This window comes from Carassius gibelio, chromosome A20, assembly GCF_023724105.1.
Source record: "Carassius gibelio isolate Cgi1373 ecotype wild population from Czech Republic chromosome A20, carGib1.2-hapl.c, whole genome shotgun sequence".
Classification (NCBI taxonomy): Eukaryota; Metazoa; Chordata; class Actinopteri; order Cypriniformes; family Cyprinidae; genus Carassius; species Carassius gibelio.
In genome coordinates this window covers 12,375,671-12,447,759 of record NC_068390.1, presented here as the reverse complement: position 1 = coordinate 12,447,759, position 72,089 = coordinate 12,375,671, and the positions used below count along the sequence as shown (strand labels likewise).

At 37.5% G+C, this 72,089-nt stretch overlaps 1 protein-coding gene across 1 annotated transcript; it reads right to left on the bottom strand.

Annotated features, from left to right (window-relative positions):
- Nucleotides 1–26,040: 26,040 nt before the first annotated feature.
- On the bottom strand, nt 26,041–71,195 carry LOC127938492 (cadherin-2-like). Its single transcript, XM_052535142.1, has 16 exons — nt 70,878–71,195; nt 67,796–67,904; nt 44,971–45,179; nt 42,723–42,863; nt 42,409–42,564; nt 39,443–39,587; nt 39,182–39,354; nt 38,561–38,698; nt 38,287–38,472; nt 37,437–37,690; nt 36,273–36,415; nt 32,567–32,800; nt 32,217–32,450; nt 31,129–31,268; nt 29,807–29,971; nt 26,041–27,993 (listed from the first exon to the last, which is right to left on the bottom strand). The coding sequence occupies exons 1-16, from the start codon at nt 70,923–70,925 to the stop codon at nt 27,787–27,789; spliced, it is 2,682 nt and encodes an 893-aa protein (XP_052391102.1). The 5' UTR covers nt 70,926–71,195; the 3' UTR covers nt 26,041–27,786.
- Nucleotides 71,196–72,089: the final 894 nt, after the last annotated feature.

The following is a 72,089-nucleotide window of genomic DNA, read 5'->3' as shown; positions in this document are numbered from 1 at the left end:
CAAACCCTTAACAAATCAGCAACATTGTTCAGTATGAAACAGTTTGTTCAGATGAGAATATTATCCTAGTTTGCTTAGCATTTGGAGGAATTATTGGGGTAACATTTATATTTCTTAGAATTTGTGACTCTATATTCTACTAATAGCTTTTTATATTGAATTTTATGAAATAATAATAATTACAATTTGCTTGTGCTCCTATCACCATCCACAACCTTCACCTCGGATTCTTTAAAGCTGCGCATATTCTTTCATCTCTTTGTCTCTCTTATCCCTTAATATTGATGGTAGAGACATATTGCCTTCCCCGCTTCATCACTTCACTCGGCTTCATTAAAGACCCATTCGAGCATCCCGTCGCGTATGCATATGCGCGTGTGAGCGAGTGCGAGATTGAGGCAGTGGTGTGAGAGTGTGGGTGGGTTTCTCTTTGGAAGATTGCCCCTCTCCAGATCCCTCATGATAAGCTGAATGATTAGTGGACACTTTCTGCAGAAACACACAGCGCTCTGTTTTTCCTCACCACCCACCCGAACAGAACTAGAAAGAAACACCCACATGTTAAAGTCGTTAATGGATTCTTCTGACGTGACCTCAGCCAACAACCTCCAGACAGGCAAGGAGGCTTATAACACACACACACACACACACACACACACACACACACACACACACACACACACACACACACACACACACACACACACACACATGACCTTCTATATATACTCACCATACATATTCCAGACCCTTCTGATAGCTTTACTGCATTTCTTACCCTCTGGTACCAGAAGGCTATTAGAGACAGTTCACCCAAAAATTAAGATAAAGTCATGGTTTACTAACCATCATATTATTCCAAAACAGCATACATTTCCTTCTTTTGTTGATCACATAAGGAGAAATTATGAAGAATGTAGTGGTGGCTCTTTTCTATGCAATTACAGTGAATTGGGAATTAAACAAAATCAGCACAAAACTACCGTAAAAGAAGTCCATATGACATATAGACTATTCCAAGTCTTGTGAAGCCATAAAATCCGTTCCTGAGAGAAACAGACTGAAACGTCATTATTCACAATATGCCAATCCAGTGAGTTTCTGTGACCGGATCATTAAGCCGGTGAGTTGAAAATGTAACTTAAGAAGAAAATCAGTTTTATTTGTGAACAAATTACTAATCCACTGATTCATTGAAAAGAATGCATCAAAAGAATGATTCATTCATGAGTCAGCTGAGCAGAAATGACTGCTTCTTAATGCACCAATCAGAGCTAGAGCATGTCAATAATTTCAGGAAGTAAATTTGAGTTTGCTCCTAACAAAGCTGGAACATGTGAATGTTGGAAAACAGTCCATGACGATGAACTGCATAGAATGAAACAAGAAGTGCATTTTTTTATTTATCTTTTTCATGTTTCATAAGACAGCAAAAGCCATACCAGTTTGGAATTATGGTGATGCAGCAGTGAATTAATGATGGCAGGATTTGGGATGAATTATTCCATTAATATTATCTTTTCATCATCGATAAAATATGACTTAAAGACTTTGTTTATTGCAAACCTGGGATTTTCATATATAATATTATATACATGTGTGAGGGTATATCTTTTTTTTTACGTATAAATAACCATTAATATATATTACAAATATAAATATATATAATATTATAAATATGAGTAAAATATTATATTACAAAGTAGAATATTTAGTATATATACACAGTAACACAGCAAACTTGGTCTGTCAATAGAATGTGTATTTGTTTTATGATTTTGGTCTTTAGAAAGCAGAATGTAACATTAGTCAAACCGTATCAGTAAGACGTCAAAGGCTGCAATTATTAGCAGTAGTAGTAAAAGTAGTATTTATAAATTTTTTATCGAAGCCCAGACTACTACTCATCTGGAACATCCACTTCTGAAACACAAAGGTAAGTTGTGTTCAATTGCATTTTTTTTCATGTAAAGTACGTAACTCTAGGTCATGAGTGTAATGCATCTGTTTTTGTTGAGAGAAGGCAAATTGCAGTCCTAATTCACTTGAATGTTGGAATGGACATAACATATATACTGTAGGTTGAATGGAATAATGTTTCTGTATTGGCTAGTGCAAGCCGAACAATTCAGAACAACATTTCACACAACCTACAGCAGTTGTTAAGTAACAGTTATTTGGTGGTTCTGACACTGCTTGCTTTCAAGTCAAACATCATTATATTCATTTATATACATTCGAATGCAAAATATAACCAATTATAAGCCATTAGTATAATTGTTTTATTATAAAACACCCAGCATGACCCTGCATTAAACGGTCATTTGACTGTGAAACACTGTACAGTATTTTATCCTAAACATAATCATGCTTTTCTGTCTTTACTTGTGCTAGGCTAACATTTCAGAAGATTACAAATGAATAAGGAACAAAGACACAAGAGGAACAAGTGCAGCAGATACAGTATCTCGTCATCTAGTGTGTGTCCTCTCATGTCTTAAAAATTCAAAATAGGGTAATCAGGCTTTAGAACGGCTTGCTTTGTTCTGCTAATTCCATAGCAACCGCATGCCAGAACGTTACGCAGGGCAGAGCAAGTCTGATAAATTAACTATAGAGAGTGTGAAGCGCTCTCACACACGCAGCCCCTCGAGGTTGTGTGAACGAATCATGCTTCATTTCAATTCATTCTTCAACCCCAAAATAAGATTAGTGCTTTATTTCTTTGTGCGTATGAATGCGTTTGGAATTGTGTAAGTGAGAGTGAGTGTGTTTACAAGAATTATATTTACACCATAATACAGATTCACCTCGAGCGTTATCACTTTTTAAAGGAACAGTTCACCCAAAAATGAACATTAGCTGACTCACCCCTGGGGCCATCCAAGATGTAGATGAGTTTGTTACAAGGGTGAGTATATTTTCCACAAATTTCCATTTTTGGGTGAACTATTCCTTTAAAAAAGAATGAATCAATTCTGCCATTGTGACCTGTAATACATTCTACAAGCCCATGAACTCTCATGTGACTGTGTTTGTGCATGTCAGATTAATTGACTGTGATCTCTCCTGCCTAAAAATGGATTAGCTTTGATAAGATCAAGCTCTTATCTGCATATATTGCGCATGCGTTTTAAAAGCACGACACATATGTGGTGAGAATGTTGAGCTGGTGTCACACAGTCTGCACGATGGACAAAATTATTTTTGTTCAATCCTTCTCTTTTGTCTGACCTAAAAGGGCCTTCATTTTAAAAGACAGGTTTAATTAAGAAAGGAAGGACAAGGACATGAAAACACCTCCTGCGGTGAATGCCTGGAACTCAATCTACTGTGAATTAGCAGAATAAATAGGATAAATTAATATTATTAACTTTATTCATTATTCATGCGAGTGGGGGGGGGGGGGGTTGTTTGAGGGCAGATCATGAGATAATATTGTCTGCGCAAAGAAGTTATGGTAGACAAGTTATGGTACCAGTATATGGGTCATGCTATGAAACGGCTGTCTTTTCTATTTTGAAAATATGAATTTAAAGTACATTTTAGACAAATTATGTATTTAAAGGAACAGTTCACCCAAAAAATTTTAGTTTCCTAATCATTTGCTCGTACATTAGCCAGTCAAACCCTTGTGTGATTTTAAATATTCTGTAATCAACACAGAGATAAATGTGGAATGAAATGGTTCATAATTACAGATGCAGTTTTTAAACCATACAACATAGAAACAGACAAAGACTTAAACTGTTATTCTTTGAAAGTATTTGATATCCATTTTGTCAATAGCTTTAGCATTAAAGAAAAGAAGCATCAGTGTCTGTTTCAAGAATTAAGCATTTGAGTCACATGTTTACAATGATCAACGTTTCATTGAGAAGGGATAGTAAATTAAATGGATAGAAATTCTTTAATAATTTATTCGCCCTCATGTCATTCCAAAGCCACTGGGACTTTCATTCATCTTCGCAAAACAAATATAAGACATGTTTAATATTTGATCATCATTTTTGTCCATCCACTGATCCACAAATGCGTATTTGCAGAAATCAAGCAGTTTAATCCAAGTTCAACTCACATATAAACAACAGCTTACATGTTTACCATATTCAGTGTGCTCTATGTTAAATGCATTGATTAGTGTTAAAATGCATAGAAGATGACAGAATTGTTTAAATCTTTGGGTGACATAACCCTTTAAAATTGATTGTTTGATTAAGTCTTCAGAAAGGTTTTGCAGTTTGCAGTTTTAAAGTTTTACATTACAAGGTGCTTCTTTGAAAGCTTATTTATTTCTCATGCATTCAAAATATATCTACTGTTCAATTTACCAGTTGTTCACTGCTAAACAATGCTTCCCTAAGATCATTTGATATTGACCAAAATAAAAATAATAATAAAAATAAAAAAATACACATATGATTAAGTGTTAAAAGAAAACCAATTGCTTGTCCTTGAAATTTTAATCAAAATACTTGCGAATATACTGTATCAAGGAGAAATTTCTCATGAAGAAAAATCAAAAAGACAAACAATTAAATAGTATTATTGGATTAAAGGATTTTTGTTGATTATTTATAGTTATATATAGTAGGCTTCAAGCTGTTATTTTCATACAAACATGATAGAAACAAATGGCACTCGTTCTTTAGAATATGTAATTTGGTGGGAAAAAGACTGCTCCAAATGTATGCATGTGTGTATGTCATTGGAGAAATAAAAACCGATCTTGACATATGACAAAAAGATGGCTTTCATCTATGGTCCAGACAGAGTGTGTCTCGTGACCACATGAAAGACATCACACAGACGCTCACTCTCTGTGAGAACTAATCCTGTTTTCAGGGCATGAGTCCATGTGTGTTGAGACATGAAGGACACAAGATCAGTCCCCTTCAGCTGTTACCGCTGCCCATCTGATCAGACAGAGCGTTGCCATGGGGTGCCACCAGTACTCATCTGAATCAGAGCAGAAAGAATGAGATTGAGATTGACAGGAGGACAGGTATACTGTGGTTATTTAAAACATGACTACTTACTGGACACTCAACTGATGCCATGAATATTGTCAAGACACTAGTTGATTTGTAAAGTAACAGAAAAGGATATCTTAACGGTCGGTTCAAAATACAACATAACCAATGTAGTTCAACTCTAAAATTAACAACTTTTATGAGTTGCTTCATTTTTGTCAATCAAAAATGTGCAACATAACCAGTCTGAATCCCAAATGAATGACTCTAATGAACTGATTCTTTTAAGTGAATCAAACACATGCAGCTTAAAACTAGTTCTGAGTTTTAGATCAGTGCAGCTGTTGAATGGTTGTTTATGACGTGTAATTAAAAATGCACAATATGATTTTTTTAATATATTTTCTTTATTTACAAAAATAAAAATAAAAACATTTAAAGGTCCCGTTCCTCGTGATCCCATGTTTCAAACTTTAGTTAGTGTGTAATGCTGTTGTTAGAGTATAAATAATATCTGTAAAATTCTAAAGCTCAAAGTTCAATGCCAAGCGAGATATTTTATTTAACAGAATTCGCCTATATCAAAAGGCCAGTTTGGACTACAGCCCTCTAGTTCCTGCTGTAATGACGTCACTAGAACCGTTTTTTGACTAACCTCCGCCCACATGAATACACAAAAAAGGGGCATGGTCTTGTTGCGCTCACACGGAGAAGAGGAAGAGTTGCGTTTGTGTTTGTCACCATGACATCGAAACGCTGTTATTTTCATCTCGGAGTCCAATCATCTTGGTTTGGGCTTCCCAGGGATGCTGTCCTTGGAGATTAATGGTTACAATTTATCTTTAACTCGGTTCCCAAAAATTATAATCCACATGTAAAACTATGTGCAGCACATTTTGCTGATGACTGCTTCCTCAATCTCAATCAATTTAATGCCGGATTCGCGCAAGATTATTCTTGAAAGATGGAGCAGTTCCCTCTTTGTCTGGAGAAGGCGTTGTTTATGGACCACAACCGGTAAGTGTATTTTATTATTTAAGTTGGTGCGTTTTTAACAGTTTCTGTAACTTATAACACACAGGGCAACGCTGTTTAGCTTTAAGTAGATGTTAGGGCTGTGCAAAAAAATCTAGAGCGATTTTCATGCGCATCTCGTCAGTAAAGGCGTTCTGTGATTAGAAGTACATCTCCAGCACGTGCATTCAGATCAGGATTGCCAAGTTTTCAAAACAAATCCTGCCAACTTGCTTCTCAAAACTTGTCCAAAACTAACCCAAATATTTAAGGCAATTTATAAAGACATTAAAATGTCTGTGTAAACACCTTTTTGTGCAAGAAATATTTTAAATGTATTTATTATTACACTGATTTGTCATTGTGTTTTGCAATAACAATCCTGGTTTCATTTTGAATTGTATTATAAAAAATATATCATACATATATAATACATTTAAAAAGAAGAAATATTTTGCCTTCGGAATGGTGTAATAACAACATCTACCAGCAGGGGTTAAATGGCTATGCAAACCAGCCAAACCTGGACGCTTGGTAAGACGCATTTAAAAAAGGAAACGAGGGCAAAGGAACAGCAAGCAGTGGAGATTAAGATAATTAGCCTAATGTCTCTCTAACTAGTTTAATGATGCAGCGCTGCAACACGCAACAGATGTGGCAAACTGCAACTCGGCAGCAGGAGGTGCGTGAATGTGCACATGTGCAAGTGCTGGCATGCTTTACCTTTGGACTCCAACTGTGGTTGTTTTAGATGGATGTTTGAAAGCAAATTCCAAATTGGCTGACAACACCACACTAAAGGATTCAGTGTGTAACCCTCAAGGACTGATCAAATTAACCCATCAAAGTCTCATCTGATAAGGAGTTGGACTTGCACTGTGTGTGTGGTTGTGTCTGGTTGGAGCCTGTTCTGTCTAAGGTGACACAAAGTGATAGCGCAGACCGGTAGCATTCCCACAGGACTTTAAATCCTGTTCCTGATCTCGGAGCAGAACTGAGCTCTCAGAGCCCCCCATACCCCCCCACCCCCCAACATAAAACATGAAGAATTTGAAGTCCTGACCACAACCTTCAAACAAAAACATACTTGCAAATCTCATGTAATACTATCGCAATCGAAGTCAAATATTCAATACACTTTCCCCCTAAGGGTATGCACATCTGCTCACCCACGCACCCACCACACACTGAGGCGAACAAACTTGTGTTTTCTTGTAGAGTATTTGTCCTTTTATTCATGGAGTGCTGCAGTGTTGCAGCATCCCTTCATGCTCTTCTCACCTTGATTTTGTTTTAACACTGGGAGAAACACCTAGAGCAGAACAACTTGATACAACTGAAGCAGACACAGCCTCCCCAAGTAAATATTCTCCCATCTACCATGTACTGAAAAAAAAAACATAGAGGTCCAAGATATCTCAGAGGAGTTTTATCTTAGAGGATGTATATAGAAAGGCAAGACTGTGATAATAAAAACAGCAGTTTGCTGTGCGAAAGATACAGTTATGTGATTGTTTTCTCAGATTCAATAATGTAACCAAATATTTAAGACTGGAGAGATCTTGAAATGTAAATATCAAAGCTTAGGATTCAGTTATTGAAAACTGCACACTGATCCACCACTAACCCAAACATGGTTTACAAAAAAAAAATGTTTTCAAATATTTTGAAACTATCATTGATGTTCAGTTCTGTTAAAAGTACATGCATGACCTGGTACTAAAAACCCTGCATTAGTATTCAGTGGTGCCACAACATTGCTCCTGAATCTACAGTACAAGCTGTTTAGTCACTCTTAAAAGACAGTTATTTTCAGTGTATCAAACACAAATAACTTACAGCTAACTAAACACTGAGAATCACTTTCATTATTCTGATTATTTGCCAAAACAAATTGAGGTTATTTTTTACTGCCATTAATCACATACCCTTAATATTAAATTTATGCATTTAGCAGACATTTTTATTCCAAGCAACTTACAGTGCATTCAGGCTATCAATTTTTACCTATCATGTGTTCCCAGGGAATCGAACCCCAAACCTTTCGCTTGATAACACAATGCTTTACCAATTGAGCTACAGGAACACTAATATACTGCATTATATTTACTTGAACTCAGTTTCCTTAGCATTCCAAAAATGTAATGCCTTCTTTACTGCTAATGTTAATGTTATGAAATTTGTGCATCACTAATAGACAGTGACACATCATCTGTGTACATCACAAGCACATGCACACTTCAGTCAAAGTGAAACATATGTGATTAAAGTGTTTATGCCCTGCTTATTGCTGTTGAAATCGACACATACTGCATTTTAATATGATTAAGGGTGCTACTATTATGAGCTTATTCGCATTGGTTTTATCAAAGTATTGTGTTTACATGAGGTAAAGTTGCATTTATGCTGCCTCTAAAATAGCTGTGAAAAGCCATTAAAAAGTCGTAGCAAAAAAAAAGAAAAAAAAAAGAAAAAGGTATTTATTATTTTTCAATGGAATCACAATTATTTTCACCTAAATGTTTTTTCCTTAAAATTAGTCTGAAACAATCAGTTATGAACAATCCTTATTCTGTTCCCATCATTTTAACCGAATCATGAAATATTGGTTTAATAAAAAGAAATGCTATATTAGGAGGATTGGAAACCAAAGCCACTCAAAGACATTCATAACTTTTAGTTGCTGATATGCACATTTATCCACTGACCTACAAAATGATACTGACGGCGGCAGATGTCAGAATGAAGCTGTCAAATTAAAATGTCACAAATTCATTTGCCCACTTGAAATTTTAAGTACGAATAATTTCAGTATCAAACCACTGTGTAATGAGAATTTTTATGCTGAAAAATCCTCACTATTAAAATGGCTGCTTGTAGATTTTTGGACATTTCTAATTGTACGTTTGAGCCTTGAAAACAAACAAATAATCTAAATACTTTAAACAAATACATTAAAGGTCATGATAATACATATTCATGAGCAACCCCCCCCCCCCTCCCCCACACACACATACACTCCAACAGCAAACAATATCATGGGACTAGCATTTTATATTTTATTATGATATGACTTTCTGATATCATCACTATATCACAGTAACACCAGAGTACTTCCTCAAAACCAGACTGGGTTCCATCATTTTTTGGAGAGGAAGAGAGTGTGAGAGAAAAAGGGAGCAGCGAGCGAATGAATGGGTTGATTATGTTAGTATATAATGGTAATTATCGTCACACTTCAGTGCTGGAATGGATCCACATGCTTGAGACTCTAGGAGAATGAGCTAACTAGGAGAGTCGAGGGCTTAGAGCTCGCAGCTGAGAGCTAGCGGAGCACATTAGCAGGGAAATGTACAGGAACTAATAAATGTCCACAATCTGTAACCTTAAGACAGTTCCAAGGCAAGGATTATAAAAAGAAAATGAAAAAGATACACTTAAAGATAATGAGAGAGTGTATTATGAAAATAAAATAAAATATAGTGGATGTATTCATTTAAATTAGTAAGAGAGACTCATGAGAATGAATTGTCCTACTGATTGTTGTTTATTTGCACATGCTGTATGGGTTGTTTAGCATTTGATTTACAAGAAGAATCAGGTAACATCATATATCGATTATTATTAAATTAGTGCTGAAAGCAATGAAGCAATTTCTCATTTTCCAGGCTGGTTGAATGCTACACTGTAAAAAAAAAAAAGAAAGAAAGTTGTCAAATCCTGTCAGAAATGTACTTTAAAAATGGCAATAACATTCCAGATGTTATGAGATGGCATTTTGATGCTTGTATACTTTGCAGTTTATAATCAGGGTAGCACACAAGAAAATAAATAACACAATAAGCAGGAACTAAATAACTTACCGGTAAAATGCAATGTACATTACTGTTGATATTTTAGAAAACATTTGAATTTTTGCAATTTTAATAATAACCCTGTAGTAGTACTTGTATGTTCTTAAGGATTCTATGGATTGAACATTTTATTATACGTGTTAATTCATAATTTAATCTTAAACCTGACATTTTACAGTTTTTTTTATTTTTGTTGTTGCTAGAATTAAAAATAAATTGACATGAAATGTGTTTTTTTTTTTTACTGTAGCCTAATAAGGTCAATTACATTTCACCAATTAACAGAATTTTACTTTAGTATTTTTGCATTCTTCTCCCATAAAACATCACAGTGCAACCAATTCTGGGCTGATTACTTACACATTACTGTTACTGTTACTGATTACTTGACAAAAATTACTTTACACATTCATAACACTATACATTTTAGTAAATATAATCAAACTACTTTTTGATTACATTTGACCTATCTCATTCATCACATTGAATTTAAATGATCTTATTCTATATTGATATAAAAAAAAAGTTAGAAAGTATACAAAAAGTTAGAAAAAGAATGTATTACATTTGTTGTTATAGACAGAATGAAGTGCAATTAACATTACATTAACTCAACGATTCCCAAACTGGAGTTTGTGAAAGATTGGCAGGATGTTTGTGAGATTAATGAAAATCTAACAATTAATAATCCAGATTAGATGTACTTGCTTAATACCCAGCACTGAGTGTAGGTTATGGGTGATACAGCAGACTACCATGATCCAGCATATTTAACTGAAACCATACAGCAACAGTGCTTAAATCGTCTTTACAATACAAAAATGGTGCCTGCATCTAGATATATGCAGTTATAATGCTCAACATTTGATGATTTACTGCAACCAATAAGATCAACAGAAAATGCATACAAACAGATCTTTAAATATAATTCTGATTCCACAGACAGTGACAGCACAAAGTTAATTGCACCTGCAAATAGTAGTTTTTTTTTAGGCAAATAGTTTTGTGAATAAAGTGCATTTATCTATAATAATCTGCACAAAATGTGCATGTTTGCTCTTAAAAGAATGACGATTCTTCATTTAAAATGAGCTATTTTTTGCATATTTAGTGGCTGATTAAAGTGGATTGCAAGTGGTTAGTGAATAAAACGCAGACGTTTGCGCCAAAACACAGAAACACCACAACTGTTTAGTGAATCGACCCCAGTGTGTCTATATGTAATGGAACTCCCTCCATAAGCAATGTTTTTTTCATTCGGGATTGCAAGGGTGTTGGAGGCAGACTTACAAGCTGTTCATCTAATGAGAGTTTTTGAGATGACGACCCACTGCAAAAAACATTAAGAAAAATACGAGCAATCTTAGCACATCAGCCATGCTGTGCAGAAACAATGGTGAAATCCAGACCTGAAATGATGTAACAGAGCCTTTGTAGAGTCACAATGGTCTGACAGGAGTTTCATTGTAGATTTTATTCTGAGAATTTATCCTCCTGTCTTACAACAATGATAGGGTGATATACATCACTTATGATAGGTGACCAGGGGGCAAGAAGCCATCTCGCTTTATGATAGCTGAACCGGCGTACTCCAACTGCAGCCTAGCTTGTCTGCTAAACTGGTCTACCATAAGAGATCTTGAACTTTCCATTGCAAAGAATGTCTAAATCATGGCACAAAAGATGACAAGGAATTTAAAGGTCTGCGCTCCTCATTTAAAGTCTGAAGTAGACGTCTTTGCCCTTGTTCTAGCTTACTCACATCTAGCGCTTTCAAACAGAATGAAATGACCTCCACCACAGGAACTGCCTCCAAGAACTTCTGTTCAAAGTTTCAACATCAAAAAGAGCTCCAAAACTGGCTGACGTGTGTATGATTGGAAGATGAAGCACAGTCCATGTCAAATATTGCGTTTATAATTTAGATGTTGCTCCTGTGTCTTCCAGCTAGCGTGGAAAGTGTTCAAAGTTTTATGCGCGTTTGGTACATCTCTCACTGTTATATCTAGCATTTCGAGAGGAGAGACTTTGGTAGTGTGGAATATACAATCAAGATTCAATGGAAAAATTGACCTGTGGTGGAAATCTTGAAAAATATATATTGTGTTTCACTCTATAGTAGGTGGTGCTAAAAGCATGTTCAGTTTTATATTAAATGTGAATCTGAGCACTTACCTAAAACTAACTGATAGTGTTAATAAAAGCAAATGTGAGGTGAACATGCATTTGCTGAAGCAACCAGGCTATTTAACAACTTTCATTTCTTTTTTCAAGCTTTGTTTTATGGGACATTATGGTATCCGAGCGCTCCACATTGCAATTATAATATTGTATCAGGTGAGCTAACAAGCAAGTTTCTTAAGTTACAAAAGCATGGAGCTTGTTATGTGATGCTAATGTCAAATGTAGTCATTTACAAATCATGCACTACGTTACAAATGTTTTGAAGTCATAGCATAGTATTTTGCGATAAATCTTTATTAATCAATAATCTGCCCCTGTAATCATGATTTGTGATAAAAGTTGTTTGTGTTTTACTGCCTTTAGCGTTCATTTGAGATAGAAACTGCAGTCAAGTCAAATTTATTTCTAGTGCTTTTCATAATACATATTTCTTTTAAAGCAACAGACAACCATGATATTCATTCTTCTTAACATCTTCATGCCTAAGTGACGTGACATACAGTCATGTATCAAGTATGGTATCAAGTATGGTGACGCATACTCAGAATTCGTGCTCTACATTTAACCCATCCAAAGTGCACACACACAGCAGTGAACACACACACACACTGTGAAAACACACCTGGAGCAGTGGGCAGCCATTTATGCTTCAGCACCTGGGGAGCAGTTGGGGGTTCAGCACATCAGTCATGGTATTGCCGGCCTGAGACTCAAACCCACAGCCCTAGGGTGGATTATGTCGTCATCACCTGGACCTTTCATCATCCCTCACCAGTGCACTCAATTCACCATCTCACCCGCCCTGTGCTGCCATCGAGGTCCCTACACCACCACCTGTCAACGGAAGCCTTTTCTCATTGTCATTCCTAATAAATCGTTACTTGCATTTTGCTTCCTGCCTTCTATCCTGACAGGGCCATTGCGCTGAAGAGTTTAGCTCCAGTATTGATCAAACTTACTTACCGGTGATTTTTGAATGATCCTGAGATATGCCATAACATGGGCGTTGGAACCATTGTATGTGGGTGGGACAAGACCCACACACTTTAAAATAAAACAATGATATCGGACCCACTTTTACCGTCTCTAATTCAGTGCATATGTTTTTTCACTTTTCTGAGCACTGCCACTCAAATCCATTCCACCTGATAATAAATTAAACTCCTTTCCGCATTTTATCTACAGCCTTGACTTCCACTCTGTTTCAGCTGTTAAGGGAATTTTCCGATGACAGCACTGTTCAGTGCATTTGTTGGCTGCTTCTTACAAGGTGTTGTTGAAAGTAAAAAAAAAACTTCCTTGTTTACCATCCTGTTTCAGTCTCTTTTAATATAAAAGTCTTTATTGCTGATTCAAAACAGTTACGTCGCAATCTAATGGCGGAATAATGTAATTAAAATCACCATCACAAACATGCAAACCATTTCTCAATGCTAAATACTATTATTAAATACTACTATTATTTATACAAAATATTATTTATTGAATAATAATATTTGACAAACAACAACAACGGCCATCATAAAAGTTGCTAGGCGATTCAGTCAAAAGTACAAAGCCAGTGCTCAGATATATAGCATTAGAGTTATATGAGATATTATGTTATGAGACTTTGCCCTGAGGCAAATCTATTTGCTCTGGAAAAAATAATTGATTAATGAGACCAAAGACTGCCTGTTAGATTTTCTAAAAATGAAAATTTTATCTCTTGTTTACTCATTAGAGTCATCAGAGCCAGCTGCAAATTGCAGAAGAACTGGCCGCGGTGAGGCTGCTCTCGGCGGGTTCATGAGTGCTGAATGCCCGCTGACGCCCTGGAGCTCAAAACTTCAAAGCTAATTTTCAAATAGACATTATCTTTATTAACAAATCGCATATTTGAAGTCTAAACAACTACATTCTCAAACTACATTATGTGACCCAAAAACAGTATTATTTAAACAATTAGAGTGGATTTAGGCATCCATTATGACACTCGCAGTAAAATAGTGCAAGTGGGCTGATACAAACAGTGAAATGGTTAGAGTTCTGTTATCACATTGCTGGAAAAGGCTCTCAGCAAATTAGATTTGAAGGTCAGAAAGACCATTCTATGTGAGTATACTGTATGTATGGGGATAAAGTTGGGCATAGTTTATATAAATGGGCGATAATATAGTTAAATGATAAGACAAAAAAATCATTTTGCAGTTTAAACAATCAGAGTTGACATTTGCTATAATATACTATATGTGGATTATACTGTAGGTATGCAGGCAGGGATATACTGTTTTCCAACAAATATCTCATTAGGCGATAAAATAGTTTTTCAAATATTCTTTTTTGACCATGTAATCAAGCAACATATTTGCTACATAGTACATACCTCTCAACATGAGTGTACTGTATTAGGCCTTTTTGTGATGTGTAACACTGACACAGTGAAATGAAGGATATACATGACAGTGTTAACAATGTTGATAATATCACCCACCCTTAAACAATTCAATTAACTGAGGAGTTCATTCAAAGTAGTTGTGGCATAATATATAACATTGTACATGGCACATATATATTTAGTCGCCTAGTGTGCAAGTCAAAAGCAAATATGGCAGGGAACAAACATACTGCATGTAATGTTTGAAAAAAAAAGAAAAAGATAAACACCTTAGGAGAAAGTAGTTACTACATTGATTGAACTGTCATAGGAGTTTTTTTTTTGGTCCATTTGGGAAAGACCAGTAGAATACAGGTAGATTTAGTGTCCAAATAAATGTATGTACTGGTACGTTTTTTTTTGCAAAATGTAGGTAGAGGCAAAAAATAAATAAATAAATGAGCACAGCATGAAAACACACTATCAGCTAACAGCGGCCTGTTTGCTTTGTTTTACTTTTGTTAATACTGCATAGTTATGCTACTGCTAGCTCGAACAGCTTGCCAATTTTCTTTAAAGCCCTGCTGTGTTGCTGCTTGTTTATTCAAGAGGATTATGTGCAATTTTGGAATTAAATTATATTTATTCATCTGTGTGTGACCGATTGTGTGATAGTGCTAGCCAGGCATTGTGCTCATGTTTGGTGCGCAGTACCCATTAGATAGATGCAAAGGCCTAGTTATTAATGCTCATCCCACGATGATTTCAGTCTCCTGCAGCTTTATTTCCCTTCACCGACTAAATAAATGCTAAAGCTAAAATCTCTCAATAACACTAGTGCAGTTGTAGCAGTGTCTGCTAACAGGCAACTGTGCTCAATTAGCCTCTTGCAAGGGTTTTTCTTATGGAAGCTAATGACATGCAAAGCTGCTCTCTTAAAAAGTTTTCCCCTGATTAGGGAATGCACAGCAAATGCTTCTTTAATTAGTTTTTGTGGCAGCAATCAATGCTCTCTCCAGTGGTCGAGAAGCTAATGCAAGTGTGCTTGTCTCAGGTTGGCGTTCCCTGATGCATATTTTCAATTGTTTCTATTACTCTGCTCGCGTGTAGTGAGGGGTTAGCATCTTCCGCTAGAACCAATTACTCATGAACGCTGCCGTTAACAGAGGCAATCATTAAAACATAACCTTCTGCATACCAACATGTTTGTACATTACAGGCTGTTTTCAAACAATGCATCCAAATGTACTACTTTCGTGTGTGTGAGTGTGTGTCATTTCTGAAATAAAACAGAATCCAGACCCTATACCCTCTTTTGGGAGATCAATATATACTGTCTTCTGAAAGGAACCAAGATGAAAGCCAGCACTGGCCAAGATTTCCTCGGGCCAGCATAGCAAATGTGGAAGGATCTGAATGCCCCCAAAGCAAACTCGCTTTCAGGACAACAGTTTGCGTGACAAAGGTCAAATCCATCTCATTAGAATAACAGTTTGTGCTGTGGGGCAGGATAGGAACTTTCAAAATGCATTTTTAATAATGAGATACATGCAATCCCATTGGAGATACTTTTATCTTTAACTCTGCTGATTAGAGAACCAGAACACCGATCAGGGTGTGGAAAAAGAAGGCGAGAGTGCCCACGGTCACAGTGAACTTAGAGGAGGTTACAAAAGATTAGCACATGCAGTGCACACAATAGATTTCTTTTTCTTTTTTTTTTTTCTTTTTTTTAAAAGACGTTAGAGCTATAATTATTTATAAAGGACATCATGTACTGAATCAGACTGAAAATTGATTTCTTTAGTTTGAATGTCTAAATGTTGTTCAACTATTTGTCAAATTAAATTTGGCATGAAAATAATGCAAATATATAGTGTGCATGGATAAATCATTTATAATGAACACTGCAACATTAAATTGAAACAAAATAAGAACTGTCAATTTTGATTTCATGGTGGCCTTAAAACTGTCTTTGAAATTCATCATTAATTTTACTATGTACAGTTTTTACAGTAATTTTCATCACACCAAACAAAGCAGCCTATAATAAAGTTGACAGAAAATATGTACTGAAATAAAAAGTAATGAGGATGCAAAAAAAGTTAGCTATGAAATTAGCAAGACAAAAATTTTCATTACCATCATTTCCTCCACAGAATGCTATAAAACATTATTTGAGATGATAGAATAAATCAATAATTATAAAGACTGCAACAATCCATAAGCATTGTTTTTCATGGTCCCTTTAAAACTGCCTTGGGAACGTTTTACAATGCATCAATAATTTATGTAAAATATTAGACATAAAATAAATTTTGTAAATTATGTACTATGTAAAAATTAGACTATTTTACCCTTATCTAAGATTTTAAATAAGCAAATACTGAAGAGTCTAGGATTGGATCATTATTAAAGCGATTAATATGTCTCTGGCATGTTGCATGTTTGGCAACTGATGTAGTGCGTACCATTTAATTTCTCAAACAACCATGTTGGAAGATGTATCCAAGTCCACATTCCAGGATGTATGCCAATATTCATCAGGCTTAAAATTCAAATATATATGGTCCTCAAATCTAAGAGCTTTTTCCAGCGGTGCACTATTCTAGTGATAACAGAACTCAAACTGTTTCACCGTTTGTGTCACTTTGCTTCCAGTATTTCAGTAGAATAAATATATATATAAAATAGAGGATACAAAATGCTAGTTATGAAATTAACATTAGCAAGAAAAAATACATCCATTCTCTTCCAAAAAATATAAACATTTCATCTGTCACCATCATTTCCTCCATAGAATGCTATTAAAAACAAAACATAATTTGAGATGTGGTGGAAATGTTTGAGATTTAAAACTTAAATGTAATACGTGCATGTATGAATATGTAACAATGGACTTTGCTAAACCAAACGTCCAATAGCATCTACAGATGAAAAAACACCACATAAAGATATGGCAAAAATTTTAAGAGTAGTATGCAATTATGCTATCCAGAATTCAGTTTTGATTACCGGGAGTGTTTGTTGTCTGTAAGTGGGTGCTTTGGAAGGTCAAGTGCTCTGGATGCGTGCATCATGAAAACAATTGGAAAAAATTATTTGCAATATAATTATAGTGTTATGAATATAATTAACTGAGAACTGAACTAAGATTTCTTAGAGGAACCCCAGAGTTAGCTGAAAAGCACTCTGTAATTAGCTCTGTAATTTTTACCAAGGCTGTGTAAGAATTAAACCTACGTCTGCGAAACTCTATATTTACACGACCTCCTCGGGGAAAACTAGTCCCGTCCAAATACGGCTTATGTGTGATAAACACTTCCACACCACGGTGGTGTGCTTTGAGCACTTTAGATGCACAAACTCACATGAGCATACATCGACATTCACTTAGTCCCTCAAAGAACTCATCAGGATATCAAGCAAACGAGTCTGAAACTTTTCTCCCCACTGTGAAATTTGTGAGGTGCATCAGATAGTACCAGAATGGACGTGAATCCTGGACTGGACCCAGATGGCTGCTGGGTCAGGGAGGATACTCTCCAGATGGTCTGCTAAGACAGCACACACATGCTGCAAACTGCAAATATATGATGAACAAAACAAGTAACAGTGGCTAATTTTCAGGAATTAGGACATTTTAGAAGTATCAAACATCAGGCAATTAGACAGGAGCGAGTTTGAGCAGCATATTGTGACGTTAATGCACAGGCGCACCATTGAACCTGTCATGCGTGTCTAGCCCCCAGGCTCCTGTTGTGCTCCTCAGACATACTGTCTCTCAGCAGGAGATCCTCTGCTGTATTCTCCCCACAGCCAGATCTCCCATAATCACACTCTGAGCTCCAACCCTCAAATGGGGTTTCACATTACCACAAAACAATACATCAGCTTATGTAATGATCTAGATTAGTGTCAAAATGGTGGTTCAAACCTAGCAGTCACTACACTGAATACAGATCAGAGTGGGAAGCCTAGCTTTCTTCCAAAACACAGACAACTGCCTTCTAAGATACAGTATCATCCCAACAGACATGGGACCTCATAAATGACCAATTTGGAGTATTTCCTCTAGACTACCTTTCAAAAGTTTGGGGCCAGAAAGATTATTTTGGACATTTTTTGGAAGTATTAATGATACATTAATACTATTATTCAGTAAGGACACAGATCAAAAGTGACAGTAAAGACTTGTATTTCCTTTGATCTTTCTACTCATCAAAGAAATGTTTCTTGAGCAGCAGAATCAGCACATTAGAATGATTTCTGAAGGATCATGTGACACTGAAGACTCGAGTAATGGCTGCTGAAAATTCTGCTTTGCATCACAAGAATAAAATTGCATGTTGTAACATATTGAAATAGAAAACAGTTCTTTTCAATTGTAATAATTCACATTCGTCTGGTATTTTTGATGAAATAAATACAAACTTATTTAAAAAACAAACAAAAATCTAGCAAACCCCAATCTTTTGAATGATAGTATAGACAGCAACGTTGCAGTTGGGAGTGATACTTTTAAAATGTATTATAATTTTATATATTTAATTATATTACAGAACAAAAAATGTAATTTGTATCATTTAAGAAATGAAAAAACTAATATATATATATATATATATATATATATATATATTTCTTGCATGAACATTCTAAATTTTCCACTCTTGTGAAAATACCCAAAGCTCTGTAAAGAAACTAGACAAACCATATGTTGTCACAATCTTATTCTGATTGAATATTCTTATATCTTATTCTGATTATAGTTCTGTTAACTGTCAAATGTGGTTTTAAATGTTTTCTGTTAAGCTGTATTAATAGAAATACACAATAATTCCTGTAGGCCCACCCATTTGTTTAAAAGCCCACCCAAACGGCTCTAATTTTGTATTGGTTGGTGATGTGTGAACTTTTGAGAGTGACTGTTGGCACTGCAGTGGAATTCAAGCGAGTGATGCTAAACCTAGCGGTGCAGAGAAGTGAAGGTATGCTCCGTAATGCATGGTCCACCAGCTGCCCTCTGGGATTTGCCGCAAGATGGAGTCCAACTTCATTGTCTTCTAACTAAAATCCCAGTTTTCCCTCAATCAAGAGGAGAGAAAACCCCCAGGGGAAAAGAGGGGACAGAGATGGATAGTATGAATTAAATGGAAAAGAGAAAGGAGTGAAGATAGACACTGAAACATGGAGAAAGGTAATTTTATTAGCCAGTGCTAATTAAAAGAGTTATTAGATAGTTGCACTAGTCTGTACGGAAATATTAAATATTCAATGTCATGACGTGTAGTTGGCTTGCTTCATTTTTTTAGTTTTGGCAAATTTCTGTCTTTCATCGTCTGTGACAAGCTGCAGGGTGGGACTGAATGTGTCCATGTCTAGAGAGTGTTTCAGTCCTGAAACTGTAGCTGTAGCAAGCAGCTTTTATGGAAGACAGGGTGAAATGAAAGCATAAATGCACAAAGGCACACAAATCCAGACTGTTATAGTGATTGTAATGTAATGTTGGAGCATTAAGGACCCTCCTCCCCCGTATCTCAGTGGAATAACACTATAGATAACAAGACTAGAGGCTATACTCTAATAGAGAAGGAGAGAGACACACAGATATTACAGCCAGGATTTACTGGGCGCCATTGTACCTTGAAATGAGGGATGAAGAAAAAAAGAAAAGAAAATGGTGCATGGGGCTTTCATAAAGCCATGCATTTTCATTTACTGTAAAGGCATTTAGCAGTTCAAAAAATATATTTTGATTCTCTTTTTGGTTTTACATCAATGGGAATTGCTGTATTTCCAAATGAAAATAATAATAATAATTTTGGATGGTTGGCTTTACATAACATAATGGAGCTGTGAGTCAACAGGTCAGGAGCTAACAGGAACATGCTACCTAGCAAAACCTTGACCTCTTGTTTTAGCCATTAACTATTGACAGAAGCCATTGACTTCCATAGTATGAAAAAAATCTGGTTACCAGCATCAACATATCTTTATTTGTGTTTAACAGGAGAGTGTTTAACTAATTTAGGTTTGGAAGAAGTGGAGGGTGAGTAAATGATAACAGAAATGCAATTTTTGGGTGAACTATGCCTTTAAGTGATGTCACAGAAAAGGAAGTACATTTTGGGGCCACTTATCAATACTGTGCTGCTTAATATTTTTGGGTGGATTTTTTTTTTTTTCCAAGATTTTCGATAGAACAGCGTCAATCTGAATAAATCGTTTGCAACATTATAAATGATAAACAATCTAAACATTGCATAATGTAATGTACTGTAGAACAGTAGTGTAGGCCTATGTCAAAATATTATGAAATATTAGATTTTTCCTTATATACACCAAGAATTAAACCCAGAATATACATTAAGAAAGCAAACATTTCAGCATACTCTGTACAAAGAGGGACAACAGAGTAGGACAGAGAAGAGGAAAACAATTAAGAGAAAAAGACGTGCCATATTTAATGAAAAGAGACCATCTCTTAGCTAAAGGGGAGAAATGGGAGGAAAAGGCACTAGACTTGGGAACTAGTGCACATTTGGTATCTCTGGCTGAATTATTCAAACAAGCATTTAGAAATGTGTAGGACTAGGACCACAAACATGCTCTCCAAAACAGTGTTTTCACCCCAGCTGGAGTAATAACATCTTGGAATATTTCTTGTCCAAAAGCAGAATCTGGCTCTAGAGGCGTTAAGCAGTATCCATGCTTTTGTACCGTGGTATATCCCTTCATAACAGTCCATTATTCTCCAGGAGTTTACACAGACACAAGGCCTTTATTTCCGCTTGCTAGTTTGATGTAGGTCTGCTTTCTATCCTTTCACTTGCTTTGGGTCTGCTTAATGTAATGCTCCCATTGCTGGATTATATAATTAAACCACATTTCCCGACCCAGCAGTTTGTAACATGCTCACACCATCAAATTATTCAGCTGTTCACACACACATTTATATGCGTGATGTGGTTACGGAGAGTAACATTTTACTGCTCACTGCTCAGAAGTTGCTCTTTAATAGCTCAGTAGACTTTATGCAGTTTTCAGTTATTTAGATGCTTCTCTGGAAACCCCTTATGAGGATTAAAAATAAACACAAACAAGACAATTCTGACATACAATGAGTATGAAGATGTTAATGTGAAGGTTATAGCCGAATAAAAGCTCTTCCAAAAATTTGAGGAGAAACATTTGAGTCCATATACGGAATCATCATTTTTGATTTCAGAATTTAATCTCGCAAAATCAGAGCACTGTTTGAGATCACTAATTGTGCAGTTATAACATTCACAAGTAATCCACACGACTTCAGTCCATCAATTAATGTCTTGTGTAGTCAAACGCTGAAAGTGAAGCATGTTTGTAAGAAAATTAATCAAGGCATTTAAAATGTAAACCGTTTTGTTCTTTAACCAGAGTCCATAATCCATAATAATGCTTCCTCCAGTTAAAAATAAAAATAAATAAATAATCCTGTTGTCTTCTAACATCAACATTTATTTACATATTTGTTATATACATAACTGTTTCGGTGCTTAATCAGTTCATATTTCTCTCCTAATTCAGACAGGATGACTTTTCACTGGAGAAAGCAATATTTAAGGATAGACGACTCATATTTGAGCCAGAAGCGATGGTTTGACATTAAAAACGTGTTACACACACAGGTTGTCTTTGCACAAGATTGATTGATGGACTGGATTTGTGTTGATTGCTTGTAGATTATTGTGATGTTTCTATCCGCTGTTTGGACTCTCATTCTGACGGCACCCATTCACTGCAGAGGATCCATTGGTGAGCAAGTGATGTAATGCTTAATTTCACAACACTTCTCCAAATCTGTTCCTAAGAAACAAAGTCATCTTCGTCTTGGATGGACAGAGAGTAAGAACATTTTCAGCAAATCTTCATTGTTGTTTGAACTAAAAAGAAGAAGAAGAAACAAACATTAGCAATTTTCCTGCAGTGTCCACAAGCATGTGGTTTAAGATGTTCTGATGAAAGGCTGGTTTCAAGGAGCACCTAAACCACCTGAAAACAGGCAGTATGATATTTCATCAGAGGACATTTGTCTTAAGCAGCCTGTTTTTGTGACACAGGATGGCAAAGTGCTCTGATTTACTTGGGATTTCAGCAGACCACATCCAAAATGGGACTGAATGCATTATGCGAATGACTCTCTCTTCCCCAGAGCTGTGGACAGACCCTGTCAGTACAATGATATAGTTGGCCCGATCTCCTTCTTATGTCCTCTCACATCAGTACAGACGGGGAGGGAGAAGCTCTTGTTGACTCTTCAGGCCATTTCTGTGGCCAACATGCCAAAGTAACGTCCTGCATCATTCCCGTTGTCATGTGATCTTGAATGTCCGGGCACGTCTGAGGAATTTCAAATGCAAAATGAAGGGTATATTATGATTTCTAGTACATTAGGAATCTGACATCATAGAGCGATGTCAATCTTCAATCAATCGTTCGATTCAGAACGATTAATTAATGTAGCAGCTATAGGAACACTAATTCCCACTCACCAAACATGTTACCCTCCTATACTATAATTACAGGAATAATTTGACTAATAATGACATTTCTGTAATTTATTCACAGGCAATATCCAATAGCGAGGCATTTCAAACTCATATTGCTTTCTTTCTTCGTTCCTTGGAGGAACACAAGGAGAATTTTTGAAGAATGCACGGGATGCTTATAAACACTGTTAACATTTTTGTTTCAAAGTCATAAATAAAAGCGATTTTTGGAATATGTTTTACATGAAATTGCTATTAAAGTTTTTTCTACTTAACATTTCATGTGATTTGAATCTATCTTCCACAATGTTTTTTAATCAACGTGAATGGAGACGGGGGTTTTCAAGCTACAAAAATAACAAAAAGCATTAAAATATAATCAAAGTAATCCATAGGACTATATTTGAAGTCTTCTGAAGACATATGACGGAAAAAGAAAAGAAAAAGAAAAAACAACTATTTTATAAAGTGGTAATTTTGTATGAATTGTTAAGATGTGATTTGTATAGAAATGCATTATTTTTTAGAAAAAGGTTATATGAAGGTATAAAGGTTCACCCCTAAACAAAACAGCCATGCACATGCATACTCACACATAAACACTCTCACTACACTGGAGGAGTGAGTTTGACCCTGACAGCAATGGCAAAGCAGGAATGTAAAAGGCAAAGAAACAGAGAGAGAGAGAGTGAGATGGGGGATGAGAGGTGTTCTCCCTGTATCAGTTGATCAATGTCATCTCCATCCTCCAGCCTGCACTAAGTCCTATTTATAGAGACTCAAACTCAAACTCCCCTTCACACGCTCTTTCTCTTACACATGCAGGCCTCCCTTTCCCTTTACTGGTCCTTTTGTACAATTCACAGCTGTGCTCATAAATTTACATTTCCCTTGCAGAATCCCCTTGTAAGATGATTAACCTAGAAATAGGAAAGAACATAAAACAGTGTCCCTGCACTGCTTTTCAGCAACACAGCAAAATAAATCATAGCCTATTTACCTTGTGTTGTAAATGGGAGTTAACAGTCTGTATTCTGTGTGATGCAGAAGACCATGTAACCGCCAAATAAGTAGTGTGCTTCTGGGGCATGGCCCTACATTTGTATTCCTTTTTTTTTGTTTGTTTTTTTTAGTCAGGTAATTTTTGTCAAGCAAAATTATTTACTGCTGTACCTTGCTCTATACAGTAATTCAGAAGTAACAAAAAAATTGCAGCTAAAATTAGTAAATCTTGCAACAAAGAATAGCCCACTCTGTTAACTTAAGAACAAATATAAAAACTATCATGACTACTGCATTTAAATAAGTTATTTTTTTGGAACATACTCTAAAACATTAATTCATTCGTTCGTTCATTAAGTAATCTATGTATTTATTTATTTTAAATAAGATATCCATTAAAATGGAAATATTTACTGTGATTCTTTACAGATTTCACAACATATATTTAACATACACGTACTGTATATATGATTTCAATATTTGTTCAATGGATGACTCCATATGGATCTGCAGAGGTGTGGGCTAAGCCAAAAGACAAAAAAAAAAAAAAAAAAAAAAAAGACGCACTAAAAAAAAATGTACTGCAAAAGAAGCTGCATAACAGTAACATTTTATCAGTATAATTTGTGTATCTGAATATATATATATAATGTCAAATAATTTCCTTAGAGCAGTAGTCATAATTAGATTGTTTGTTTGATCCTCTTTTTTAAAACATACAAAAAAAAAAAAAATAATAATAATAATACTCTTATGGGTATACAAGCATATAGACAAAAATATGTCTATAATATATAACAAATATATATGTCATGACAAATTTTAAAACTCTACCCTAGTAAATCCCTGCTGCACTGACTGCCTTTCCTTCTCTTTATTATTCACACACACACACACACACACACACACACACACGTACCCCTTTGGCGTAACAAAGGATCAAGTGTTCCACTGGACTGGCCAGACCATTACTGACAAAACCAAAAAAAAAAAAAAAATTAAACAAAGGACAGACAAAGAGGGGAAAGGAACATGGAATATAAAAAGGAAATAGGAAAAGAACTCTAAATATAAAATGCAGGAAGGAGTTTTATGTGTGTGTATATATTGTACGTAGAGAGTGTGGAATGAAGGAGATAGCAGCACAGAGAAAAGCTTATTCCCCATCCTTCATGTGACCTTAAGCAACAAGACTTCCACTTTTTTAGCTCTCTCATTCTCTCAGTCACACACAACGGGACGTGGGGAGGCCAGGCTTTGATGTTGGCACAATAATCTTAGTCCCCGGAGTACGTTAGATAGAGAAGGTGGAGCAATGGATAGCCCTGAAGGGAATATAGAAATACACGAGTTGGTGTGTGTGGACTGTAGACTGACTCAAATGATGGAGCCAGGCACGCACAGACCCAGATAATGACCCAGCTGCCAGTAATCACTTCTAAGGTCAAGGTATGCAACGGCATTTCCTTTTCCATTTAATGGAGCCCATTTAGCATGCATATATACAATTATCTCATACCAAACCCTAGTGAGCTGCCTACGTAGGCGGCATTTTAGGGCATCTCAGACACAAAGGCTGTTCTGAAATGTCGACTAGTTAATTAAGGTACCTAATTTTATCCAAAGGCAGCAGCAGGTGATCCCATAATGCACTGCTTCAAGCTCAGCAAATAATAATTTCAAAATGGTGGATAAGGCAAAATAAATGTTTTTTTTAAATATATATATATAGATTACTATTTTATTAAATACTGAAAAATATTGATACAAAGCGGTTGTAGTAAAAATATATTTCACTTACAGACACTGAATTATTTACTGTTTTAACCACTTTTTTGGGTGCCTACATTTCTTTGAAACACTATTTTTTATGCTTATTAAGATTATAAGCTATAATTTATTAAGAACGCTTTTCGCTTAGCAACATACTAACTCTATTTAAACCAATTGGGAGTCGAGTCTCCCATGCGGAGTGCTATTTGTGATTTGCTTGTATAAATCGGTCACTAGTGAGATCCCATGATGCTTAGGTTCCTGTCTTGGAAGCCAACTGACTATCTAGGGACTTGCTAGGTTTCGGAACAGAGCTAAAGCACTAATATAGCAAAGAAAACCAACAAATCATCATCTCCAAAATTAGACTTTTATTGGTCATTTGGGCTGCAATGGGTCATAATATCAACAAGTAACTGCAACCAGAGCCGACAGAACTCTGGACAGCCATCGTTCATTAAAAAGCTGTTAATCATCTCATGGCTGAGCCTCTTGAGTGGACTGGCCTCGTACTTCCATCCTGCTCTTTTAATTGGCCCTCTCTGACGGCATCCAGTGATACACACGCACGCACACACGGTTCTTTAACGGGCAGAGACGGTTATGATGAGGGCTTCGGTCCATCTTTTCAGTTTAGTTCAAACATGAAGATCCCGAAGGATCATGCATTTAGGAGTATGGCCTTGAACGTCAATCGACATCTTTGATCCATGAGAGTGGCCTGGGGGAGAAGACAATGGAAATGTAGAACGTAGCAGAGAAGAACAAAAGAAGCGAAAAGTCAACAAGGAATCCTTGACGCAAATGGAAGGTGATGAATTGGGCCGAAAGGACGAAAACCAAAAAGGAATGAAAGCAAGTGGGTATTTGGACCAAACTTCTCCGTCACTTATTTGCTCTAGTCTCCTTTGAGGTGGGCGTTTCTTTAATTGTGTGGAAATAAATTTCAGAAAGACTGTTTTATATACGGAAAAGATAAAAACATGCAAAAATCCTTGTGTCTGTAGTCCAAATTATACATATACAAGTTCTTCACGCCCTGTTCTTTTTCGTAGACTACATCAAAAGAGGAGAAACAAAATAAAAAACTATGTACACACCATTTAATTTACAGTGGAGTAAAAAATGAAAGAATACCAGGATGACTAAGGCAGATGACATTTGAAAAAACAGGATGTTTTCATTTGCAAAATCCTAAACCTCTTCAAAAAACAAAACAAAACAAAAAAAAAAATGCAGAGAGAGAGAAATAAATGAACAAAACAAAACGTTCTGCTACCAAATAATAATGCTCGTCTCCCATTTTGCAACCAGCTGCATAAGTTAACATTTTGGTGAAAAACTGTGAATTTATATATGTTTATATATATAAAAAGAGGAAAACGCAACAAAAACGAGAAACTGAAATCTAGTTTCTAGCATACTGTACAAAGCTGTTCTCTCTGTCTCGACGCTCTCACTCTTCCAAAGTCTTCGGTTTGATACGTGAACGAACAGCGTGGTGGTGAGAAACGCAAATAGAGGTGTATAGAAGCATAAACGTTATAAACAGGCTCACGACAAAAACACTCCAAAACTCTGAGCCACCAAAGCCATTGAACAGAAAAACATCATCAGGTCAAATCAACAAAGACCGAAAAAGAAAGTAAAAACGAAACCAAAAAATGTACAAAAAGGCACATAATATCCCAGTGCTTCTGTACTGTGAGATTCAAGTGTAACTTAGCATTCATTTAACGTTCTTTAAGCGTTCCTTCATACGTTTGTACCGATGATCCTTCAAACTTAGGGCGAAAAAATCCTGGACTGAACCAAAACTAGGCGGACTTCCTTCATTAGACCCCCTCTGTCTACAACCGAGGGCCTCGGAAAGCCTTTGCTTTTTTTGACATGGTGGTCTTCCTTCCACTGTCTAGTCTTCATTCTCTGTCTCTCTTGGGTATACTGGTTTCTTCATCGTTTTGATTCTGCACACTGTCCACGTCCCACAATAATAAAAAAAAAAGTACCACACTGGTTTTTAGATGTTTTTTTTTTCTTTAATTTCCCTCCTCCTCCGGTCCTTCCTTCTCTTTTCTGTGGTCCTGCAGTGATGGCGTAAGCTAGTCGTCGTTGCCTCCGTACATGTCAGCGAGTTTGCGGAAGCGAGGGCCCCAGTCGTTGAGGTAGTCATAGTCCTGGTCGCCTCCGCTGCTGGAGGAGTGAAGGGAGCTGAGCGATCCAGCTGTGGAGCCGCTGCCCTCGTAGTCGAACACCAGCAGGGAGTCATACGGAGGGGCCGTGGGATCCGTATCGGCCGCCTTGAGACCCTGGAGAACATGATGAGAACGGATGTGGTTTTATAATAGACACATCTCAAAAAAAGCACATCAACACTGTCTACTACAACCACTTCAATTACTCATTTGGTATTGCTGTTTAAGCGCAGAGGGGGATGGGATGGAGAAAAAGAAGTAGGAACAAAAGAGGAGGAGGGGAGATGGGAGGAGAGGGAAGTCAGAGAAGGATTGGGGTCGCCGTGCAAACAGATGCTGGGCTCTGGAACAGGCTAAAGCATTTATTTATAAGCGGCGACGTTCTGGAAATGGCACAGCTAAGCACAGTCTGAGCTCGCGCAATTAAACAATGAAACACTGAACGCTCTTACAGGGCGCTGGATGGGAAACAACTAAAGTGAGAAGAGGAAGGAAGGAAGGAAGGAGGAAGGAGTGACAATACAACTGAAAGCCATTAAGTAAAAAGAGTGTGTGCGTCCTATTTCACATACTTATGCAATATTCTGTACCATTTTTTTGTATTTGTGTGCAGGTGAATCTGAACATTTGAATGACCATTATTTCCTATAATGTAAGGAAATGTGTCTTGCCTGTCTGGAAACCTGCAGTTTATTCAAAATGTCACATGTGGCTCCAGCTATTTTTTAAACCTCTTTAGAAGTTCCTCTGAAGTTTAATCTTTGAACTTTCTCATAATCAAATTAATTTATTAGAATACAGTAATTTTCAGATGTTATAAATTCTAATATATTAACCATCTTTTGATTATCTCAATACATTCACCTTATTTTTTTTATTTCTTCTTCTGTTAAGTCACTTAATTTTTTGCATGTTTTGTCTGTATAAAAATATTATTATTATTATTTTTTGCATGTTTTGTCTGTATAAAAATATTATTATTATTATTTTTTGCATGTTTTGTCTGTATAAAAAACTACGAGCAAAGTGCACAAATGCACTCAACAGTCATAACAATCTCTACTTAATCAGCATAAATGTACTAAATCTAGCATTTGAAATGCCATTTCCTTCTAATGGAAAACAAGTAGCAGCGGTGCAGCATTTCACACACACAAATTTAGATACAAAACTCGAGGCACAAACATTCTATAGACAAAAACGCATTTACTGTACAACATTTATGGGCATCACTGACAAATTCAAATGTTAAATTTACATGATGTGCCCAACCGATTTTGGTAGTGAATCAAACATCCAAATGCACAATAAATTTGAATGCCATTGGCGCTTAGAAATGCTGTCTAGGTAGGCAGCTCACTTGGTTTTGAAAGCCTGCCAGATTGTACAAATAAAGTTCTATTCCTGGCATAACACAGTCCAGGCAGAGTGCTAACATAGACTAAACACTGTATAGACGTTCAGCTGACACAATTCTGAATCCTGAAATCGCTTGTCCAAACAAATCTTTCTATAGACATAAACAAAACTCATAAGTGACAATTTTTGTTGGAATGCTAAAAAACAGCTAAAAATCCTAACAGCTGTGTTTCTTTAAAGAAGTTTGGTCTAACAGTTTGGCAAATGCTGCTGTCTTCAAAGCCATCTACATTTAGCAGTAATGTTTAATTCATTACCTGCTTTAAAATCTCACACTGCTTTGAGCGCAGTTGCACTTCTTAGAGCATGTGATGTCTGCATGTGTGCGTGTGCGTGGGAGGGCGTGCATCCACAGACTGTAGCATGAGATATTGAATCCCTGAGCCTGGCTAATATTCAACGAAACCTTGGTCCAATTAACCAATAAATCACCATTAAGTCTTATCACTGGTGCCATCGAGCCATTTTATATGACATGACACTTTAGAAGAGCGCACACACGGCGTACCTCGTGGATGAACTCTCCTATGTCTCCGGGATGGGGTGCGCCCGAGCGGATGGGATAGTTGGGCTCCGAGTGCATCGGTCGCTCGTCCAGCCGGCGGATCCCGACGGGCTTGATCATGTCTGGCTCCAGAGTATCGGGCTGCTGCAGCTGGCTCAGATCATAGTCCTGAAGAAATACAGATAGCGGGAAGAGACAATCACAAATAGGGTTAGAGGTCTGCTCAAAGCCCTTGGTTTTCTGGAAACATCTGCATGGAAAAAATGAAAGTTTTGACCTTAGTAATGTAATTACTTTTCAAAAGTTAGCTAAATATGATCCTAATGTCCTAATTTTGAAAAAAATGTTATCACTAAATAATATGAAAAAAAAAATATATACATATATACAATAAAAAATAAAAAGGTTTTATTTATTCCAACATTCATTTGTTTCTTTTAGGTTAGGAAGTAATCATAATTAGTACAAAAATATAACTGTTTTATATAAAAGAGTCAAACTCTATGGTATTTCCTCCTTTCCCTAGCTAGCCGATAGCCAAAACTATTCTATAATATATGATTTGGCAATACAGATAAACACATTGCACAGCTGGGCTGCTTTTTATTGAAAAAGATGACAGGAAATGGCAATAAAAATATCCATGGTTAAAACAGAAATGGATATGAAAGGAGAATATATCTGCCTTTTCCAAGACTTGGTAAAAAATTGCGGTTTGTGGAGTATTACTTTGAAAATGCTAGAGCTCTGAGCGAGATGTTGAAGCAAGTTGAAAAAACAGCACACCCCAGGCTTAAGTACATTACTAATGGATGTTTTTAGATTTAATGTTTTAATTAAAAATCTAAAACTGCCAAATGGTCACTGTGGGAGTTCGTTTTAGGGGATAGAAAATATCATTAACTCATGAAAACCATAGACAAGTCACCAAAATGATAAAACAGAAAATGTTTGAGTGTTTTTGTGTGTGTGTGACTGTGAGTGTCAGCTGCGCAAAAAACACAGTTTGGCTCGAATGCAGATCTGTGAGTCTCGCACATACTCACAGTACCAGGCAAAGCAGGAACTGTTTCATCAATCTAAAATTAGTCGCCTACATGCTATGACTTATAATCAGCATTACTTGCACAATGAATGCTGCAAATTAGTCAGTCGTTAAATGTGCACCATGCAGCTTAAATGAAAATCATGAACATTTAACGACTGGTTAAAAAATGAAATTTTTAAAAATGTTTTTATTAAACAAGCTAGACTGTAAAGAGTAATTCCGGGCTGAAAATAACTGTGTATGCCCAGCAGCAGAAACAGAGAGGGAGTGCATGTACCTGGTCTTCCTCTCCGCCGCCCTCCTCGTCGTATTTGAGTATGTTGTCTCGCACGTCGTCCTCTGGATCGATCAGCAGCTGCTTGGCCTGTCTCTCTTTATCACGTCTCTTCATCCACATCACAAACATCAACACCAGCACTGCAGAGAGACAGAAAGGGTGATGCAGATCAATATAAAAAGAGCAAAATGACTTGAGATCAGACAGTTAAAGGTGCAGTGTGTATTTTTTAGCACCACAAACTGAAATTGACGTTTTGCTAAGCTCCGCCCCCCTCAGTTACTGTTACTCACTCAAGACAAGCTACATTTTTGTGAATAGGTATGCTATATTAATATTCTGCATTTATTCTGTGATATTATTCACGTCAAAGTATTTAATCTGCTGTTTTTATAGGTAAATTATGCAAGTAAAGTGATACAAAACGGCAGAGACTGCAAATCAGAATTATGCAAGAGTTCCATTCAAATTGCACATTTAATTGAACGAAAAACAGGTTTTACATCCCATGTGATCGAGAGAACAAAATTGTCACTTTCACAGAAGTTTGAGCAAAACAGAAATGGAAGTTGTGGCTATTGGGAAAACTACTGTGGCTCTTTTTTATTAAATGTAATAAATTACTTTAGAGTGCAGGGACAAAACATTCTGAAAAATGTCGTCGCTAGTGAATGCCTTATATATGATGGGCGACGGTGTGTGTCAACCTGTTTTGGAAGGTGAAAGTAACCAATCGTTTTGATGACAGGCTTTGGCTCCAGTGTTTTTTTGAACACCAGAACCCAGTTTATGCAATGATATTGGTCTGAAGTGAACTATTCAATCACATGACTCTATGCAAATGAAGCATAATGTGTTTCCATCAGAATTTATGTGTTTAAGTCTTCTTGCTGAATAAAACATGAATCCACTTCAAGAGAGTTTTTACAATATATATTTTTTAATGCACATGAAATTAAATCTTTTGTGACTATATCCCCTCTGGGACCAAAAGCAGATCACATGTGCTTGGCAACTGATCTGACCAATTGATAAGAACTCCACTGCCTGGAAGGAACTACAGTCTCTGTCTAGAGTGTGTGTTTTACCCAGCAGGATGATGATGCAGATAAGTATGGCGATGATGGCTCCGGTGCCCAGCCCGGCTGCCATGATGCGTTCCATGTCCACGCAGTCGCCGTGATGATCGCACTGGCACACTTTGATGCGCAGGTAGGTGGTGTTGGACATGGGCAGGTTCCCCGAGTCTGTGATGCTGATGGGCAGCTCGTATATCCCGCTTTCCAGGTAACTTATCTTCAGACTTAACTGAGCGTGATCGCCTACAAAACAACCACAAATAAGACAAAACAAAAGAGACAGATAAAGTCTGGCAAGAAAAATACAAATAGATTTGAGTAATTGTTCATCCCAGCGAAATCTTTTCAATGTGGCGTACCACTGATTCGAGTCAGTGTCCAGTTCCTGCGGATGTCAGAGGGTCGGTTGGGCAGTTCGAAAGCATAGGGCCCAGCGTTGGGGTTGAGGTCTCCGTCAACAGCTGTGATATTGATGGCGTTGGGTTCGGGACGCTCGCAAACTTCAGCTTCTTGAGGGAAGACTCGAGGTGCGTTATCGTTTATGTCTAGCAGGTTGATCTGCAGAGTACCCGTCCCACTCGCAGGGGGGACACCTGTTGAGGGACAGAGGGAAAAAGACTTCAATAAAAACAAAAGCTGTGTCCCAATTCAGAGGCTGCATCCTTTTGAGGCTGCATTTGAAGACTGAATGCGTCACCAATTCCAAGGCTCTTGAAGACTCCATCAAATTCTACTTCAAAATGAGTCCTTTGTTTCCTGCACCATGAAGGATACAACAGAAGGATTCTTCACGGCCCAGACTATCTAAAGATGCTTTCTTGAGAGAAAATGCTGGATTACACATTTAAATGTACGTTTTGTGTCTCAACTTGAATATCAGCTTGGTTTAAATGTTGACATTTCTTAGTAAGATGCTATGCAATCCTCCGTAAGGCTAGGTCTCAGTTAACAACGCTCGGTTTGACCTTTGTGGTCTTTGAAGTCTGCATCCTTCGAACTATGCAGTCCTTCAATTGGGACAGATTTTGACTATGGATAGTTAACTAAAAAAATAAATAAATTGAATTTTAACACTATTCAACACGTAGTATAAGAAAAAATGTAACCTGCATGATGGGACGATTTATAAATAACATAACTTGTGCACCTGGAGTCCTGGAAACTGATTCCATACAGCTCTTATTGTTTTGCTGTGCAATAAGCATCATGACCATGAAAGTTTTGTGGGTGTGACATCTGAGCTTGAGACTAATATTTGAAAACTGACGATACAGACGAACTACAGCAGTTAACGACTTCAGGTTGCTCTCTTCTGGGTTGCTGGGCATGATAACTCATTTACAGCCCATAATGCACAGTCTATAAGATCCAATCAACCTGCCCACGTCCATGAAATATCTGCGAACAAGAGCCCTTTTACCCAGCACAGACTGGACCATTAATCCCTAGAATAGAGCTTAGTTTCTGTTTCAACAGAAGTAACAAGACCTTTCAACTTCACTGATCTTTAAACAAAGAGTAAGAGACGGGCAGAGCTGTTGGGCAGGCTGACGGATCGGCGACTTTCTGTTCTACTCCTAGCATTCACAACACATTTTTTAATCTGTTCCAGCCCTGAAAGCCCCTAACTCAAGTACGACTAAGTGTCCTTAATTTATTGAATCAGGAGTGCGAATCAGCATTGAATTAGATGTAGAAAAACGTCTTTGTGGGAAAGGAAGCTAATCAGCACTGCTACTTGTACACCAAGATTCAACTGAACTGAGAGAGAATTCACTAAGGATGTTAAGATAGTGTTGTGTGTTTGCATGGTCTGTCTGCATTATTTTAGCTCTTGATTCACACATGTAATATATAAATTAAGGTAACAGCACAAACACACCCCAAAAAAGTTATAAAGACAATTTGCAAACTCTCAGTTCCCTAGGGGAGCATTTCCTATGCAATGATGTAACTCGCTGGAGTTGATCATTGGTCAAAAAATTCAATAGATAGTCATAAGTGTTTCCTAAAACTGTATCAATGTTGTCACATATTTGCCCTTCAAACCATGCTGGTTCAATAATATCGAACATTTGGTACTGATATCACAAATGTAGTGGAGTAGGGAATTAATCTGCTTGAGACTATATTAATGTCAGATTATTGCTGTAATTAACAAAGATGGCATCTATATACTACTTTGCTATTTTTGTTTTGTATTGTTTAGCTGTATTTACAGATGTTTGTTTCAATCATGGGTTATGTCTTACTCTCTGGGAACTTATAACATGCAAGTGAAAGATATAACAACTCTTCTTTGCAGATCTACTCAAGTTCAGTTCAATTTGATGGTGACTGTTTGTGGACTGCTGTCTCCAAGCCATTCCAGAGATTTTCAGTGGGGTTTAAGTCTGAGCTCTAGGCCTTCAAGGACATTTATGCATTTCCCATCCATTTTTCCTTCTATCCTGACAAACACCCCCCGAAACAGGATATTACCACCTCTATGCTTTACTGTAGTAATGCAGTTATTTGGATGGTGAGCTGATTGGATTTCCGCCAGACATATCTTTGGTGTTGAGGACAAATAATAAAATTTTAGTCTCATATACTTAAGAATCTTGAAGATGGGTTTTTTTGGCAAAGCTCAGTCGTGACTGCATGTGTCCTTTCTTGAGGAGTGTTTTTTGTTCTTGTAACCCTCCCATACAAGCCACATTCGTGGAGAATTTGTGATAATGTTGTCACATGCACACAATGACCACTTCTCTTATAAATTCCTGCGACTGCTTCAGAGTTGCTGTAGGACTCTTGCGAGCCTCTCTGACCAGTTTCCTCCCGACTCTTTCATCCAGTTTAGATACCGATCCAAGGAGGGTCTGTGTTGTACCACATACAATCCACGTAATAATAGACTTAATTATGCTTCTAAGCATTGATAAAGCCTTTGCATTTATTATTATTACTTTTTTATCAATCTCCTGAATTGTGTTATATCTTTTACTTGGATGTTGTAAATTGCACTGAGTAAATACAACTGGATGAAACAAAAACTGTGTCTGTCTTCATTTCAGGCTGCAAAGCAACAAAATGTGATCATTTTAAAGTATATTATTGTCTATACCCATTGTATATGGATAAATACACCCCAGATTGGTTCTGAGTGCTCAGTTGTGGTGAACACAGCAGACTTCTACAATACAAAATAAATGTCAGTAAATGTACAGCATCACTGCACCGCTGTGATCCAGACACCTTTAAAAGACAGAAAGTGCACTTGACTGCACCACACAACTGGATACAACACTAACTTCCATCATTTCATGAATTACATCTGCAATTCTCACTGGAAAATGTATACAAACAACCCTTTGAACTGAATTTTGTTTCAAATATTTAGATGAAATAAAATTGCTTATTAAAATTACCCCCTGCTTTCAAGCACAATGATAATTGGCCATACAACTAGCGTTGAGTTTGCACAAATAGTGCTGATCTATAACAAGCCTAATTTACATAGAAAGTTGTGTTTGTGCTGAAAAGATTGACAATGATTTAATTTACATACAGTGCTTCGCTACTTCAGTGCATTAAGTGTCTAGATAAACTGGATTACAGGTAGATTTTTCTGTTGAAATACAGCATACAAAATGGTACAACTGTTTAATGGGTGCTTCTAGACAAGCTTTCAAATGTACAGCGCGTGTGTGTGTGTGAGAGAGGGTTCGTTTCACAGCTCGGATGCAGCGAGAATGTTAAACACTACAACAGAATAGGGCCTAGCAGACTTCTGTAGACTCTTTCACACAGTGGGTAGTGTATGTGCATATGTGTGTGTTGCTTCAAAGAAAAAGTAAAAGAAAAGGAAAAAAGAAAAAAACAGGTAAAGTAAATGCATACATATTTAGATTGAGTTTGCATATGTTGTTGATGCGATCTTTAACATGGATGTGTGGGCCTGTGTATATCACTGTTGCAGTTTATTCGGGTTGCAATTCTTCCCTAGAGCTAAAATCAATGAAATCACTCAATTTCAACTGGTTCTGCATACATACACATTCAAACATACACAGCTGCTCATACCGTTATCAGAGGCCAAGAATGTGGCGTTGTAGAGGTTGTTTTTGACATATGGAGACTCTCTGTCCAGGACAGCAATGGTGGAAATTCGTCCATTGTTGGGGTCGATCTCTAGCCAGTTGGCGGGGTCAAACAATTTAGAGTACCTTCAAAACACACCATAAAAAAGCTGGTCAAGACTGACTTATTTTGTCAAATTAAAGGTGTTGAACAAATGAGGTATGTATCCCACAATGCAATGCTTCTATCTTGACCTTACATTTCCACTTTGACCAGTGTTGCTATTGTTATAACTAAAACTATTACAATGTTTTTGGTAACTGACCTAAAAAAAATAAAATAAATAAATAAATAAATCGTATAAACTTTTAAGGTTTTACCATTTAAGCTGAGTTACTGAAATTACTAAATCTAAAACTGAAACAAAAATAAATAAAATATCTATGGAAAATATGAAAAAAAAAAAAATCACATAAAATTACTAAAACTTAAAAATAAAATGAAAACTGAAAACATATAAACAAAAGCTAATTCATTTCAAATTATTAATAAATACTTTAATAGTACATAAACAATACTAAAATAATCAGTGTGTTGGATGAATCAGAAATATTATCAGTTGTAACTGCCAAACGGCACTTGTAGATTAAAATATTTGATCAATATTTGATAAAAGAAATGTTTATTTTATAATAAATAAAAATAATAATAAAGTAATATGACAAAAACGTAACATTTATCATTGCAACAATGCCTACTCTTTTTCATTTTATTTCATATTTATTTAAAAATAATACTAGACAGTGAATAATTTATATTATGAAATATTCAGTAAGTAGTAAGCTAGTATTACTTTCAGAACATAGTCATTAAAAATTAATTAAACAGGCCATATTCATTACCATCCATTTTACATGATTATTTTGCATTATTTAACCTATTTTTTTTTTTTTTTGCTGCTTCTCCTTTAAAACTTATGTAAATAACCTCTGATATGATTGACTGAGTAATGCATTTTTGCAGTTTAGTTTCCATAAATGCTCTGAAAAAGTTCTGCTTTTGTCTTCATAGTGCATCACACTCTGCTATTTACACTTTGTTTTTTGTTTCAAAATGTATACATAAGAGCTGGTCTGTAGGTGTACATGCATGTGTGTGTTTTAATACCTAATAGTCTGCTGCATGTATCTGTCTGGATCATGAGCTGTAAAAGTCGTTAGCATTGACCACTGTGGAAGGCCTTCCTCCAGTTTGACCTGTTTGGGGTTGGGGTCAAAATTTGGGCTTTCGTTCACGTCGATGATGCGTATGGACACGGTGGATGTAGACTGACGGGTGCGATGGATCCCAGGCGTCAGCGGCGCCTCATTGTCAGCGACAACAGTCAGCACGAATGATCGATTAATCTCATAATCAATTGGCTGCACACAAGGATACACAAACACACAGTCAAGTTAACAGTGTCATAATCTGTTAGAAAAAAATCTAAATGATACAATGGATGGATCGTGTTGCAATTAAATACACAGAGGAGAAATGTTTGAATAATAATTAATGAATGACTCATTCTCAATTAAGAGACATAAACCATTAACTCAGCTGAACAGCAGGTGGAAGCTGTTTCCATGAAGACTGTCTTTCGTTCTGTATTTGAACCCCTGCCTGAGGGACTCTAGCGAGATTCTAGCGAATAACAGCTCAACCCAATTACAACATTTATACAACAATTAGTTCTGGTCCATGAATCTGGTTGGTTGAGCAGAGTCCTGGGACTTTTCACTGTTTGTATCACTCCGCTTCTCTGTTTATGACATTCCCGCCCAGAGTATGTGAGCGGTTTGGATTGACAGTAGAGGGATATTTGGAAGTATAGTGATCTTCTGCTGCTCTGATTTCTCTCATGAGTAAGCAGGATATGTAAAACCCAGAGCGGAACCACTTACATACTTTGTTCCAGACCATTTGTCAGTATGTTCATTCCTTAGTAACCTTCTTAATGTGTTGCCGTGCGTGTTACCTTGACGACGGTGACGAGGCCTTCATTAGTAACAGGATCAGTAGGGATGGAAAAGCGTCCGGTTGGGTCCCCTGATATGATCCGGTAGACTGCATTCCAGGCTGGAGTCCCCGGTTCGTCTTTGTCAGTCACGGTGAGATTCGTCACTATCACATTCACACGGTTCTCTGGGACCTCACCATGGAACTACAGACACAGACAGAGAGAGATCGATTTTCAGCAAACATGGCTTTGGTGAGACATGTGTTCAAGTGTGCGTGTGTGTGTCACTCACAGTCTCTCGGGTGAACTCTGGAGTGTTGTCATTGACATCCAGCAGACGTATGACAGCAGTGGCGGTGTTGGACAGACCGTACATGGGGTTTCCTTCCATATCAGTAGCTTGAATGATCAGGGTGTACTGAGGCACCTTCTGCTCAGCACCAAAAGCAGAACAAGATAAGTTAGGTTGAAAACACAAGATAGAAATGTTTACAGAAGTGGCTAACAGGATGAGGAGTCTGGGAAACATCATGTTTGCATCTTATTATTTAACTCTATCAAAACAGACTAGCTGCGCATTTTTTGGTTCTGACACACCATTTGAAAAAACAGCGTTGTTATTGGATATATTCCAGTATTGTTGGAACGCTCTCAGAAAGACACTTTCTAGATGATGAACATTTAAAAACAATTGACAGCCAATCAGAATCCACCTGAGCTCAAGCATTTTAAGTTAGTTATTTAAATCAGCAGACAAAGTAACTGCACCTCTTCATAATACACAGAGCGTTTTCGTCCATAAGTGTGAACATTGGTATAGTTATTGTTCTTGGTGTTCACATTGGTTGAGAACCTCTGGTTTACAGTATTGTTGTATAATGTTGACAATACATTAGCACACACTCCCTCGTACCTCACGATCTAGACCTGCAGCAACAGTGATGATTTTGCCGGTCTTGTTGTTGATAGTAAACATGTTGGAGGAGGGGCTCTCTGGGGTCTGGGAGAGGATCTTGTATCTGAGCATCCCATTGGCTGTATTTGGGTCATCCTTATCCTGGGAGATCACTGTCATCACAAATGTACCTAGAGCCCAGCAATAAACATCAGTTTTCACTTCATTGGTGAAGGTGTGTAATAAACTGTTAAAAATTACGAATGCTGACAGTTGTACCTGGTTTGGCGCCCTCATCCACGGTTCCGTTCCAGATCTGGTGTGTGAACTCGGGTCGGTTGTCATTCATATCAATGACATTGATGATGATGTCGATGGGGTTCTCCATCTGGTTCCCGTTGATGTCCACGGCATGAGCACGTAGCTGTGAACGTAAACACACATGAAAACTCAATTAGAGCAGCTATGCAAAAAAAATCTACCCTATTTCTGCCGTTTACTATTATTTCCTTTTACACTACCGTTTAGGGTAAAAAAAATTATGTGTTTTGCATAATTTGATCACAATACAGTAAAACAGTAAGGTTCAGAAAAACTGTTACAATTTAAGATAATAGTTTTCTGATAAAAGCTAAATTTTCAGCAGGCATTACTCTATGTCACACAATCCTTCAGAAATCATTCTAAAATGCAGATTTTTTATTATTTGATTTCTTATTATTATCAATGTTATTATTATAAATTATTATCAGTGTCATTCTGTGTAATACTTTTGTGGAAATCATGATAATTTTGGAAGGATTCACTGATGAACAGAAAGTAAAAAAAAACAGCATTTAGTTAAAATAATTTTTTTTTGTAACACTGTAAACTTCTCACTCTCATTTCTGATCAATTTAAATCTGTCATATGATGCTTTTTTAAAGATCATTATATTGTGTAATTGGTGTAACTGAATATGTTTAATGTTCAAAAAACAAATTATTTTTCAAATACTGTACATTATTGTAGGTCCTCTATGCCCCGCCTTTCTCAAACGCATCATTTTCTACAAAGTCCCTCCTATTGACAAGTGCAGTCTACTCTGATTGGCCAACTGACTCAGTGCATTGTGATTGGTCGCACATCGCAAGCGCTCGTTGGAAATGAAACCCCCTTTTCCATAATCATGAGCTTCATATTTCAAAATAAATTTAAAGATAATTAATAATGTCCTTAGTTTTACATCAGTTCAAGCCCGAAAGGGGAACAGAGTCACGCAACAGACACAGTGATGAAGCTCTATGTGTTTGCAGTACACAAGCCATGGACGGTAAGACAGTTGACTCCACTGTGTGACCGTCTCTCTCTCTCTCTCTCTCTCTCTCTCTCAAACACACACAACGCGCAAAACTCCGCATTTAAACAGTCTAATAACAAAACATATTTACAGTAGCTCTTCTGTTGTAAATAATCTTAAAGATTCCTAAATGCATCTACTTTCAGAAGGGCAAATAAAGTGCTTTTGCTTTCTCCTAGACACACACAGCATCTCCCTGACATGGCTGCTTCAACACTAACTGCAGTCACTGAAACTAGGCCTTCTTTCTTTGTGTGAACATTTGGGCAGCATTACAATAGACAATATGTAGAGTCTTAACTTTGATGAAGAATATTTCTTTGGATTTGAGACTTTAGTCTTTGCAACTTTACAGATCTTCTTCATGCACCAAGAGCGTGTAACACTCCAAAGAGAAAGGAAAAATTTCATCATATGACAACTTTAATGCATCTTTGCTGTATAAAAGCATTACTTTATTTAAAGAATGTGTGAGGTACGTTGCTCTAAGAATCAGATTTGCACTATTTGAGTCTTTATGCCATCAAAAGCTGTTTTTGATGCAACATTTAGGCGTTATACTGAACATATTGTATAACTGTAACAGCAACGACAGTACACTGTGAGTGAAAAAGAGTCTCTTAAACGCCACACTCATTTACAGAAGTTATTCGCGTTAAGGAACTAATGCAGCTGACTAGGTTGCAGTTTGCGTGCTAGAGCAGTCTTAGGTCTGCTGCATATATGCATGAGCAGACAGAAAGAAGCCTGATGCTCCACCTTTGGCACCATTAGGAAGCAAATCATTTCATATTCATGTAATCTCTGCATAATTTGAATGTGAATGTGGATTAGGTGGACACTGAGGGAGGTTAAGAGCCTCTCGGGGCCAGTGGTGAAGTGGAAGGGTATTGAAACCAGGCAGGAAAAGTTTGCAACTAATTTTATGTGTGTGTGTGACTTAGTGTTAGGATAAGCTCATCCGAGTTTAATTTTCTCTGCTCTCCTCTTCATGGTACAGTGGATTAGAGGGATGTCAAAGGTCACATTCTCAGACTGGCTGCCATGGTAACCCTGACACATATAATTTATTGGGAGTTTTAGAGTGTTTCTCTCTATCCTGGATGGAATGCATGGATCTACAGACTAAATTCTGATCTTTAAACAATGTGTGTGCTCAAAACAAGTACTGGAAAGTGATTACACCATCTTACGCACACTGTCCATTTTTAGTTATAAAAAATAAACTTTAAACTGATCTTGAAGTAATAAACCAACACTTTTACTGGATTATCTGGAGAGTCTAATGGCCAAATAATGAAGGGGACAATTCAAAACACTGCATTTCACCTTCACACACCACTATTATAATAAAAATGCCACCTTTTCACTTTTATCATTGCAGGAGATATAACTTTACAATTTAATGAATTTCTTGAAAATGCATCATTTAACATATATTCCTTTCTTACAAATATAATACAGATTGCATTGCATTACATATGGATGTCAATTTGCATATGGAAATGATATGCAGATGAGGTCATGGATGGTAAAACACAATGATATGGTCGTTAGGGAATCTTCCACTAAAACAAATTATAAAGAAAATATTACGCAAATATTCATAAGGTTTCATACATTTGAAAAATGGATTTTGTTTTAAGGATATTTTATGAAAAGTAACTAAGAAAAATATTACAGTATAATATATATTTGTACATTCTGTATCACCTATTTCCTCAGTACTGTTAAATGCATTGCATCACAGCTCGTGGTTATTTCAGTGGGGAATCTTCCATTAAAAAATGAATTTTAAGAGAAAACCCTTCGGCAGGCATTCAATACGATTGAATAAATCTGAAAAATGTTGCAAATATAAATATTTTGGATGACATCTCAGGAAAGTGCAGTCACACACACTCACATGAAAATTGGGGATGTGTTCTCTATCCAGTGGTTTGGTGACGGACAGGATTCCTGAAATGGGGTCGATGATAAACAGGCCGGTGGGGTTTTGGTCGGCTCCTGGTCCGGTCACACTATAGCGCAGAGTGTTACTCTTGTCCTTATCTGACTGGATCTGAAACACACACACACGAAACAGCAGGATAAACCTCAAATTGAGTTACTCTTGCACTCGAACAACAAACCTTTGAATTAATTACCATTTTGAAAGTATGTTTTCGAAAATACACTTCAAATGATGAACCAGTGTTGTTTTTCAGTGTACACACTCACTTTCACAAGCTCTTCAGGGAATTGTTTTCTGGAGTTCTCAAGCACGTTGACAGGAGGAATGACCCAGTCTCTTTTCACGCGATTCACACTGCCGTCGCCCTTGACAACCACACTGTGCCGCGGAAACAGTATCTCGGGCAGCTGGCAAAGTAAAAAACAGCGAAAAGAACAACAGTTACTTTCACAAACACCGGTACACTCAATGTACATTGTACGTGATGCACACACACATATACACACTGCGGCACTTTCAACACATCTGCCCCGTCCCCAAATAATTACAGAATTAATTTTACCCTCTGTAATGGGGTCATAAATATCACTGCAGCTCCATCGTTAAATCCCACAGCAGCAACACCCACATAGTGAATGTGAGAGTGTGTGTGTGTGTGTTGAGTTTGCAGTATTGTTCCATTTTCTTTCTCCCTGAGCCTTGTTATTCAGAGCCAAAGGCAGCTAGAGATGTGTTTGACCGGACATTTGCCTTGCTCTTACTTATATAGAGAACAAAACCCTCTGAATGTTAATTTAAGAATTAATTCTTTATGCAAGTACAAATCTCGGCGCATTCTCGCTTATAAGGTTATTCAATAATTCCTCTCAGCTGATATTGAAAGCCTCCCTTTTTCTTGACCTGTCTTCTCTCTTCCTCTCGGTGGTGAAATATTGCTGGTGATGACAGACACATGGGGGTGGGCGGCAGCTCGGTGTTGAAGAACGAGGTAGATTTTCTCATTTTTCTCTTTCTCTCTGCTTTGACTCAGGTGATGAGCTAACTCATTACCCTTGTACCTTCTCACAGTCGCACCATCTCTTCAAACGAACTCACCGACAACATAAACATCAACTGAACTGATGGAAAAACATCTTTCACCTCTGTTCCTTCTCGTTAACTTTCCATTTCTCTCATTTCGCTCTCATTCCACATTTCCTGCCTCTCTCTTTCATGTTCTCTCTAGAAACGGGGCTGGGATTTTGATGATACTCGATATATATGTATATATTTATTATGTTTACTTTATTTCTCTGAGATTTAATTTAATTTAACATGTTTATTTTTTTTCCATGATGATTTTCAAGATCATGAGAACCCTGATAATTTTCATTCACATTCATCAATAAATCAATGAATAGTAATACAAAGCTATATTTTTCTACACAACTGTTCAAAGGATTGGTGTCAGTATGATTTTTTAAAGAAATCAATGCTTTTATTTTCCAAGAATGCATTAAACTTATCAAAAGTAACAGTAAAGATATAAAATACTTTATCATATTTCAGTTTTCCTTTAAAAAGGAGTCGTACCATTTAAATTTTTTTACCAATCTTATCCAACTTTTGAACGGTTAATTATATTTTTACCAGTTTAATCCACAAAACATGCCATGCAGATTTATACCACATTTAAGTAATGACGAATCGTTAAGTTTTGAATCAATTCATTAAAACACATATCAATCAAACATACCCATTTTAACATTGCGTTTGCAACTTTAAGTCGCAGACGGAGTTAAATCTCACAAGACAAGGAAGGAGTCCGATTGCAAAACTAGTCCAAATACACGTTCTTTAGAACACTTAACGGCCAAATTAAAAGCGCATTAAAATCGCAGTGATCTTCCCAGTGCTGCTTGGTTTGCACATTGCAGCAAACTTATCAGGAATGCATCGTGACCGGCCAGCCTTAGTCTAAACCCTTCACCCTCTCCTCTTTTGCCTCTTCATCCATCTCAGCCTTTATCTCGCCCTTATCTGCTCTCTTTCCCATTGGCTCCTCTCATCCTCCTTCCCCCTTGGCGGCAGTGTGTGGGCATGTGTGTATCAGTAATAAAGAGTAAATTCTTCTTGTCTCCAAGCAGAAGGCAGGGCTATGAGACATATGGTTAGTGTTCCCAAGCTGAGGGTCCAGATCTCCGCTGTCTAATGTATCCTCCTCTCGCCTTAATGTCTCTTTAGCATCGTTAAACATTAATTACAGTCCTACTATCAACGTGTAAGTGCTCTGCTAATTTTCTAATATAGTTTTATTACAGCTTTGGCTTTGTCACAGAGGGCCTACGGATGAAGAGAGACATTTTTGTGAGCTCACATTCGCACAACGGCTGTTTGATGGTGTAATTGCAGCATGAGGCTAGTTTAGAAACGCCATGCGGTGTTAGCGATCTGACACGGTTATAATTAGTGTGTATATTCGCAGTCATGCGGCCGCCGTTCACTGTTAACATGTGAGAGTGAATGATTTCTTACCTGGTTGGGTTGGGTGAAGTTGACGTGCACCAGCCATTGCTCTTGAGACTTCACGTCCTTGGCCTTAATCTCCAAGCTCCGCCCCTTCCTGTCAGAGAGCTGCAGGGTTCGCGATGCGACAACCCTCCCGTCGGCCTCTATCCGGAAATCTGCAGGGTCTCCGCTCTCAAAACGCAAGCCAGAACCTCTGCCACAGTCAACGAAATCCACTGCAAAAGAGAGAGAGTGGGTGGACTGAGTGAAGGCCTGCCTTTGTTTTTAAACTGCATACATCTTTTTTTTTTTTTTATAAATAAAAAACAAGCACACAAGAAATCACATTTTGCTCCTCCGCAAGGGAATAATGGTTTTACTTGAAAAGTGAGGACAAGGAGAGCGAGAGATGGAAAGTGTGCACTGACAGAGAGAGAGAGAGATCGAGAAAGAAGCAGAGAAAAGAGAGAGAGATGGTAGGAAAGGAGAGCAGGTACAACTTCTGAAGCTCTCCTGCATTATTCATGCTGAGACATCCCCTGCAGGCCCCCAGGTGTGCTGAGGAACGGAGGAACAGGAGGACGAGGAGACAAAGAGAGAGAGAGGGATGAGGGGAAGGAAAAGGAGAGAAAACTGAGAAAAAGGAGAGTTGAGAGCTATCTGCAGCACAGCACTGGAGGGAATCACATTAGAAGTACAGACATAAACAAATGAATGTGCTTTATTTATTATGCCGCAATTAGAGAACACAGACAGACAATTACACGCCCAGAACTGAAAGAGATGCCGGGACGCTCCTCTATCAGGACGCATTTGATTGCGAGGAGCCTCGTATGGGCTCATTTGTCTGACATTTTTCATCTTTCAAGCAGAACGCCAGCTCTCATTATCGAGTCCAGGTGGATGGCACACGTGATTTCTCGCCAAGTGTTAATGTGACACGGTATACTGTAGCTGAAGAGGACGTACAATTACTGACAGGGATTCATTTTACTGTTTATCAGTCCTGTCAGGACATGAACTATTAATAAAAACATCTGTAAGCACACTAAGGTGGGTTTAATACTTCAGTTTTGGCCACCTTGATGCAAACATGCATACAACGTTGAATATGCATTAGCAATTAGCATATTATTTAACAAGAATGTTTACAAGATTAATCACTGAAATATACATGAAATCTGTCATCTGCAGACAGACACAAGTCATCCTGCCTGGTTAATTAGCTATTAATAGCTTATCAAATTTGTAAACAAATTATCTTCTCAAGGCTCATCGCAGTAAATTTGACAAATTTACTTAAAAATTTAGTTTCCAATAAAATTTTCCAAAAATCTTAACACTTATATAAATATAATTCAGAGCATTAGAAGAGAGATAATGTCTTTCCCATGTCAGGAAAATGGACTTTCTAAAAAAAAAAAAAAACATCCAAATGAATTGCCATCAAATTAAGTCAAGATCTTCTGAATCTAGACATGTGTCGGTATTAGGTAATGCAATATATCACAGTAATGAATTTGCACAATATTTATTAATCGTGGGGACTTCTAAATAAAGTGAATAATTATATATTACAAATTATTCCGAATGCATTTTAATAATAATTTTCCCATCGACTGGTCAAAATGCACAACACAGCTATATGCTGCTTGAAAGAGCGTGTGCCGCTCTAATGTAAACAAGCACGCATGAGAAGCACATGGAGGAACACGTGAGAGACGAGCTGAATGAAAGCACATTCACTTTCTGACAGCAGATGGCGCAAAACTGCAGAAAATTAAGTTGCACCCTGGAAATCCCATAAATAAAGCAGCTGCTTCTTTCTAAAACATATTTAAATAATTTTAAATAGCCATTAAAATTTTTGGATTTGCTATGGTGTTCCTCATAGCGCCAAATACTTAAATATTTAAACTAAATAGGCTATTTATTTTCAAACTTATTTTTTTTTTTCATTTTAATCTGAACTACAACATACCCTAGATATTGTTTGAAAGTGTTTTGATTCTTTATTGTTCATTCACACTTTACGTTAGGGCTCATTAGTTAACATTTGTTAATTCATTAGTTAACATAACCTGCCAATTAAAAATTCTTATGAACATTCATCAATCTTAGGCAGTCCAATATTTAATAACACGTTGTTAAAATCGAAAGTTGCAGCTGTGTTATTTAATGAGCTAACATGAACTAATACTAGTATTTTTTTTTTTACAAAGATTAATAACTTCTGTAGCAAATGTAGCTATTGCTCAGTGTGAATGTTAATGGCTAACTAATGAAGTCTTATTGCAAATTGATTGGTCTTATAGTTCTTTTGCACTTCAATCTGTGTAAAACTTGTAACTTTATATATTTTTCTGTATTGCTTTATTGTATTTAAATGTTCAGTTATTTTTGTTCTAAGAAAAAAGTTATTTAATCTGTTATACTGTATTATGACCACTTTTTTTTTTTTTTTTTTACTAAATTTCAATACTGTGATAATAATGTATACCGTGATAAAATCAATTAAACGCAACAGTAAAATTTGATACCGTCATATCCCGATCTGAATCTGAATTGAATCGAATCAGGAAATCTGTATCGACACACAGCTCTACAAACTATAAATTGTGTCTTAGCTTAGCAGTAACACACTGATTCATGATGCTCATGCAGGAAAAGTTGAGCTCATGTCACTCCCTGAACATTTCCTGTCCTTTCTCAATGTCAATAAAAGGGTGCAAAAGCCAATTTTCCATCTCCATGGAAATTCCCATCCTTTCTCTCACTGAGAAACTCACAACAGGGAGCACAGGCTGAATTTCTCTCTACTAGGTGACTTTAAACCCATCTGCATTCAGCGTGTGTGTGTTGTGTTGTTTTTTCGAGTGGGATTCTTTAAAATCCTGATTTTCCAAACAGCAATTAGGCAGGTCTGTAGTTAAATTACACATTTCACTCTTGTTAATCACCATTTATTATGTGAAGACCTCTCAGGGTATTACAGTAGGCTAAAATAATCGGTCACTATTATTAGACATGGCAACAAATGAAACCTTATTACTGATTATTAGATAAAGACCTGCTGAAGGGGGTGAGTAATTATTATGTTTATCTGATTGTTAATATTGGTAGTCCTGTCGTCCAAGCATGTTACTTGTGTAAAGTGCCTAGTGTGCGGTTTAATTTTGGTTCTTCAAAATTAAAAGACTCCTCTTTCTGGCCCCTGGTGCAATGGTACCCATCACAGAGTAATGCGTTTAATGTAACACGATTGCCCTGATGGCACAACATTTGCTGCTCGGCAGGTGTGAGGTAGGTGCTTGTGTGTGTGTGTGTGTGTGTGTGTCAGTCTAGCTTGACAAAGTGCACAGAGTACGTTTTATTAGATGGCTGCATCAGTTTTGCCTGCAGCTGCATTTTCTTGTGCAGTTTTCATGAGGATGGGTGGAGGGTGTTGTAGAGCGCTATATGTCTACCGCGCTGTCTCCTTCCATTACTGAGGCTGCTCTTCTAACGGATGAAACAGAGAGAGCAGTGTCTTTGAGTCTTTCTTCTCATCGCAATCTCTTCACGTGTCTCTGCAAACTCGGCTTAATGCTGCGCGTAAAAGCCACATTACTCATCACGTCTCGCAAGTAAACGCACTTACGGCAAAACAGTGGAAAGTGATTTAATTACAAGGGTGATTTAATGTAAGACAGAGTTTGCTTAATATAATTCATTCATTTACATCTTAGGTAGCTTGCACGTGTTTTCGCAATCCTCAACAAATGAGCGCGTAAATGGGTCTTCAAACAGCAAATTGATTAGGATAAATATATTTTATTCCACAAAAACCAGGTTTCTCCAGCTACACTGTGAACCTGATTATATTCATCAACTTTGTATTTCATGAAAACATTAATGTCTGGTATTATTTGTTTAGTATTGATGATGCACAACATAAAATATTCAATCCTATAGCTACAAAATCATGGGACAAGCAAGGTCTTGATTTATCTGAGATGAACTGATACAATCTAAATAAGGGGCAATTAACAGCAACAACAAAAAAATATCTATTTTCTGTCACCTTGACCAATGAGATGGAACATAATTGGTCAAAGTGCTAAATGCAAGCTGGAGATTTGGGAGCCTTGATATGCGCACGTTTGTGTGTGTGAGAAAGTGATCAGACACCACAGACGTGTTTCAGAAGCAAAACGGGAGTCAGATGCCCTTCACTATGTCTCTATAAAATCACCAGAATGAGTTTTAAGAGGCAGATTGAAGGGGGACTTAGAATTTAAGGCAATTCTGCCATTATTTACTCACCCATCATGTCGTTCGTTTCAAACCTGTTTGCTGTTATTTCTTCTGAGGAGCACAAAAGTACAAATCTTTTTTTGCAATTCATGTCCTATACCACACTGTATTGTAACCAGAGGCTGTAAAGCTCCAAAAATAATAATATATATATATATATATATATATATATATATATATATATATATATATATATATATATATATATATATATATATAAAACACAATAAAAAGTATCATCCACATGACTTGTGTATTATGTTCCAAATCTTCTAAAATAATAAATCAGCTTTATGTGAGAACAGACTGAAAAGTCAGTATTCAGTCATTTCCCTGAAGCTCTTAACTACCCAACTTTGTGGACATGGACAAAAAACTTTAAGAGAAAAATACTTTAAGAGAATAATTTGACTCTGAAAGAATGGAAATGCTTTTATAAAGTTTGACAGCCTTTAAACGGTAGTAGTATGGCGTGGTGGTATGGCTGCATAAGAAATGTTTATTTTGTGCTCCAGAGAAAAATTTAAGTGAAAATAAAAATCCACATGCTGGTTTGAAATGGTGAATCTCATACTTTTTCCAAAAAAGCACAAATGAAGACCTGGCCATGCGCACACACTGAAGCTTGAGTGCTGATTTGGTGAACCAACAGAGATGGGATGTGCTCTGTAAGCTATTTCTTTCTGTCATTAGCATTTAGCATTCAACATCACAGCTTTACTGCTCAAAATGTCCCCGTTATTCCCTCCCAACGGGACTCTTGTTTTGTTTTAATACCAGCCGGCTTCAATTGGTACAAGCTTTTAGTAACAGCAAGACATAAATGAGGAAAGTAATGGAAAAATAGTTTTGTTTAGCCCACCAGCCCCATGAGAGAACGTAAAATAGCTGTCTTAATATCATCGTTTGAGGTTTCATGCTCTCTGAGACATACTGAGCCCTCCTGTGAAAGAATTCAGATAGATGCGGCACTTAGGATCCCACTTCGCACCGAACAGATCTGTCTTTTGTACCGCCTGCCTATAATTGCCCTTTCTCCATGATTTTTCTAAGGGTGAGCTTCCTGTAATGGCCACATCGCTCAGGCATATCCCTCGGTGGGCATCGCAACTTAGGTTTAACTCCTATGCACTTCCCTCGTCAAAAATACACACAAACAAAAAAAAGAAAAGACACGTTCACAAACACATCTTAACACAGACTAAGAAAATGCACCAATGGGAACTAAATCAATTCGAAAACCAAAGTGTGCATTAAACTGTTAGAGCTTTTCAGCTCATAAAGGGATTCATTATCTCTTTTTGGAAACTAGCACAATATGTAGCTCCTATAACGAGCCAATGGCTATTGATTAGTTGCCAAAATGATATAATGGTGAGTAACAGCTGCTTTTATGTGTTCCTCTGTTAATGTGACTCATCTAAGCCTTTGATCCAAAAGTACAACTAACAACATATCATATCTACTCGCCTCCTGCTGTTTCCCCTCAAACAAAGCGGGTAAAATATAGGAAGAGAATATGACATTCCCTCTTATAAAATCCTCTCGTCTCTTACCTCATTTGTTCAGATTTATACTTTAGATTAAAAGAACATGGTCCATCTCACGGTTGATTAAGCTCAATCTCAACCTGTTAAATGACTCGATCACATGCAAATGCATGCGTGCGCAGATAAATACATGTAGAGAGAACTGCGACATTACACTCATTTTCTGCCACATTATAGGGTAATGTCAGTGTAACAGAATGCTTTATTTAATTCATCCACAAGACTGGGAGATTTGTATATTTTTATATGTCACTAACAAAAAGAGCATTCGGTTGCAGCTCTGTAAATATTTATCTTTTTTAACTTGGATGTGGGCTCCTCCACTAAAAACACACATTATATTTTTTAACAACATACTATATTGTTTTCATTCAAATAACTGATTCAAATAAAAACAATTGCGGCTATTTTGTATTTTATACGATTTTAATGTAACTCAATTAAATGTTTTCTTTCAAATTTAAAAAAATAAACAAAACCAAATTTTACTGTATAATAGGGCTGCACGATATTGGGATAAAATGACATTGCGAAAGTTTATTTTACTGCAAAATATATATTGCGATATGAAATCGAATCAAATTTTTTCTTACAAAAAAAACAAAATGGGTTAAGCAGATTTACATTATCATTTTAAATGATTTAAACATCGACACCATTGTGTCAATTGATTAATATGCTCGAGGGAGAGAGAGCAAGACAGCGCTCGTGTTGTTTGAAGCGTAAGCGCTCTCTCTCTCTCTCCCCCTCTCGCGCGTGCGCTCTCCGCGAATCACATTCGTCAAGGACCGGGGAGCAGCTGTCCCGTACAGTTAATGAATAACGGATCAACTACGACAGCCTACATCGCACAGCCTACATTGCGATGTGACTTTCGTGGATTCGTACATCGTGATATCGCTGCTTAAACGACACATCGTGTAGCCCTACTGTATAGTAGAAAAGTTTAATGTAACTCAATGAAATATTGCTTTCTTTAAAATCATTTACAAAATAAAATAAAAAAAAATCTATATTGTATTTTATAAAATGTAATTAAACTCAATTACACTTAAAAACTGCCTTTAAAATAGAATAAAATAATAAAATCAATAATGATTTCGTATATTGTAAATCGTATATCGTAAATCGTATATTGTCTGTTATATAACTTTAACGCCATGAAATGTTTAGAATTTTCCACACATTCTTACAGATGCTTCTAAGACCAACTCATTCTTGCAATTTCTACATAGTTGAGCCATGGAACCATGTACCACAGAATTACATGTTTTTTTTTTTTTTTTTTTTTTAAGTTAATATGCTAATGAGTACCATGAAAATCTGATCCCGTCACTGCACCATGGTAGCACCACAGTATATTTCTGAACGGATCATTTGGTTACTCCCTGCTAACAAGCCTGACAACATCATTTGAATATTTTGGATTTACATACAAATTCTGAGTTTTGACAAATGCTTTTTTCCTAGAAGAAGATGTGTAGTAATGTTTTGCACAGAACGTGAATGCTAAACAACAATACCAACAAGACGCAGAATACAACTAGGCCTATACCTCACATTGTGAGCCATAAATACCAATACAACAGAAACCTCCAAAATAAACACAAATAAAACGTCAGATACTGAATGCTGGGGAAAATAAAATATTTTTCTGGCATTCACCGGATAATCCCTGTCACCGACAAACTCAATTATTCATTCTGCATCATAATAGCACTAAGGGCTTTTAGGTTATTTATTCAATCACAAATTTTCAGTGCGACGCTCCAGTTTCGCATGTGTGTTTGTGTATGTACGCATGCGTGCAATGCCATTTTAACCTCTGACCTCGCTAGATTGGAGGTGTCTGCAAGGACTTGGGATTTATGACTGTGCACAGAGCCACACACACATGCAGCATATGGCAGGGGCGCCATGCCAGGTCTATCCTAAGGACCTAAAACAGGCAGCGCATTCCTTTACTGTCTGACCTCACACACACATAAAAAAAATTGTTTTATAAAATATATGAACACAAACTGATATTTAAGGCCTCTGACTAACTGTCAAGCACATCTTGGGCCTTTTAAAAATGCAATCCGGCAGTTAAACAAGCGCACTGCAGCACCTTCATCTTCCAGCATTAACCAGAAATATTTTCAAACTCATCAGACCATGTCACAGCGAATGGCTCCATCTTTTCTGAGCTAATTCAAACATTATAAACATTTAAGCAAATTAACTGCATTATGATTCATTCCAGATCACATAATTCCATATCACATGCTGTTTGAGACTTTCACTTTGTATTTCTTCATATAATTGCATTATAACATGGAGCCTATTATAATGTGTGATAATGTGTTTGAAAACCCAGATAACTGCTTTTGTGACACCGTTGCCTGTGGGGATGCTGACCGGGTCACAACATTTTCCGTGTCAATGGACAGACATTACAGTTGCAACCTCTTCTCTTGCCTCCTGTACATTATCATGTCTCCTGCACGTAATACACATTTAAAGTCCTCACATTTAATACAGCAAGAACATGTGAGAAACTTGTCTGCTTATTAGGGATTCAGAAAAGCATACTTTAGGTAACATAAAACCGTATTCACAACACATTTAAATGTAGTAATGAGGGTATTTCAGGGTGAAACAGAACATTCAGCAGGCGATAATGTAGTGCAGGAAAATATCTTAGTATTTGATTGGATCGTGCCAAAGGAAAACATGTTAGATTATGATATTATATTAATAATATGTTGCACCTGGCCTTGGGTATGTTTCAAAGGTGGAAAAGGTCTAGAAGTAGATGAAATAACAGATTTCTTTTCACACTGATGACCAGAGATTTTTACTGATAAATGTAGTTTTGTTTTGATGATGTCTTTAAAGCAACTCCAAGACTGTGGTGAATGTGCAAGTTGCAGAACGGTTCACTGAAAACCATATTGATCTGAATATCAATTTGTCCCTCTCAATGCCTATGGTGGTCACAGCACTGATTCTGTTTAAGGATCAGAAGCACAACGAGAGAAGCATGCCCGACAGTGACACAAAAGAAAAACACTGATCTGCTGCATTATACCAGCACAAAGCACTGCAATATCGTGAATGGACATCGTTACAAATACAGCACTAGTGCAGTAATTCAGGGAGAGGTTCTTTTATTATTGTTCAGAAACAAAGGAGGAAAAAAAAAATGTTGACTCAAGAAAAACACGGACAGGTTCCCACCCCTTTAGACCAATGCATTTCCATGACTTTTCAAATGCAGATCACTTAGATTTACCTTAAAAAAAATAAATAAATCACTCACATTTGTTAAAAAGATTCTATAGAAATAAAAAGATTAAACCATAGATATATTTTAAAGAAATGGCCATGAATTTAATATACAGTATATATACATATTTAAATTTATTTAATAATATACAATTAATATTCATGACATTTTATGGCCTGTAAAACACAATAAATATTTTGATATTTCCAGAACAGTAAGCACCCTTTAAAAAAGGAAGTACATAAATAATTTGAAGTCTAGCATTTACTGGGACGTTGTGAACCTGCAAACACGTGCACTTTTATCAAGTGTTCAGAGTTTGATGTAAACTGCATGGTAAGCCACAGGAATCATTAATTGGAGGTTGATGGAGGGAGGAGAGGATTATACAGGCTTCAGATTATGTGTGTGAGTGATTGAAGACTCCCTCGGGTCAGTAACGCTGACCACTGTAATCGCTCTTCATTGTGTATCACAATGACTGACAGGAAATAACAAACAGCAAATAATTGCAAACATCTGCACTTCCTCTCACAGCGCTGAACGCAGATGATACTCTAATTTACCAAGATTGCTCAACAAACCGAACTCTGTTTTGAGATTCTGAAACATATCTGACTGCCTGTGGTAGGACACCTTGCTAAAAACAGTCACTTTAATCTACAACAGATTTTATAATCTGCCTTCCTAAAAAAAACAACCCAGTATTTGTGTTTGTACCTGTGTTCCGTGCGTGTTTTCACGACTTCTTTTAATCTGTATTTAAAAAGCACTGATTGAAAAAGCAAACTGCAAACAAATGAAGACAAAAGCAGGATTAGACTTCCTCAAATCTTGAGTTCCTGGGAAAACAATAGTGATTTGAGCTCAAGCTCTGATTAAATTTATAGTGTGTGCGTGTGCGTGCCATGTGTTATTTGTTTAAAAGGGTCTTCCTCTTTGATCTCTTCATCTGACACACAGAAGCCGAGGATGAGGGTGATAAAACCGCCAGTGTCAATAAAGGTATGTTCACACAGACAAAAGCAAAAATACAAACTGTAACACAAAACCAGAAAACACTGTCGTATAGAATCATGGTAAACCCTAAGGGAACAATATTTGCGTATGAGAAAATCTGCATAGCATCTCTGATGACGCCCAAAGACGAGGCAAACAAAAGTGTGAACGAACCACGTTTGTGATTTTGCACACTCGGATGTGGTGAGGGTGCAGAATTGGGGATATTGACTTTTTAGCAAGCAGAAATCCATAAACTCCTGTTCACAACAGATGCCCATTAGATCCTGCAGTTCAGAGATAAACATCCATATTGTGTCCACTAAAAAAATAGAGGCAAAATGTTTCTGAACAGGGTGTGTGAGGAAGTGAAGTACCTGTCCTCAGGTGCATCAACGATACAGGCAGACTGTGTGAAACGTGACTCCAGCGAGCCTCCAGAGGTCTCAAATACGCTTGCGCACACACATACAGCACGAAATGATCAATGGAGGATCGCCTTTCATTATCGGCGCTCCTCTGCAAGACACTTGATACCTTTTTAAAGGCAAAGGGAGGGTGTATGCCTACTACAAATGCTAAAAGCAAAAAAGGCGTTAAAAAGTAATGCATGTGCCTGAGATGTTGTTTCTAATAATAGGTCAGAACTACATTACCCATAGTGCATCAGGATAGCAGACTGGAGCGTAATGAGATTTGTACAGGCACTGACCCAGATAACCAAGCCCCCAGTGGAGGAGTCTGTGCGAGTGTGAATGCATTGCAATTTGCCTTTGCGAGTTGTCTGGAATAAAGTTACATGTGCTTTTGTTTTAGCGGACTTTCACGCATCCGCTGTGAGCAGAAGAACAAACGCATTTGATGTCTGTTAGCATAAGTGTGACAGCTTCTGTGTGTGTGAATGGTGACAGCTGGAGAGACAGTGGGATACAGTATTGTGGACAAGGGCGGACTTAGTACTTTGATATGTGTGCGAGTGTCGGGATGTGTGTGCATGAGGATTATCCCCAACCGAGCAGAAGAAAAATAAGCAAGAGATGTATTTAAAAATTCTCAAATTACATAGCTATGTGCAGATGTAACACGCAGATAAAACTATCAAACATCCCTCCTGGACAAGCATACGCTTTTGATTTGTAGTGGACGTCAACGATTCCCCCGGCTGTGGGGTCACATTTGCGCCTGGGTAGTTTTCTGTTGACTCGGGAACAATAGTCCCTGCTCAACCGAGCTCAGCCAAATGGGACGAATTAGGCCAGGTTGCCTAGCGCCATGCTGGTTGCCCCTGACAACCCCGAGGCCTCCAGCTTGGGAGCAAAAGGGAAGGGTTTTTGCAAAGGGGCGGAATAGTGTTTCATTCGGCCGCATGCTCTTACAAAACACCTCCCCCCAGGCTCACAAAAGCAATAACGGCCATGTCAAATCAATCGGCAACGCCCAAGGACATCAATATGTGGCCAATAAATCTCGCTCGAGGGAAGCCCACATTCTCACCTCTCTGGCCATATGGGGAACATTGTAATAATGCATCCGCAACGCTTGGCCAGCACAGATATGTGAGTTTACATTGCAGTACATGGGCGGCGCCATATTAACCGTGGCATTCGCACAGGTGATAGAGTATCGTGAACATAAAAGACGGAAAGGTGATAGTGGAATAAAAGTGGGGCTCAGAAAAGGGGCGACGGAGAACGTAACAAAAGACACAAAAGCTTGTCTCCTTTGAGGAAATGCTGAGTGTAAAAACCGCGAGCGCGTACACTAGTAAACGATGCTTCAAAGGAAAGGCTGAGACAATACAACACAAAGACAAGAATATCAGGATGAGACAGACGGGGAGAGTGAGAAAAGAGAGAGAGAAACGGAGGGAGACAGACCGAGATGATGTCAGCGCTGTAAGTTTTCAGATGGCCCCTCAGAGGAAAGCTGAATCAAGGTCCAAGCTGTTCTTTATCATACAGTGAAAGTGAATGGTGATTTATAATGCCAAAAACCATAACAGAAATACTAAGTCCTGTTCTGCAAAATTCTGTAAGAAACAGAACAAAATTCATTGAAAAACTCAAAACTCACACAAGCTCACAAATCAAACGAGTCAGTTCACTTGCGACCATCTTGGAAACCCCAACGATATTGGGTATTAACAGACAAACAGGAAATATGTAAATGTAGGGAAAATGTATTATTGTTTTTTTTTTTTTTACTATTTGCATCTATTTGATTTCAATTAAATACTCATATTTCCAAAATGCATTTGTTCAAACTGTATGAGATGTAAGAGACTGAAACACGTTATATTTATTAAACATATGCACTTCATTAGTACTATTACAGAAATCCAACCTGTTTCTTGACAAATATGAATCATGTTTATACGTTTGTTCATGTTAAAAGTGTGTAATCCAATTTTATATGCAATTCAAATACAGTATTTCAGTCTTAAGTTCAGGCCAACATGCACCTTTTAATGCTGGATGTTACCTTACATAAAACAGAGAAGACATTGAATGATTTCAGATTACTTGGTTTTATTTTTTGTGCTTTTTGATGTTTAACATTACAAACCACCATCCATTGCCAAGAGCTGCTTGTACAATCTGCTTAACATCTCCTTTTGTGTTTCACTTAAGAAAGAAGGTAACACCGGTTTGGCTGTCACCAGAATAAATAAATTATTTTTTTGGGTGAACTACTGCTTTATGCTGGAGAACAGAAGTTACATGAGCTGGTCCAATTATCACCTCCTGCACCCGCTAACTCCTGTGCCAGCGATGTCTTTTCTCATTAAACACCAGAGAAATCATTTTTAATCGCCATTCCTTCCTCCCCTGTTGTGTGTGTGTGCGTTTCAAAAAACCAGACCCATATCGGGCACAGCTGCGATCCATTGTCCTGTATTAAGGTCATGCTAGCTTTACCCCGATCCAAATATATCCCTCCATCTTACGGGAAAACGCAAGAATTCCACTTCACACTCTCTCCCCTCACTTAGCTGCTGACACACCTAAATTGGTGAGCGAGCTGATAGCAGAAGCAGAGGTGTGAGGAGAAGGGGAATGAGAGGAGGGGTGTGATAATGAAGGGAAGAGAGCATTCGTTTGAAGTGAAGATGGACACATGCCAGTCCAGCTGTCCCCTCTATGATGCAGGCTATCCTAACTCCTGTAGACACACACACACACACACACACACACATACTTAGACGGAGGGGGACAAATTACGCATTTGTCTGAGACATACCAATCTAGGCTTATCCTTATTGTCGGGGGCTTGAGGGTAGGGGGTACTTGCAGCTGTCAGCTGGTGGGCTCTGACGGCATTATAAATCCATATATATATACACACACATGCATATATGCAAACGGAAATCCAGTGTTGTTGTCAGATGCCATTAGGACAGGATTAACCCGTCGTTTACCATTATCGAATAAACGCCGTGAATAGCTCACACATTCATGCCCAATTACGTCGGCTGTAACCCTTTATGGATGAAGATTAGAATAACTCAAATACTACTCAGATTAGGGGTGAGGGGGAGGGTGTTTTGGACGGGTGGCGAGACGGAGACGGGGTAACGTCTGCAGGGTTCACTGGAATGTGTGTGGATTTGAAGTGCGTCGACTTGCATTCTTCACGTCTGCGGTAGCCGTATGCGCCACAAGTCAAGGCAACATAAACACTAATAAAGCATTAAAAGAGCTCCTGCCAGGCATTTTAAACCATCCAACACACACACACACAACTGTACACTAAGAGTGTGTGTCCCATATCTTCCCTCTGCAGTATGGGAGAAGGAGAGATTTGTCAGAGCATGAAATAGACCACGGCCATAGGAGCGGATCTATACACACACGAACACACAACAACAGACACTGGGAGAAAAGCATCGCTCCATTCAGTGGGCTGTTTTAGCACTGTGGTGTTTTGTTTATGAGTACTGTGAATCATCGGGATGGTATTGATGACATCATAATTGGCCTTGCCATGTAATTGCGACACTCTAAGGCCGGGTTCACACCGCAAGTTTCAGCAGAGCAGAAGCAGCGCGTTAGCAGCAGGTAGGCAGAGCAGAAGCAGCGCGCGCCTATTTTGCTTTCACACCGGCAGCGGAGGCAGCGCGCAACTGAACAGCAGATTTTGGTCAGAGTGCTCTATAATGTGTACGTTCGCATTGCTTTATTTCCCATTTAAAATACATTTAAATAAAAAGACTAGGCAAGAAGCTTTTTTAATTAATAATTTAATTGTTACTTTGGTTGGATCTTTGTTTTGCTGTCTTTGTTTTCCGTGCAGTACGTGTTGTTGATAGAAGAAAGGCCATCGCGCTATATTTGTTATTAAGGAGACTAAAAAGACCCAGACTTTGGGTTCATCCCATTAACCGACGTAGGAGAGAACATGGTGCATATTACCATCTTGTCACTGGGTTTGTTTGCAATCAAATTTACCAAAAAACACCCTGAAAACCAATTTAATAAACGGTTTTAAATTATGTGTATTGTAAATGGTTCACAGCCTTGACTTCCTGCTCATCTTGAAATCAGAATTTACTTGTTTATTATAGATGCATGTATCACCTGCTTTTGTTATTTGTGTGCTTATGTGTCATTTAGAAATTGTAAATAAATGGTTCCAATTGAATCAATTTTGAATCAAATATTGAGTTGTTTGCTCGTGTGCCAGCGAAAGCGTCAAAAACACTATAAAATTAATTACCATCTGCAATAAGAGCCGCTGCAACTTCATCCCATGCTTTTTCCTTCTCCTGCAAGTCTTTATAAAGTACATTGTGTGGATCATAAATAACTTGATATTTCTCAACTTCCACAATGAGACGAATGTCGTCTATTATTGTCTTTCCAGGTGCACTCTGAAGACCACCGCCTGTGACACCACGTGCTGTTGTTTATGATTGTTAGCACGACATCCGTTCTTCTGCCAATACATAGGCCTAGTTAAAAGAATAGGACAGCTACTAATAATAAATAAATCTCCAAGCTAAGCTAGCAACATAAATTATTTAAAGTTGTTTTTGTATTTAGGCAAAAAAGTCTATTTTTGGATAGAACTGTAAGTACTTTAACAGATTTTGTAAAAAAAAAAAATATATATATATATTAAAAATAAAATTATAATAAAAAATAGAAAAATATGTGGTTTTAAATATCATACATTTTTTATGTAATTTGCTAAGAACACAGTAGATATCATTAATGCAAATTTTCGTTTAAGTAGCCTACATGTGTATTTTGGCCATGATCATGATCATTTTGGCCATGGACACTTTATCTTCTATACATATTTTTTTATATTAATTTCCTTTTCGTAACATACTCTAGTTCTTGTTAAAACACCCTAGATGTGCTTTTTTTGTGCAGTTAGAGCACTTTTTGTGTGAAATCATATTTATTTTGTCCATCAAAGGTGTACTTTCACTTTAACTGAGCGTCAGCAGCGCTGCAAAAATAGACCCAGCGCCGAAACGATCGCGGCACTGCTGCTTCTGCTCTGCTTCTGCAACGCTCTGCCGCGCAGCTTCTGCGTGCGGTGTGAACGCCCTCATCTGTTAACATAGGCACCGAAAAAAATACGCGCTGCTTCTGCTCTGCTGCAGCTTGCGGTGTGAACCGGCCGTAACAGGATTCAGGAGTGATTCATAAATTCACAGCCACCATCTAAAATCAACAAGAAAAACAGTAAATCCAGTCACTTGTTTCTTTCCTTTTTGTTCTCCCTAAACTGTTTTCTTCAAAGTAGAAATTTGAAACACACACACACACACACATACATATATGTTTTTCAAACCACATATATATATATATATATATATATATACATACATACATACAAATATAAACTAGTTAACTAGATAAGAAATAGTTAAAACTTGGTTAAATAGTTATTAATATATTATTTGTTGTTATATTCGTATGATTTAGTAATTATTCATAAATTCACAACATCTATTTTTTATTTTATTGTTTCATCACTCAAATCATATTATTATTGTTATTGTTATTATTATATAAACAATAATATTTTATGCATATTATTATTATTATTATTATTATTACATGAAGAAATAAAACTTTTTATTACATGAAGAAATAAAACTAATTTAAAACTAATAAATACATTCTTCTTCTTCTTAATAATAATAACAATAATAATAATATCATAGAAAAAACTAGATGAATTAGTCCTCACTAACTGACTAATATGTCTTGACTAGATGACCATCTTGTTTTAAACCCTGCCTGTGCTGTCCATTCCACTCCAGCATTTGGATAAAACCTTCATATCTCTCAATCATGCTCTCCTCAGAAAGCCCCTGCCTTGGGCTGATGATTGAAACCAGACTTCAGTGTAGTTCAGCCGCCCCCGCATTCTCCCAGCGCTCCAGCACCCAGTCACCTCGGCATGCACCCAACCGCAAACTCCAGGCATGTGGAGGTCAGCGGCACTGACCAGTGTGTGTGTGTGGGAGAGATCGTGAGCAGTGGGCTTCTGAACCGTGGGCTCTGTTTAGCAGCGGTCAGTCTACGATGACACATTGAGGCCCAAACACACAAAAACAGCCTTTTACAGCCAGTGCTGCATAAATATGAACTCAAATACGCTCAGAAACAGAGCAAGAGTCGCGATCTGTTGGAGATCTCGAAGGCTCAATGTGTAACCACGCTATGATTAGCGTAAATGCCACATAATTACCCGTTTCCTGCGGTTAAACACCATTACTGCATAAATGATGTCAATGCCTTCTGTTCAACAATCAATAATCCTGTAGTATGAAAACTCAAACCACACCCAAGTTCCCTCTTTTTCTCCTCTGTGTCTCTCTCTCTCCACCCCTCCCCTCCCCTCCCCTCGATCCAATATGGTCAGCACAGTGGGAAGGAAACCATCATAACTAAGGAAACTAGGCCATCCCGTATGAACTTGCGTAGTCGTTTGAAAGCATGTGTGTGAGTGCTTGTGTATGCGTGTGAGAAATAAAGTCATGAGCAAAACTAGAGACAACAGAGTTTTTGGGTCACCTGACCTCTGACAACAAAAAGCCTGAGAGAATGGAATCAGCCAGTTGCCATGATGACACCAAAGCACCCAATAATAACCCCCCAACAGTCAAAAGGGGCTAACGTGTGCATGTGAGAGACAGATAGAGAAGGACAGAATGACTCTGTGATGTTTGCTTAGCGTTCCAACACCCTGAAGTGCCTTGAAAAAATGGCTCAACAATTAAAACGGCCCCGAGCCCAGTGGGAGAAAGTTTTTATTTTTTTGTATTAATATTTACATTAATATATTTATATCTTTGAATTATAATATACTGAGCTTTATATAAATATTTTATTTTATTGAATTATAATATATTGTATTTTATAATTATATTTTCTAATACATTTAAATATGTAAATGCTATGGCAAATAATTTTTCCATTTTTATTAACTATATATAATTTTAAATTAAATAACATATTTTTATTAAAAATATTTTTATATTTATATTTGATATTCATGTTTTATAGTTTATTTATATTTATTTAATATAAATATATTAAAATATTTTATATTTAAATGTATATTTTAAAGTACATTCACATTTAATTATAATAAATTTTACATTTTACATTCACATTTTCTTAAATATGTAGATAGGTAATGCTATGACTTGTGAAAACTTTCCCCATGTTTTTAAAATAATTTTATAAAATATTTTAAATAAAAAAATGTAACTATTTATATACTACATTTGTTGTTCATAATCTGTATTATATAATATTTTATATTATATTAATATTTACCTAAAATAGATTTATTTTACTCTTTTTTTAACACTGCTGTTTTAAAAAATGCTAAAAACAGAAAACCTATGTGTGGTGGGGCCTGCAAAAATCTTGGCAGGACGAGTACAAATCTGATCTACTGGCCCGACTGGGCCATGAGAAAAAAATTCTTCTAGTTGATCCCTGCTTAAGCTTTGCCAAAACTACAATCCAGCTCCATGAGCAGCCAAAGATAACCATCATAACAGTTTTGTGTCTGATGTCATTCTTTACTCTTGGAAAACACAGCTTGTTTGTTAGAGCAAAGCACACTAAAAATATCTGTGGAAAGGGCTGATGTCACACTGGATGGGTTCCACACCTCCCCCAGCGACACCGAATCTGGAGACCGGCTGACTAAAGAAACATTGTGGTGCTGAAACTGAGATTTTTACAGTGATTTAACGCAACATTAACAGGTGCACATCCCCACAGACACTAATGAGAGAGCACTAGATCTCATGGTCCACAGTAATCCTGGTATGTCTGGTGAAGTACTCTCAAATTTATATTGAACTATAACATCCAAAGGTCTTTTTTCTGTCATTCCCAGGTTTACCATCAAAGGAATACTCCTTTCTTTCTTCTCTCTTTCTTTTGTTTCTCACATGCATCAGCTCTCTCACATATGCATGATCTGATCAATGCTCTTAGGGTCTATGTCTTGCCAGATTGATTTAGGCTAATGAAGTCCATGTGGCCAAATCCTACAGGGAGAGAGAGCGAGAGAGCGATTGTCAAGCCCAGAGGTTTGACTGTATGCAGATCAGAGCTGACGCTTTAGAGAGGTCACGTTTTACTCTCATCCGTTCTACTTTACCTCTTTAACACAGACTACCTCTCCACACGGCCATTAAATAAGCATGTCCCGCCCTCTTGCTTGCATTTAAAGAATTGTGAAGATTCTTTATTAAAGGGACAGCTCACTCAAAAATGAAAACTGTCCTAAATCAATATGACTTCATGGCTTTCACTCTCTTGTCTTTTTGACAACATATTATTTTGTGTTCCACAGGAAATGAAAGACACAGGAGTTTGGAACGACATGAGGGTGAGTAAATGCTTTAATTTTTCATTTTTGGGTGAACTATAGCTTTAAATGAAGACCGAAAGCAAAGTCGTTGGTGATGTGATCTTTAAAACCTATGACAGCAAAGGCCAAACTGGGTGACTCGCTCTGTCACTCAAGTAAATGGGCAAATTAGGACTGAACTGACTGAACTAAGTACAGAACAATCCATTCTCGCAAAGCTTCCTCTCACCCGGGGTTTTGAGGTTTCTTTTTTGTTTAATTAAAAATGTCAGCTCATTATCACATGTATACGGACACAACAAAGAGTTACGGGGCCTGAACAAATAAGACAATAGCGTGCTTGGTAATCTTTAGACAGCTCATTAGGTACTTCATATTAAATTTAAAAACACTGAAGGGACAAAGCACCAGGAGTGTGTGTCCACCCCCCAAATCTACCTCTCTCTTTCTCTCTCTCAGTGTTTATTTTTCACCCTTGCTCTCTGCATTCCCGTAACCGTTCTTTAATTCCACCTCAGTCAGCCCATTGAGGGGCAGTGACCCACATGCTGATGACCTCACAGCCGTGTTCTGATTGGTCAATCTCAGAGACCAACAGCCCTCACATGGGCCGGACAAAAAAGCCACTCTGTCTCTGTCACTCTCTCCCTCCCTCGGTGTTGACTCATTATTGTTTTTCGGCTCTTTAACTTGTTCACAAAAACAGACAGAGTTGAAAGTTGGGTTTCGTTCGCTCTGATCGGAAGCAATCAAAAACAAACACCGCCTTCCGGCACGGTGCGTGCAATACGCCAATCACCTCTCACCTACTGCATCTTCCTCTGATCATTTGCTCTCTCCTTTTTAAAACAGATCAAAGGAGGTGAAAAAACAGGTTCCTGTGAACACAAGGAGGACACGGAGAGAGAGAAAGAGAGAGAGGAATTTGTGGAGTGCACATTCTCAGTGGTTAAGAGGCTTGAGTAAGGTATTTCATGGGAAAAATGTTTACAAAATGACTCCTCTAGTAAAACAAGTTTGTCTTAACACTTCAAAGCAGTATCTCTGTTCAGAATAGATGGAAGAATTATATGAAGAAAAGAAAAACAGATGAAAGCTGGAGAAGAGGATTAAAAATAATGGTTTACTGGCATGTAGGGCTGTGGATACCATGAATATCCATGATATGTTTCAGATGGTTTTGCTGGCAATATAAAACCAAGCAACTTGAATAACACAATGATTTAAACATGCATTTTGTTTGGCCATTGGGTTTCTGAAAAAGGACTAAAGTAGACAAACTTCTTGATATGAATGTTTTAGATTTAAACTTTAAAGACTACCACTCACATTAGGTCTAAAAAGTCAGTAAAAAATTAAGAAACGTTTATTGATCAAGGACACAATAAAACTATTGCAAATATTTACATTTAAATGAAAGACTATTTATCAACTTTTTTCATCGATAATAATAACAACAAAAACATTTTTATGACCGAAGAAACAAAATGAGCATATTAGATTGATTTCTGAAGGATCATGTGCTGACAATTCAGCAGTAACAGGTATAAATTATAAAATAATTGCAGTAGAAAACAGTTATTTAAAATGATTACTGTTTTCCCATCAAAATAAATTAGCCTTTGTGATCATAAGGCCCAAACTTGTGAATGGCAGTGCATTAAAAAAAACAGAATAAAATAAAAACTTTTATATAATTGCATGTAAATTAATGTAAATATTGCTGTTTAGTTTGAATGTTTAAGAAATAAGATGGAAAAACCTGCTTTGATTTTGTTAAACTAAATGTTTACTGTATTTTATTACTTACATTACACATTTTAAATGGCTTTTGTCATGTACAAATTTTGAAATATAATAATAAATAATAATAAAATTTACTTTGTATCTACATCTTCCAGACCCACAGGAAGGAATTAAAATCTTTTAGAGCAGCAAAGCCTGCATAAGCACATTCTTTGGGTAGGAATCACCGAGTGGGCTCAGTGAAACAACACTAAGTGTACATACCTCTGTCCCACTAAAAAAAGAAAAGGAGGGACCGAGGGGGAGAGAGAGTGAAAGAGAGGCTGCAGGGGAGAAGAGAAAGTCTTCAGCCCTAAGTCATTTGCCTAAAAAGGATGCGATGAATGAATGTCAGAGACACAAAACATCCACCTCATGTTTAACAAGAGACTCCTCTCCTCGGTCAGGAGGGGGAGATGGAGAAAGAGTGAAGGGGGAGGGAGGATGATGATGGGAAGCACATTTTTGAGTCCTTTGGCAAAAAGCACTGTGCGTAACGGAGTTCACATTGACTTGCTAACCATACAGGCTGAAATGGTAATGAAACGAGAGCCGCTTTTGTGTTTGTTTGGCCAATGCGATACAGCTCACCTTTCCACTGAAAAGGACATAGGAAGTGAATCAGTGAGTCAACTGTCAAACGGTCTTTGTAAGCGCGATACAACTCGGCTATCAGCAGTTCCTGACACACACACACACACACTCACTTGGGAAATTCCTATCAGGGTGTGATATGTCGACTCTCAGTGTGAATTTTAAAGTAAGTGTTATCACTTTTATTGTAATTGTCACAGGTTTGTGTGCGTGTGTTTGTGTCCCAAAGTTCGCAAATAGACCTCAAGAGACACAAAGCTACAGCTTGCGACCGTCTGTTCGTATTCCACGACTCACTCTTCCTCAGTAATCCATGAATAAGTCAACGATATGGAAATGTAAAAATATGTAGCTTGTTAGAAGTTGAGTAACACTTTTAGACAAGAAAAAGAATAACTCCGAGGCTCCTTGGGACAAAAATATTTTGCTTCGTGACGCACAACCAAAAAATATTCCACCGAAACAGCAAAAAAAGCAGTTTTGGTTTCAGTCTAAATAGAATTTGAGGGTTGAAATCAGCGTGTCTCTGATGGCATGTTTTGACACACCGTGGATAATCTTCAACAGGTAAACATGTCAGCACTGTGGACGCATTTCAGTGTGACCACAAATGATGCTACAAGTGTAAAATAGTTTATTGGAGTAAAAGAAAATACTTTAAAGTCTTCCTACTAAAACTTTTAACTTTATTTCAATGTATTACTTGTTATTTCTTTGTGATTATTTGGGAAATTTACTATAAGTTTCAGAGTAAAAATTGTTTCCCCACCACCATTTTTTTTTTTTTAATGTAATATTTGTTGGGCTGAAATACCAGGAGACGGCTTTATTCAAAACAACTTAACTATTTATTTTTTGTTGCATCTCTAATTTAGCTATAACATTTCGACTGAATCACAAGCCATGGGCCTTTATCTACTGGAAATGTAAAACATATAGTTATGTTCTTTTAACGGAGTTGTAATTAGACGCGACGCACAGATGTCATAAGGCCTCCAAAGTTTACAAGCGCAGCACAAACATGGCCCCTGCCCGATTGACAGAATGTATTGCGATGGCTGACAGGGATCTGTGCCATCGATTGACTGTATGGATACGGGCCGGTCTAATCAATGCTATTGATCACAACAAGGGGTTTCAAGCACGGTGGGGGAGGGCGATTCAGCCCCTCTAATATTTCACACTGTGACCCTTCAAAACATAGACCACCAAAACACAGAGCTCTTCTCCTCCTCCTGCTTCTTTCTTTCTCTCACACACATATCCCCCTTTATAAACACCCCCTGCTAAAGCAACCCTAACACTTAACCCCCTCCCCCCATCTCGTTCTTTCACATAGAGCACACCCTTCCCCCATCCTCCCTTCTCTTTCTCTTTCTCTTTCTGTTTCTCTTCCCAACAGAATCAGGATTGAAACCGAAGGCTGGCGAGGGAGCGCTTTGCCGCACCAGTTCACTTGGCGTTCATTAGGAGAATAAATGCAAACATCTCTGTTTACCTTTGAGCAGAACTTGTCCCTCGGTGATGACGTCGGCGGTCATGACGTTGTACTCGTTCTCGGTGAAACCCGGCTGACATGGCATCGCTCCCGTGCCCTGGACTGCCACCTGCCAAGAACACAAAAGCACCAGACGAATAAATCCCCCGATTAATGGTGATTAATAAACAGCACGGGCCAACCTACACCACAGCATGAGCCAAATATCCAGAATCCCGAGAGGAATCGATGGACATAACGATCACGCTCTTTCACCATAAACAGAGGAAATGAGGCAGAACTCTGCTCAAGAAAAGCACCGTGATGAGACTTTCCAGAGCCGCCGAGTCCATTGATCACGCTCCAAATGAACTCTTTGAATTACCAATGCTATTGTATTTTTCACCGATTACGCGCTAATTTGCAGCAGATCAGCGAAATTAAATAAGGCTCATTGCATGACGATTTACTGCATTGCTCTATTTCTCCTCATTCAAGGATAGCAGGGGATATCTCTTTCACCTCCTCCCCCTCCGGCACTTGGCCATCTGTTATTTTGAGGTAGGTGTAATTAGACTGATGAGGTCAGGAGGGCGAGGCGTTAGAAAAGCAGAGATGACCAGGCTACACACACTCTACCTTGAACGGCATGGTCTGGTGGAGCACTTATCACATAAAAACACAAACACACACTCACACAGCTGGCGAAAGCACTCCGGCGACAAGTCATAAACCCCTCCTTTAGGGTTTACGTTTAAAACAGGCATGCACACCTATCAGTTAACGCTCAGGACAAAGCCTTATTCATTCTTGAATCTTGACTTGTCTAATTAGAAAAAGAAACAAGCAGCTTTGAATCATTCAGTCTTAATAGCATGAACAGCATCTGATATGACACCCAAAATCGGGGTCTCAGTGATGCCAAATAGGTGAATTTGGTTTTTAAAAGAGGCTTGAGAAGATCAAAGATGACGTCCAGTGTGAAACAGCCTCTTTGTGTTGGAATAAGATCAGAGGCTTGAAGAAGACGGCTGGCTGTGTTTGTTAATGGCCCCATGGTCAATTTATCAAACATGTTAATTTACTTGTTAGCTCAGTGGATGCTGACTTAATGTCCTACACACAACGACCCATCCAACATTTGCATTTGTGCTAACAAATGTCATAATCAACCATGAGCTGATCAGGTTTTTGATGTCGTCATCCTCAGCTGCCTTGCTGATGATATATCTGCAGAACGCCTATATAAATCTGGCACTACAGGGGTGTGTTTGAAAATTTGACTTTAAACTGTCCTGTCAGCAATTGCTTAGCAATATGCTGCCTCTGCACATCCACACAGAGCGAATGATTCTAGATGGAGCTGCACCAGCGGCCCTGCTGACATGAAGATTCAGAGGCAGCAGATGCTATTAAACCAATGGTGATCATATAAAGACACTTTCACTATGGCTTTATAATGCCTGGGATAAATGACAATGAGATTTGAGTTCAGAAGTTACAATTAAACCTATTTAAAAATGTGCAGTGATTATTCTTTGTGAACAGGTCACTTCAAAGAATCTTAAAAAATAATAACTTTTTTTTTTTACTTGGCTTTTGACATCACGGTGTTGGTTATTACATGCTCTAAACTTTATATTAATTATGTTTTTACTAATACGTCTGTTAATTACACGTGTTTCAGTTCAGTTTGTTGCGGTGATGATGTAGTTTATCTCTTGGATGACAACGTTTCTCTTTAAAACAACGCTATTTTTTTAAGCAACTGCGAATTGTATCTTATGTGAATTGTTCTTAAATCTAGTGTTGAACATATTTCCAGTGCGTTTAATTTTTGACAGGCTCGTTACGAATCGGAAGATTCTCGGTTCAATGAATCAGTGAGTTGTTGGCTCGAGAACAGCGCGGACCAATTCGCTCAAAGAACCGGTTCAAATGATTCGACTCAACATAATGACTCGTTTAACAATTTGACATCGCTATCAAACAGCAGCGGGTTTTTAAACATGTGGAACCGTTAAATCAAACACAAACAGTTGTAAAATACGACATTAATGTTACACTTTAAAAACATGCCGCAATAAGACATTTACGAAGCCAGGACTTCCAACTTCTGCCTACTGCAGACCACAAAAACAATAAAAATCTTGAAACCCGAGCCAAATGGCCGATGGCCAAATGTTAACTTTATTGACATGCAGATTTCACACGTTTGCTTCCATCATAACATTACAATTTGCTCACAATTCCTTATCTGGGGTTGATGGAAACATAACATGACTGCTCCCTGCGTTCAAAATGCATAAGATTCAAATCTTATTTCTACTGTACTCTGCATTTTCAGATTTCAGAGGGAGACCTGACAGCACGATTCATTTCTCCGATCGCTGATTCGGGTCAGAGCGATTTGTCATATTTGGGTTACGCAGAGAGCCGTTATTCACCGTGAGATTTCGCATTTGCACATCTAAAAGAGACAGAGTCAGCGGAAGAGGACACCTCAATGGGCTGTTCATTAACTGATTATCGTTACATTTATCTCATCAGTCGGAAAGGGACCATTGTGACCTAATCACTTCCCCGAAGGCAACTTTTTTATCTCGTGCCAAAAGAAGCGAGAGCGCGTTTGAAACCCCGCATTCATCTGCGACTGGCTCCGGTTCAGCACGGGACGGTTTAAACGGGGCTGCCAGTACAATCTAACGGCTACACAATACAAAACCATCGCACACTGAGTCCAAACCTACTGTGAATACTTCTGAAGCAAGAATAATAAAAATAAAGACTCTGTAGAATTGCACAGGAAGCAAATTAGATGCGACATGAAGTCTTTAACCCATTCGAGACAAACCGAAGATCTCATAATGCTGAATTTGATCTAGACACTATCGCCCTATTTAAATATACTAACGTTACCACTTACCAAAATCGTTTATTTGTATTGTGACCAATAAACGCACACCAATAATTCCTCCGCAGTTTACAAAATCCGCAGAATATAAATAACAGCAAATACGCCAAAGCCCAAACATAAAGCAGCGTCGCTACAACGCGCAGCTCGTGCCCGCGCGCACATCGCTTTTCGGACCCTCAATGTTACCTGCAGAGCGGCGAGAAGCCCCAGCATCACGCCTCCCGAATGGTACATCGTTTAAATTCCGTCCTTTGTGAAGACACCGATAGAGCTGGCCGTTTACCGCTGTGTTATAATGTTCCGTGGTGTAGCGGCGGCATGTAGCAACAGAATCTCCCCTCCTTCTCTCTCTGGCACTGATCCGTGCTGCTCTCGCTCTGGTACTGAGGCTCCGCTCGCTCGCGCACTTCAACGGCAGAGCAGCGGTTTCAGCAGCGCCCTCTAGCCGCGCTCAGTAGTTCTGCGCCGGAGAGGGGGCTCCTTTCCTTATGTCACCCCTTCCAGACTCCGGAAGTCTCTCTCCAAGTAGGGCAGCGAAGAAGACAAGACCCCGCCTTCTTCGCTACAACAAAAGAAAGAGCTTCTTTCTTTAACCCCACCCAACCCCTTAATAACCACTAATGTCTCATGCTGGTGGGCTACATCTCGTGTTAGTAGACCTCATGCAAGGGATGATGCAGAGTAAATCTAAAAGGTGATATTGACCCTCAAGAAGTTCATCTACTAAAAAAGAAATGGATATAAGCACCTGAAATTGGAATTATTTTATTATGTGAGGAGAGATTGAGAAGTGTTAAAACAAATTCATGTCAGATGAGCTGGGAGTTTATTTTGCCTTAATGACTGTAGGGATATTTTAGGATGCATAGACATGAAACAGCATTTGTAGTAGCATATACAATTAAAGATCTGTGATTTTTTTTTTCCAGCAATGCCACACACTCTTAAAAATAAAGGTTCAAAAAGAGGTTTTCACAGTGATGCCATAAAAAAACCTTTCTTTTTTGGTTCCACAAAGAACCTTTCAGTGAACAGTGTGAATAGCATTTTTTTTAATAATTATATTAATAATTAATAATTAATTATATTATAATAACCTAAGTCTCTTTAAGATAATAACCCAAGTCTCTATGATAAAGCCATCAATGCCAATAAACCAACTTTGTTTTAAAGAGAGTAGAAGTAAAATTTTTGGGTTCCACACTCTGCATAAATAAAGGCAAGAAAAAAAAAAAATCACACACACACACACACACACACACACATATATATATATATAACCTAAGTCTCTATGATAAAGCCATCAATGCCAATAAACTTCTAAAGAGTAGAAGAACAATTTTTTTGGGGTTCCACAAAAAAAAAAAAAAAAAAAAAGAGAAAATAAATAAAATAATA

Bases quoted from the DNA above. Each gene is read 5' to 3' on its own strand.
- LOC127938492 (XM_052535142.1), bottom strand. From the start codon at position 70,925: ATGTACCATTCGGGAGGCGTGATGCTGGGGCTTCTCGCCGCTCTGCAG. The intron at 42,864-44,970 runs GTAAGAAATCAT...TTACTTTGCCAG, and splicing joins ACTTCACCCAACCCAACCAG to CTGCCCGAGATACTGTTTCC. The intron at 36,416-37,436 runs GTATTAAAACAC...TGTGTTTTGAAG, and splicing joins TACATGCAGCAGACTATTAG to GTACTCTAAATTGTTTGACC.